Source organism: Oncorhynchus gorbuscha, linkage group LG17, assembly GCF_021184085.1.
Source record: "Oncorhynchus gorbuscha isolate QuinsamMale2020 ecotype Even-year linkage group LG17, OgorEven_v1.0, whole genome shotgun sequence".
Taxonomy (NCBI): domain Eukaryota; kingdom Metazoa; phylum Chordata; class Actinopteri; order Salmoniformes; family Salmonidae; genus Oncorhynchus; species Oncorhynchus gorbuscha.
Window position 1 is genome coordinate 41773443 of NC_060189.1, and position 72089 is coordinate 41845531.

At 43.3% G+C, this 72089-nt stretch overlaps 1 protein-coding gene across 1 annotated transcript; it reads left to right on the forward strand.

The window, feature by feature from the left end:
• The first annotated feature begins 26868 nt into the window (after positions 1 to 26868).
• LOC124001759 (thioredoxin-related transmembrane protein 1-like) lies at positions 26869 to 41516 on the forward strand. Its single transcript, XM_046308795.1, has 8 exons — positions 26869 to 27105; positions 29594 to 29709; positions 30181 to 30226; positions 30674 to 30802; positions 32667 to 32712; positions 37405 to 37506; positions 37812 to 37878; positions 38193 to 41516. The coding sequence occupies exons 1-8, from the start codon at positions 26903 to 26905 to the stop codon at positions 38411 to 38413; spliced, it is 930 nt and encodes a 309-aa protein (XP_046164751.1). The 5' UTR covers positions 26869 to 26902; the 3' UTR covers positions 38414 to 41516.
• The last annotated feature ends 30573 nt before the right edge of the window (positions 41517 to 72089 follow it).

A 72089-nucleotide genomic window follows, 5' to 3' on the forward strand; every position in this document is an offset into this window, starting at 1 on the left:
CTATGATGGTCTGCTTGAAACATGTAGGTATTACAGACTCGGTCAGGGAGAGGTTAAACATGTCAGTGAAGACACTTGCTAGTTCGTCGGTGCATGCCTTGAGTACAGGTCCTGGTAATCCGTCTGCCCCAGTGGCATTGTGAATGTTGACCTGTTTAAAGGTCTTGCTCACATTGGCTACCGAGAGCGTTATCACACATTCATTCAGACCAGCTGGTGCTCTCGTGCATGCTTCAGTGTTGCTTGCCTCGAAGCGAGCATAAAAGGCATTTAGCATGTCTGGTAGGCTCACGTCACTGGGCAACTAGCGTCTGAGTTTCCCTTTGTAGTCTGTAATAGTTTTCAAGCCCTGCCACATCTGACGTGCGTCAGAGCTGGTGTAGTAGGATTCAATCTTAATCCTGTATTGATGCTTTGCTTGTTTGATGGGTCGTCCAAGGGGATAGCGGAATTTCTTATTCGCATCTGGATTAGTGTCCCTCTCCTTGAAAGCGACAACTTTAGCCTTTAGCTCGTGTGTGTGTGTGTGTGTGTGTGTGTTGATGGTTTGCTTTCAGAGAGACAAATAATCATGTTTTTTTTCATAATGCTATATCTGCCTCACTCTCAGAGAAATAAGTAGTGCTGCTCAGAGAAATAAGTAGTGCTGCTCAGAGAAATAAGTAGTGCTGCTCAGAGAAATAAGTAGTGCTGCTTAGAGAAATAAGTAGTGATGCTCAGAGAAATAAGTAGTGCTGCTCAAAGAAATAAGTAGTGTTGCTAGGTTTTACACAGTCAAATGTAACAAATAACTACTTTTTTTACAAAGAAGAAAATGGGTGAAAATTCGATACAGTAATATCAGCTCTGTATGTAAAAGATTTACATTTGCCATTTTCGTCATTTAGCAGATGCTATTATCCAGAGCGACTTACAGTGCATTTTATCTTAAGATAGCTACGTGAGACAATCACATATTAGGGTCAAATATACAGGACACAACAATTCCATTCCAGCTAAACAATGGCTATAGTGCCTTAGCTTTTATTACTTATTTATATAATAAAAAAGATTCCGAATACAAGGAAATGAAACATTTACTAAAACGAGTTAGTACCAGAATAACATAGAACAACACTGCACATGACCAAGGGCGCTCCGTTCTTAAAGGGGGCATCAGTAATTAACAGAACATGACATTCCTTCTCTTACACAACCAAATGTATTTTTACCACACCACAATCAACACATTTATCAGAAATGGTAGTTATTTGAACTGGAACAGTCTTAGTTTAATTGTATTTTTTTTTCTAAGTCCAGTCTGTCTGGTCTATGGTGCCTTCGTTCTGGGTAGCGCCTCGGATTGTCTGGAGGCTCCTGAACATCCTCAGTGTGTGATCGCTCCATTATAGCTTATAGCTTTATAGCTTCTTTCAGCCTGGGGTCTCTTTACTGCCCCTCCGTCCTCTACAGTTCCCTGTGTGTCACTCTCAGGAGCACTCTGTGCCCGTTCACTCTTGATTGTTGTGCTGTTTTCCGTGGAATGTATTTGGTTAATGTGACGCCACCACATTATGTCTGGGCTCACTTGAACCTAGTAAGTTCTGGGTCCCGTTTGTGTGTGTACGGGTCCCTCTTGTACATTTCCCTCCTCTTCTGTAGTCTTGCACCATAACTTCCTGTCCGGTTTGAGCCACCATAGAGCATCTTGGCTTATTTGTTCATCACTTCATTAAGCCTGTTTGGCTTCATGATGTTCAGCTGTGTGCTGAGAGGCCTCCCGAACATCAGTGCGGCTGGGCTTTCATTTGTAGTGGCATGTGGGGTGTTTCGGTAGGAGACCAGCAACTTGACCAGTTTTGTTTGCAAAACTGCTTTTAGGGTTTGCACAAAGCGTTCTGCCAGCCCATTGGTGGCAGGTTGGTATGGAGCCCATTGGTGGCAGGTTGGTATGGAGCTGAGGTTGAGTGTTTGATTCCGTTTACTGACATAACTCGTCACTTACAACATCTTGCGCGTTGTTGCTTACCAGCTGCAGCGGCAATCCGAAGCGTGCAAAAGTCATTCTGAGACACTCTATCATCTGAGCTGAGGTGGAGGAGTCAGTGCAAAACACCTCTGGCCATTTGGAATGGACATCAACTAGAACCAGCAACTTGTGCTTTTCAAAGGGACCAGCGTAGTCCACATGAATTCTTTGCCATGGCTCTGTGGGCCATTCACATGGGTGGACTGGGACAGGAGCAGGCATGTGAAGGGTTTCCAGACATCCGCTACAGTTCTTCACCATGTTTTCTGTCTGTTGATCCAGACCCGGCCACCAGAAGTGTCTCCTTGCGAGCAGCTTCATTTTGACAATTCCACCATGACCTTCATGTAGTTGCTACAAAACCTGATGTTGACATTCCTGGCGTATCATGACTCTCATTCCCAACATCAAACATCCTTGGTACGTTGTAATTTTGTTTCTCCGCTGGAAATACGGAGTCAGCTCCTTTCTGCCTGTAGCTGGCCATCCTGACATGGTGTAGGTGTATACTTTGGAAAGGTCACATCTTTCCTTGTGTCCCGCTTGATAACTGTGCGTGTGACAGGTAGCGCCTCGAGCTGAGAGGTAAGGAAAATGTCCACCGCATCCACACTCCTTTGTCTTTCTTCATCTGCATTTGTGTGGCGGGATTGTCATGTTTTGTCTTAGATTGTCTTGTCATTTTGCTTTTCCCTCTGTTCATTTTCCCCCTGCTGGTCTTTTTAGGTTCGTTCCCCTTTTTCTCTCTCCCTTCCTCTCTCTCTTCTCTCTATCGTTCCGTTCCTGCTCCCAGCTGTTCCTATTCCCCTAATCAATCATTTAGTCTTCCCACACCTGTTCCTTATCTTTTCCCCTGATTAGAGTCCCTATTTCTTCCCTTGTTTTCCGTTCCTGTCCTGTCGGATCCTTGTCTATTGTTCACCGTGCTGTGTCTGTGTATCGCCCTGTCGTGTCGTGTTTCCCTCAGATGCTGCGTGGAGAGCAGGTGTCTGAGTCTGCTAGGTTCAAGTGCCTTCCCGAGGCAACCTGCAGTTCTTGATTGAGTCTCCAGTCTGTTCTCGTCATTACGAGTGGAATTATGTCTTATGTTTGTAGAATTACTTTACTGGATTAAAGACTCTGTTTTCGCCAAGTCGCTTTTGGGTCCTCATTCACCTGCATGACAGGGATGACGGCTTAAACTCAATGTCATACATATGACTGGCAAGGACAAGGTTTATCGCTGTGACCTGGCCGGTGTCATTGCCGGAGTGTCTTTCTTAGGACTGAAAATGGAAAGCAAAGGCTCCGTAACCAGTGTGAAACGCTTGCCATATAGGTATGCGTGGAATGTCTCGACGCCTCACACTAGTGCCAGTGCTTCTTTGTTGATTTCGTGAGTAGTTCATCCCTGCATCATTCAAGGTTCGTGACGCAAATGCAACTGGCGTCTCTGACCCATCTTTCAGTGTGTGTGAAAGGACGGCCCCTAAGCCACAAGGGGACGCCTCACTGGCCGTTCGGGGTCGTAATACATTAGGACCTGTTCAGATGTGATGAGCCGTTTTGCCTCCAGAAACGCATTTTCACACTGTTCTGTCCACTGCCATGTCCAATTCCTTTCCAGGAGCTGATTGAGAGGCTGGAGTACTGCTGAAAAGTTTGGGAGGAATCTTCTGTAGTCATTGATGTTATTTTTCGGTTGTGGTACCTGTACCACTGCATTGATTTTGTCCTGTGTTTTGTGCAATCCATTGAGGTCGATTTCATGTCCACAGAAGACATTCTTGTCTTTGAAGAACTCACACTTCTGTAAGTTTGCCTGTGGTCCATAGTCTTTCAGTCTTCTCAGGACCTCTTCCAGGTTAGCCAGATGCTCTTTGTCTGTGCGTCCTGTTATGATCATGTCATCCAGGATACGCTGGGTTCCTGGAATTCCTTGCAAAATCTGGTCAATAATTCGTTGCCAAATGGCTGGGGCCAATGCAATGCCACAAACCAGGCGGTTATACCTGTATAAATCTTTGTGTGTGTTTATGATAGGTGAGAATTGTCTGTTAATTGAATGATTAGAATATTCCGCCCTGAAACATATAATTGTATGGAATTGATTAGAATGAATGAAATCATAATCAATAAATGTGTAGTCAGAATTGGGGTAAAACAATATGTCTTTATGGTATTTTAAACATAGACTGTCTGAGCTTGGTGCCGACCTGACTAGAGATTTGGGAGAGAACGGCGAGTACGTCTCAAGGACAAGGTCACTATCTCTGTCGGCTGGGAAGTGAGACAGACAGTGTGTGCGTAGCAGGACATGTGTGTGCGTATGTTTGTGTGTACGTGTGTGCGTATGTTTGTGTGTATGTGTGTGCGTATGTTTGTGTGTATGTGTGGGCGTGAGAAGTCAGTATAAAATGAATTGATTTGTATTCTTGACTTCAGAACGTTCCCGTGAATAAACATTTAACTGTGGTAGACTGGGCCTCTGTCTGTTTTCATTCGACCAGGATCTTACAAATTCTGGTTTGCAGACTGAGAGTGATATAATTAAATTGGGTGATGTACCTGGAGAACATAATTCTCCTATCAGTTTATTGTCAGGTACTGTTTGGAGCTCTCTTCAACCGGTAGCTGCATGCAAGCCTGTTTCAGGTCAATTTTACTGAAGTGTTTCCCACCAGCTGGTGCAGCAAAGATGTCATCCAGTCGTGGCAGGAGGCATTGGTCCACATGCAACATTGAATTCACAGTTACCTTGAAGATCCAACACATTCTAACAGACCCATATTTCTTTACAATAGGAACTATGGGTGTGGCCCATTCACTTCTGTCCACTTCCGTCAGGATCCCTGTATCCTGTAAGCGATCCATTTCCGCTTCCACCTTTGGTCTCAGGGAGTATGGAACAGATCTGGCTTTGCAGAATTTTTGGGTTGCGTCATCTCTCAGTACAAGTTTGGCTGTGAAGCATTCTACTGTTCCCATCTGATCACTGAAAACTGTGTTGTATTCATCTGAATCACTGCCGCTGTTCTCTGCTAGTGCATTCACAGACCCTATTGGGACTGAATTTAGCTCTGCATGCTCTTTGAATGTGCCCCTTTCTATTGCATTTGTGACAAATTTAGTCTTTGAAACAGCAGGCCTCTGCTCTGTGACCATATCTGTCACGCCGGTTGTATTTTTCGGCCACACGGGGGCGCTGTCGGCTTCGTGAAAACATGTGCAGGGAAGTTTGTGATAGGTCAGTATTTATTTTACTATGCAACTCAATTGGTCGCGATTTCCATAGCTACAGGAATTTCAACAGCCTTTGCAAAAGTGAGATCTGATTCTCTGAGCAAAACATTTTTGAATGTGTTCATGTTTCAGGTCACAAACAAATCTATCCCTTTTTATTTATTTTATTTTACTAGGCAAGTCAGTTATGAACAAATTCTTATTTTCAATGACGGCCTAGGAACAGTGGGTTAACTGCCTTGTTCAGGGGCAGAACGAAATAGTTTTTTACCTTGTCTCCTTTCGGTTACTAGTCCAACGCTCTAACCTCTAGGCTTTCTGCCGCCCCCTTAATGTGTCATTTAGGATCTCCAAACTGGCAATGCTCAAGACAGTTTCATCAACTCTGCTACATATGTACTAACACCCTCCCCTCATTCTGATCTCTCTTGTGGAAACGAAACATTCCGCGGCGAGGAGTGGTTTAGGTTGATAGGTGATTTTGCAATATCACATTCTCTGTGAATGTTTTATTGAGGGGCTTCAGAGTCAGTCAGATCTCTTAGCAAACTGTGCGTTTTTGGGCCAATTAAATGCAACAGCGCGGGTAATCTCTTGTTATCAGCAATGCCGTTTGCAATGAAGTGCTGATCCAGACGTTCAATGTAAGTTGCCCAGTTTTCTTGCGTGTCATCAAACACGTCGATTTTCCCGATGCTAGCCATTCTCTTTACCTCCACGGGTCTTTGATCTGCCGCCTCGTTCTCCTCAGCTCTCCCCTCGTCGCCACTGCTTGCTAGCTGTTGTGCTACAGGGTCAAAATATTCCTCTCTTCCTACGGGCTCCATCTGCATTCGTGATGCATACTGCAGGTAATCATCCTCGTCGCCATTGTAGTGTTTTAGCTTATTACTTAAAAATATAATAATAAAGACAGCGAATACAAGGAAGTGAAACTGGAGCTTCACATTTACTAAAACGAGTTAGTACCATAAAAACATGGAACAACACTGTGCATGACCAAGGGTGTTCCATTCTTAAAGTAATTAACAGAACATCGCATTTCGCAAAAACATTTACATCTCAAAACTGTGAATACACATACATGAAGGTACACATAAGCAAACATTTCTGATGAAAAAACACTGATATAAAAAATGTTGGTGGATATGGCATTTTAGAAATAAACTCTTCATATATTTTATGAATCTATTACAGACAACTGATGTTTATATCAGAAGTCTAAGACAGTGCTACATAGGTCCCACTTTCTTGTACCCACAAATCCGATACCCAGGACTTCACATTTTTGTTCCAGCCCAACACTAACAGACCTGATTCAACTACTTAAGTGTTTCATAAGTTTATCATCAGGTGTGTTAGGGCAGGGCACAGAGATGAAGAGTGATATTCAGAGCTGGCAAAGACATTATGGTCAATATCTATTGATATGGTTCTGAACAGTGGCAGTTCTAGCTTGTATGGCCCCCCTTTCAGCGCCCCTCCCCAACAAAACAAAAAAGCACTATTCTGCACTAACCGTAATTTTTATTCAGACATTCGGAACAACAAAAATAATCCTAACATTTAAAACTATATGAATCTATATACAAAAATAAGACTATATCAAAAAGTAATAACAAAGACAAATGGAGACAAAGTGTAGTATTTAAATACAAATAAAAAAGAGAATCAAATTATTACACTATTACCCTATTGCTAACAAAAACAAACAAATAAAACTAAATTGCACAAATCCTATATCACACAAATACACAACTATAATAACACACTTGTAAAGAAGAGAACCTGATGATTACACTATTGCACTTCAAACAAGAAACATAAACTAAATTGCACAACTAATTGCATTAATACTGTACAAAGTTAGAGGTGCACTATTTGATAGATTCCCCCACTGTCATGCGGAGCAGAACAGGTGAACCCAGGAGCAGACTCAGTCAAGGAGACTGGGATGAGGTAACCAAGGTATTTATTGAAACACAGGGGGAAGATTGAGTGCAGGCCAGAGGAAGCTCGGGCGGGTTGCTGGAAACCAGGTGTGGAGGCTGAGGCTGGAGCGAGAGGTGTGGGGACAGGGTAAGCATCCAAGGGAACGTAGAATGGGGTATCCAGGACAAGAGTAGCAGGACTGACGAGAAGTCGGACTGGAGACAGGGACCAGAGTTAGAGTGGGCAGAACTGTAGCGGAGAGGAAAACAGGCACAGAACAACAGGAACAAACGGCTAGAAACATGGACTGACTGGGCAGAGATTACGATCTGGCAGTGTGGAAGTGGCAGGATTGAGTATTTGTAGAGGTCTTGATTATGGAACAGGTTGCAGTTGGTGGGGATCTGCTCTGGCTCCAGCACACCTGTCTCCGCCCACACAATCACACACACACACAGAGAGAGGGAGAGGGAGAGAGCACTGGGGGAGTGGCGGCAGGTCAAGGAGACACCGGATGAGCACTAGAGGGCATGGCAGGAGCAGATGTGACACCCGCTCCCCCTACCTCAGGCTTCCAGTGGGGAGACCTGTCAACCTCCCCCGGCCCCCTCCCCATCTCGTACCTCTGAGTTGGAGACCTTCCCAGGTAGTAGTGAGCCTAGCTCACAAACTAAAATCAGGGTGCCCACTCCGACAAGATCAATTGACCCACAGTCCCACACGGTGACATGATATCATTGACGTGACTTGCAAAAGAGCGATAGAAAACCGATCATGTAAATGTCACCATTCTGAATACATTTATTTTTTTCGTTTATGCCATGTCGCCTATGCCTAAATCCGCCATGTCGCCTATGCCTATAAATGGTGGTGACCTTTGAAACTGATTCTGAAAAGGGCATTTTGGGCGAAACTGTCTTCATCTTCTGTCTTTTTGTTCTCACACATGCATATAAAGCCTATGTGCACACACAATCTGGTCAACATATTTCCCAAGACACTGAATTTCACAGTTGAAAAGGAGAATTCAGGTGACTCCCGCAGAAGCATAGACATTAGACAGGAATCCTAATTATATTTGACACCCCAATCAGAGCAGGACCCAGTTAAAAATGGCAGACAAATTTTGATGTGAAGGGGCTCTATGACAACAGCCTATCGAGGATTTTATACAGTGAATTCAGAAAGTATTCAGACACCTATTTTTCCACATTTTGTTACATTACAGCCTTATTCTAAAATGTACTTTAAAACAATTTTCTCAATCTACACACAATACCCCATAATGACAAAGGTTTTTAGAAATGTTATTTATTTATTAAAACATTTAAAACAGAAATACCTTATTTACATAAGTATTCAGACCCTTTGCTATGAGACTCGAAATTGCGTCCTGTTTCCTTTGATCATCCTTGAGATGTTTCTAGAACTTGGAGTCCACCTGTGGTAAATTCAATTGATTGAACATGATTTAGAAAGGCTCACACCTGTCTATAAAAGGTCCCACAGTTGACAGTGCATGTAAAAGCAAAAGTCAAGCCATGAGGTCGAAGGAATTATCAGCAGAGCTAAGAGACAGTATTGTGTCGAGGGAGGCACAGATCTGGGGAAGGGTACCAACAAATGTCTGCAGCATTGAAGGCCCCCAAGAACACAGTGTGCTCCATCATTCTTAAATTGAAGAAGTTTGGAACCACCAAGCCTCTTTCTAGAGCTAACAGTCTGGCCAAACAGCAATCGGGGGAGAAGGGCCTTGGTCAGGGAGGTGACCAAGAACCCGATGGTCACTCTTACAGAGCTCCAGAGTTTCTCTGTGGAGATGGGAGAACCTTCCGGAAGGACAAACATCTCTCAGCGCTTCACCAACCAAGCCTTTAGAGTGGGCAGACGGAAGCCACTCCTCAGCAATAGGCACATGACAGTTTGCCAAAAGGAACCTAAAGACTCTCAGACCGTGAGAAACAAGATTCTCTTGTCTGATGAAACCAGGATTGAACTATTTGGCCTGAATGCCAAGCGTCACTGTGATGTGGTAAGGTAGGACCCAGGTGCAGAGAAGAGACCAGATGAGGAGTCAGTGGTTAAGGTTAAACATAATACTTTACTGCGAAACGGTAGCCGTAGGGTCACAGTATACTTGAAAAAACAGCAAACACTAAGTCTTAAACTCAATCAGGAAACGAACGCACACGGTAAACAATTCAATCTTCTGCAAAGGACCACAGAAAACACACCTATTTTAACAGGGACACAACCATGAAATAATAAGACACACCCGAGTCCAATAAAAGTCTCTAGGGCGAAGTCTCCTAGCCGCCCTCTGGTGCCAGGAACCATGACAGTCACGTCTGGAGGAAACCTAGCACCATCCCTACGGTAAAGCATGCTGCTGGCAGCATCATGCTGTGGGGATTTTTTTCAGCAACAGGGACTGGGAGACTAGTCAGGATCGAGGGAAAGATGAACAGAGAAAAGTACAGAGATCCTTGATGAAAACCTGCTCCAGAGTGCTCAGAACCTCAGAATGGGGTGAAGGTTCACCTTCCAACAGGACAATGACATTAAGCATACAGGCCCAGCCAGAGCCGGGACATGGAAACCAATCTAACATCTCTGGAGAGACCTGCAAATAGTTGTACAGCTACGCTCCCCATCCAACCTAAGCCTGTGAAGATTTGCAGAGAAGAATGGGAGAAACTCCCCAAATACAGGTGTTCCGAGCTTGTAGTGTCATACCCAAGAAACCTCGAGGTTGTAATCGCTGCCAAAGGTGCTTCAACAAAGTACTGAGCAAATAGTCTGTATACTTATTTAAATGTGATATTTCAGTACGTTCTTTGAAATAAATTTGCAAACATTTCAAAAAAACTGTTTTCTTTTGTCATTATTGGGTATTGAGTGTAGATTGATGAGGGGGAAAAACAATTTAATCAATTTAAGAATAAGGCTGTAACTTAACAAAATGTGGAAAAAGTGAAGGGGTCTAAATACTTTTGGAATGCACTGTATGTCCGGAAGTAAGAATCTTCCATATATAATACCCACCACAGACAATATCATATTAATAAAGACGCTCCTTCACATTCACAAAAATATCCCTTTTCTACAATTTGGCAACATTAAATATATTTCCACTTTCTATTATATTTAGCGACATTCAATTCTTTACATTGTATTATTCCTCCTGCAGTCGAGGAGGGAGGTCCACCAGTCTAGGCTACAAAACAATCTCATTTCAACAAGTTTCCCTTCGAACGGAAGATGAAGCTTAAAACCTGAAAACTATAGGAGGTTCATGTTTTTATTTAAAAGGGTTTATTAATATGCCTCTCTCTTCTCCTGAGGCTCGTTATAACGGTAGAGCCACACTGTATTTTGTGAGGAGTGGTGAAGTCCCACACCTTCCCTCATTTCTGTTTTGCTTTGTTGAAGAGATAATAAAATGTTGGAATGGTGGGGGGTGGTGGGAGTCAAAGTAACAGATGTTTAAGGTGCAGTCTCTGTTGGCATCGTAATTAAACCATATAAGCTTTATTCCTCTCCTAGAGTCAGCTCTATCCCCAAGGGAACAGCTTCTTGCAAAGGTCCTTTAGGTCAAACTAACTGAAACTCTGCCTAAGAGAAACTACATACGGGACTGCGAAACTGTGAAGCTATAGTAGAGGAGATTCAGCAACTTTTGGAGGACAACTCAATTAAATAAAAGGCTTATTTGTTCAAAGTAGAACCAATGGGTTTCGGCTTTTGGCCTTCAAGAGTTTTTAGAGAAGTAAAACAGAAAGAGGCTTTTATACGTCTGACAATGTGTATGCAAATAAAAACATGACGTGATTGGTTAAATCAGAAAGACCAACCAATAGATTGTGAGCGCATGCTGTGAAGTCATAGCACACTGCATGCATTATAGGCCTATGTGTAGTGTACACAAAATACACATTTTCCTGAGAGCTTATTGTTCCTTATGGAATATTATAAACACATTTCAGTCTTTGAATGTGTAATTATTTGCGAAAAGAGAAACACACAAACTGGGGTCTCCTGTCGGAATGGTATAATGAGTGTTTGTTCTGAGAGGGACCAGAGAGTCTTGCTGTAGGAGAGAGAGCGAAAAAGAGAGAAGCGATGTATGTGTCAGAAGGAAGAAGCACTGGGATCAGAATAATGAAACTCAGCCTGCAGCTATACACACACACGTTCCTCCTCCAATCAACATTCAACAATCCCGACTTTCTCTCATTACAAATCTTTCTGCAGCTGGCTTCAAAAGGCAGTATTCCTCTCTGAGACACTCTGGAGCAGATATATTGATTTCCTTAGCTGTGTGTGTGTGTGTGTGTGTGTGTGTGTGTGTGTGTGTGTGTGTGTGTGTGTGTGTGTGTGTGTGTGTGTGTGTGTGTGTGTGTGTGTGTGTGTGTGTGTGTGTGTGTGTGTGTGTGTGTGTGTGTGTGTGTGTGTGTGACAGAGCCGAGATGTGTGTGTGTGTCGACACACTAGTTGCTGCCTGACTGAATAAAGCTGGCAAGAATTCAATCAAAATGTACACCAATGTGAGACCATGGGTTAAAAGAGAGAATGGGAGGTTGACGCAAATGTGATCAGAACGTTTAGTAATGGGCTGGTTTCTCAGACACAGATTTAAGCTTATTCCTGGATTTAAAAGAACTTTAAATGGAATGGATTCTACATTAAGCAGGCTTTTTTTTGTCCAGTGGAGTTAATTTGGGTCTGGGAAACCTTCCCTATAAGAGATTAAAACTCATTCAAATCAAATATACAGAAGTCTCGTGCCATTAATGGGATAGAAAATATAGACAAGTTTCAGAGAAAACAAACACCTCTCCTCGCCGCTGGGGGCTGGACTAACACACAGGCCTTTGCCACCAGGGTTGTTAGCCGACAGGGCCCTGGAGGGAAATGGCCTTCAGCACCTGCAGGGAGAGGAAAGAAGGAAGAGAATAAGGTCAATGGTCATGTTATGTACAGAGACACGCACAAACTCTCCCCCTCTTTCTAGATTTAAGGGGTATCACTCCAGCTTCTAAGGTACCTGGTACGATGAGCTAATTACAACAAAGTTCCTCTGCAACTACCACAGAGATGCTTTAGGATGTTTCACCACAAGTGAATATGCCCCCAATATGGAGATCTGTTATCTTCTGTTAAACTGAAGTTATGGAGAGGGTGTTCTTTCAGCGTTTACTCCTGAATGTCTTGGGTGAAAATCTACTTGACCAGAAAGCAGATGTGTGTGAGTGTGAGTGTGACAATGATATGAGTGTGTGTCAGTGAATGTGTGTGTAGTCCGGTCCCCAGCCGTAGGCAGGAATTTTCTAAGCTGAGAGGAGGAGAGAAACAGTCCACATTGCAGACATGGCGGCCCAGGATAGGATGACTGAATACAACCACTGAATACAGCCATCTCTCTCTCCATCATCTTTCACAACTTTCTTTTGGTGACACACTCAGAATAAACTTTCATACCCTCCCACTCTCTCTTGGGTGACATGACATGGTCAGAAAGAACGCTTTCACGCTCCCTCTGTCTGTCTCCTCCCCATTCTTATTCTCCCTCCCTTCTCTCCAGCTCCATCGTGGCACATTGTTTATCTTGGCTTCTACTACCCTCTGCTGGCTAATGAGACTCAAATGTAATTGATATGCCGTGTGTGGCTCACCTTCTGGACTCTGTTGCCCACCTATGTGTGGATGTGTTTAACTATTCTTGTCCACAAGAATAGTAAACAAACAAAAATTGACCAACTGGGGACATTTTGTTGGCACCCACAAGGTGAAATGCTATTTCAAAAGGGGTTTAGTGTTAGGAGGTAGGGTTAGGAGCCTGGGTTAGGTTTAGTGTTAGGGTTAAGGTTAGGTTTTGGGGTTAAGGTTAGGATTAAGAATAGGGAAAGAGAACAGGTTAGGGTTAGGGGTTAAGGAAAATCGTATTTTGAATGAGACTTAATTGTGAGTCCCCACAAGGTTAGCTGTACAATATTGTGAATGTGTGTTTGTGTGTGTGTGTGTCTCATGTGCAGTGTGGGGCTGTGTTTCTGGCTGCTGGGTGCATATGTGGCTAAATCTGTCTTGTCTTTTGTGTGTGTGTAAAACTAACCGTGTGTTGGGGGGTTGCAGAGGGAGTGGTGACACTGTGTCGTGCGGCGGCCTGACGTGGGCTAAAGCGCTGAAATGTGGTTCTCCTCATGATGAAGGGACTGGCCTCCCCTAGCGGGATATCAGCAAACCCAGAGAGAGAGAGACAGAAAAAGAACATGAGGCTAATAGCAAGTAGTTGCTTAAGCTATTAGACCTAAAAAAGGAGAAAGCTGTTGTAACCCATTATCCATACACTATTTCTTCCAGTCTCACCTCTTTGCACCAGCTCAGGAAGTCCCTCTGGCCTAAACTCCTCCACTTCCTGTTCACCTCCTGGTTTGGGCATGGTTGCCGTGGCTTTGATCCTTTTAGCAGCATTCAGCAGGGCCTCCTGGGCTTTAAATGGAGTGCTGCTGTAGTCGCTAGCTTCCCCAACGGCCCCTGACCTGCAGGAGCCGTGTTCTCAGAGTCTGCTGTGGGAGCCGACAAATGACTGAAAGTTTCTTCATGTGCAGTCACAAAAAGCATCAAACGCTATGATGAAACTGGCTCTCATGAGGACCGCCACAGGAAAGGAAGACCCAGAGAGACTGCGTGAATCAGACCTTCATGGTCGAATTGCTGCAAAGAAACCACTACTAAAGGACACCAATAATAAGAAGAGACTTGCTTGGGCTAAGAAACACAAGCAATCTGTCCTTTTGGTATGATGAGTCCAAATTTGAGATTTTTGGTTCCAACCACTGTGTCTTTGTGAGACGCAGAATAGGTGAACAGATGATCTCTGCATGTGTGGTTCCCACCATGAAGCATAGAGGAGGAGGTGTGATGATGTGGGGGTGCTTTGCTGATGACACTGTCAGTGATTTATTTAGAATTCAAGGCACACTTAAGCAGCATAGCTACTACAGCATTCTGTAGCAACACGCCATCCCATCTGGTTTGCGCTGAGTGGGACCATAATTTGTTTTTCAACAGGACAATGACCCAACACCCCTCCAGGCTGTGTAAGGGATATTTTACCAAGAAGGAGAGTGATGGAGTGCTGCATCAGATGACCTGACCTCCTCAGTCACCTGATCTCAAGCCAATTTGAGATGGTTGAGGGTGAGTTGGACCGAAAAGTGAAAGAAAAGCAGCCAAGAGCTCAGTATACGTGGGAACTCCTTCAAGACTGTTGGAAAAGCATTCCAGGTGAAGCTGGCTGAGAGAATGTCAAGAGTGTGCAAAGCTGTCAAGGCAAAGAGTGGCTACTTTGAAGAATCTAAAACATAAAATGTATTTTGATTTGTTTTTCACTTTTTTGGTTACTACATTAATTCCATATGTGTTATTTCATAGTTTTGATGTCTTCACTATTATTTTACAATTTAGAAAACCCTGGAATGAGTTGGTGTGTCTTTTGATTGGTATTGTATATATATATTTTAGCTAAACAGGTAGCTCTGCACCATCTGCCCTGTATGACAGGTCGCCACAGCTCACAGTTAACACAACCTTACCACAGTTAACACAACCTTACAACTGACCAGTATTTAGCAGGGAAATGTGTAGGCCTGCCTAATTTACAGATATATTAAGAGATGGATGGAGAGAGAGAGAGAGAGAGAGAGAGAGAGAGAGAGAGAGAGAGAGAGAGAGAGAGAGAGAGAGAGAGAGAGAGAGAGAGAGAGAGAGAGAGAGAGAGAGATATTTATGTTACCTTCTGGAACACTGGGTCATCTTTTTTTCCTAGCCACCAATAAGAGGCTCTAGTAGTCTATGAGAGCAGAGCACATACAGTAATAACTAATACAGCTCCCACTCTCTGGTTCCACACTCCAATTGACTCCCACACTGCACCACTCACTCTCCACTCATCATCCAGGACTCAGGAGCCTGAACATGGCGCTGTTATTCATTTGTTACAGTGATGATACAGCTGCCCCTTGTGTACGATTATGAGATCAGTGTGGCTTGCAAGGCTCGTGGCTGCTTCAGGAAAGATGATCTATATACAGTATTGACAAGATTGGACTGTCTGCTCTAACAATGGGAATACATGTTCGGAAAAGGGGGAAGGCAGGCGAGAGGAGACGGGAACATTCTAGCCAATGAGAGGGCAGATACGCATGTGTGAACAACAGGCACAACTACAATATAAACGCTTTTTCTCAAAGTTGCCAGGATGCCACGTATAACTGCACATTCGCAACTACCTAAATATTACGAAACATCTATTTGACCAAATAAGCCTTACTTAGCAATTTAGCAATTACATTTTATGTTGACCAAATTCGTCACTCTCATTGACCTCCATACAAAAAAATCCCCACTTAGTCTGCTTCTCTGGCATTAGTGGAGCTGTGACCAATTTTGCAATAAAAAACCAAGTGGGAAGGCGGTAATTACCAGTTGTGAAGTAAATACTGAACACGAGTTGGATACATTCACATGCTTTGAACTCGTTGAGAAACGCAGATGGTCAACAAGCTGCGTCCCCCATGAACTAAGTATAGCTACACCTTGTAAACAAATTGTTGTGCTCAAAAACCATATTACAAGATTGCCTTTTATAAAAAATGTTTTGTTGGTCCATTTAACTGCCAAAAATGCTGTTATCAAGGTAATTTCATTTGGAGTTTCCCCCTAGTAATTACCACGTTGAGGGGCATTCAAGTGGATTTTTCCCAGTCATACAGTATGTTGTAAATACAACCTTCCCACTTGGTTATGAAAGCAGCACAAAGGCCCAGGATTCTGGTCTGGAAGTACAGTCAAAAGGGGAAACCCAGACAAATACACATTATTAACATCTGTTCTTTCCATGATATAAAATGACCAGGTGAATCCAGGTGAAACCTATGATCCCTTATTGATGTCACTTGTTAAATCCACTTCAATCAGTGTAGATGAAGGGTAGGAGACAGGTTAAAGAATAATTTTAAAGCCCTGAGACAATTGAGACATGGATTGTGTATGTAGTGCCATTTAGAGGGTGAATGGGCAAGACTAAAGATTTAAGTTCCTTTGAGTGGGGTATGGTAGTAGGTTCCAGGCTCACTGGTTTGAGGGTGTCAACAACTGCAATGCTGCTGGGTTTTCCACACTCAACAGTTTCTTGTGTGTATCAAGAATGGTCCGCCACCCAAAGGACTTCCAGGTAACTTTAAAAAATAAAATAAAACTTTATTTAACTAGGCAAGTCAGTTAAGAACAAATTATTATATACAATGACAGCCAACCGGGGAACAGTGGGTTAAAGAGGGTGGAGCTGAAGCTGCATCACTGTCTCACCCCATGGCCCTGTGGAGAGAAATGTGTGTTTTTTGCCAATTTTAACTGCACACTTGTTTTGTGTACATGGATTTTATGTATGTTTTTCCCCCAACACCACAATCCATCAATTTGTATAGCAGACCCTCATGCCAAAAGGAGTCAAAAGGTTTTTTTGAAATCAACATAGCATGAGAAGACTTTGTCTTTATTTGGGGTTATGTGTTTGTCAGTTATGGTGAATATGTGGTCTGTTGTACGGTAATTTGACATTTACTCAATACATTATTTTCACTGAGGACATGTACGAGTCTGCTGTTAAGGATAATGCAAAGGATTTTTCCATGGTTGCTGTTGTCATATATCCACAGTAGTTATTGGGGTCAAATTTGTCTCCACTATTGTGGATTGGGGTGATCAATCCATGGTTCCAAATATTGGGGAAGATGCCAGAACTAAGGATGAAGTTAAAGAGTTTAAGTATAGTCAATTGGAATTTGTGGTCTGTATATTTTATAATTTAATGTAGGATACCATCAACACCACAGGCCTTTTTGGGTTGGAGGGTTTGTATTTTGTCCTGTAGTTCATTCATAGTAAATGGAAAATCCTGTGGGTCCTGGTAGCCTTTAATAGTTGAGTCTAAGATGTGTATTTGATCATGTATATGTTTTGCTGTTTGGTCTTTGTTATAGGGCCAAAAAGATTGGAGAAGTGGTTTATCCATCTCCGTTTTGGATAGATAACTCTTCGTGTTGTTTGTTTAGTGTTTTCCAAGAAGTGGCTAGAGTCTATGGATTCTTCCATGACATTGAGCTGATTTCTGAAGTGCTGTTCCTTCTTTTTCCATAGTGTATTTCTGTATTGTTTCAGTGATTCACCATAGTGAAGGCGTAGACTCAGGTTCTGGGTCTCTATGTTTTTGGTTGGATAGAATTCTCAATTTCTTAGGTTTTTGCATTCTTCATCAAACCATTTGTCATCGTTGTTAATTTTCTTAGGTTATCTGCTTGAAATGTTTAGATTTGATAGGGAAGCTGAGATGTCAAATATACTGTAGGTTTTCTACTGCCAAGTTTACACCTGTACTATGTGGTAAACCGTGGGGTGTTGGGTTGAGCGTGCAGAGATTAACAGAGACACGGAGGTTTTAGTCCATATAAACACAACTTCACTAGGACATTAAATAAACATAACAAAGAAAATCATGTAAGTTTGACTCGGTCCTTCTTCCTTCGCGGTGTGCCGCAGTGCTCCTTATATTTGGCCTGGTAGAGTCCACGCTGGTTGGCACTATCCCCTAATTACCTCCACTTGGAGCTATCCGTGTCGGGGTGCCCAGCTCATGTACTCCCAGCAGAGGGAGCCAACGTCGCATCACGTACCTCCCCTCTATTACCATCCCCCAGGGTAGACCTGGGATACCACAACTATTACAATGAAACATTTTGTCCAGGAAGTTGTCTAAAAGGGATTCAATTTGTTGTTGCATAATGTTTTTTTTGGTAGGTTTCCACACTACTTTCCTTCCATCTATAGCATTTCTTAATATTATTCAGTTCCTTTGGCTTTGATGTCTCATGATTGAGTATGCTCTGTTCAAGTAGACTAAGATTTTGCTGTGATCTGCTAGGGGTGTCAGTGGGCTGACTGTGATCACTCTGAGATACTCTTGGTTGAGGTCAGTGATAAAGAAGTCTACAGTACTACTTCCAATACATTAGCTATAGGTATACCTACCATAGGAGTCGAAGTGTATCTGTCTTTGTTGCTTATGTTGTCATATTTGTGCCTAGGGGGGCATATGGGGGAGAGAATGCTGTCACCTCCAGGTAAGTGTTTGTCCCCCTGTTTGCTGAGGGTGTCAGCTTATTGTCCAGTTCTGGCATTTAGGTTGCCACAGACTAGTACATGTCCCTGGGCCTGGAAATGATTGACTTCCCCCTCCAGGATGGAGAAGCTGTTTTCATTTTTTTTAAATGGCAATTCTAGTGTGAGGATATAGGTAGCACACAGGAGGACATTTTTCTCTGTTAACTGCTTTGTTCAGGGGAAGAACGACAGATTTTTACCTTGCCGGCTCAGGGATTCAATCCATCAACCTTTCGGTTACTGGCCCAACGCTCTAACCACTAGGCTACCTGCCGCCCCAACTTGACACAACTGTGGGAAGCATTGGAGTCAACATGGGCCAGGATCCCTGTGGAACGCTTTCGACACCTTGTAGAGTCCACGCCCCAACTGAATAGAAGGATGGTGTTCCTAATGCTTTGTACACTCAGTGGATGGTAATGAGAGGGAAGTCCAGTGGTGAGAAGTTGGAAACGATGGAGCAAGATGAGACTTGGCTGACATTCTGCTCACTTTCTCATCGATGAAACACCTGTTTGTTTGCTCTGCCCGCTGTGCTTCGTTTGCTCACATTGGAAACAACAGTGATGACAAATCTTGGGTTGGTTACCAATATCTTTGCTGGGAGAACACTTTCCACTGCACCTACAGACCCACTTTGGTATTGTCTGACCTAGAAAAACAATTCCCATAGACGGCCCCATAGAGAAGTCAAATTTGAAAATTCCTAATAATACACTTTAGTCATCCTCTATGTGCACAAAACATCCAGTGAACTATCAAAATGATTGTTGCAGCTGAAATTATTATCCTTTTATATTCATCCACTGTCTGTCATGCTTCTGAATGACATTGTCGCTGCTTGGGCAGGGCTCAAATGCACAATGATTACAGGCGTAGTCCTCCGAGTAAAACTGGATCAAGAAAGATGGCTGCAAGCACGAAACGGCGTATGCGAATGTGAGTAGATTAAGTTTTTTTATTTTTATGCTCGGCCATCTTGGAAGCTGTCTCTAGGGCTTTTGTAGCTCAATGGCTGTGACATAGGAGTTCTCTCTCCCACACACATATTTGCACACTCTCTCTTACTTTATAGGCAACAGTGCATAGACAATACATTTACATTTACATTTACATTTAAGTCATTTAGCAGACGCTCTTATCCAGAGCGACTTACAAATTGGTGCATTCACCTTATGACATCCAGTGGAACAACCACTTTACAATAGAGCATCTAAATATTTTAAGGGGGGAGGGGGTGAGAAGGATTACTTTATCCTATCCTAGGTATTCCTTAAAGAGGTGGGGTTTCAGGTGTCTCCGGAAGGTGGTGATTGACTCCGCTGTCCTGGCGTCGTGAGGGAGTTTGTTCCACCATTGGGGAGCCAGAGCAGCGAACAGTTTTGACTGAGCTGAGCGGGAACTGTACTTCCTCAGTGGTAGGGAGGCGAGCAGGCCAGAGGTGGATGAACGCAGTGCCCTTATTTGGGTGTAGGGCCTGATCAGAGCCTGGAGGTACTGAGGTGCCGTTCCCCTCACAGCTCCGTAGGCAAGCACCATGGTCTTGTAGCGGATGCGAGCTTCAACTGGAAGCCAGTGGAGAGAGCGGAGGAGCGGGGTGACGTGAGAGAACTTGGGAAGGTTGAACACTAGACGGGCTGCGGCGTTCTGGATGAGTTGTAGGGGTTTAATGGCACAGGCAGGGAGCCCAGCCAACAGCGAGTTGCAGTAATCCAGACGGGAGATGACAAGTGCCTGGATTAGGACCTGCGCCGCTTCCTGTGTGAGGCAGGGTCGTACTCTGCGGATGTTGTAGAGCATGAACCTACAGGAACGGGCCACCGCCTTGATGTTAGTTGAGAACGACAGTTTGTTGTCCAGGATCACGCCAAGGTTCTTAGCGCTCTGGGAGGAGGACACAATGGAGTTGTCAACCGTGATGGCGAGATCATGGAACGGGCAGTCCTTCCCCGGGAGGAAGAGCAGCTCCGTCTTGCCGAAGTTCAGCTTGAGGTGGTGATCCGTCATCCACACTGATATGTCTGCCAGACATGCAGAGATGCGATTCGCCACCTGGTCATCAGAAGGGGGAAAGGAGAAGATTAATTGTGTGTCGTCTGCATAGCAATGATAGGAGAGACCATGTGAGGTTATGACAGAGCCAAGTGACTTGGTGTATAGCGAGAATAGGAGAGGGCCTAGAACAGAGCCCTGGGGGACACCAGTGGTGAGAGCGCGTGGTGAGGAGACAGATTCTCGCCACGCCACCTGGTAGGAGCGACCTGTCAGGTAGGACGCAATCCAAGCGTGGGCCGCGCCGGAGATGCCCAACTCGGAGAGGGTGGAGAGGAGGATCTGATGGTTCACAGTATCGAAGGCAGCCGATAGGTCTAGAAGGATAAGAGCAGAGGAGAGAGAGTTAGCTTTAGCGGTGCGGAGCGCCTCCGTGATACAGAGAAGAGCAGTCTCAGTTGAATGACTAGTCTTGAAACCTGACTGATTTGGATCAAGAAGGTCATTCTGAGAGAGATAGCGGGAGAGCTGACCAAGGACGGCACGTTCAAGAGTTTTGGAGAGAAAAGAAAGAAGGGATACTGGTCTGTAGTTGTTGACATCGGAGGGATCCAATACAACCAGTAGATAGATAGTGATAGCGCTGACTTATCCATATATTCCTATAGAAAACTCCTGATGGCACCAATGGTGCTAAGGATCATGATGAAAGTGGCTGAAACTAGCAAAGGATCATAGTCGATGTAGTTGTTTTCATCCTGCCTGAGACGGAACCTAAACCTGCTGCGCCCGTGTTCCATCGTGCGCTATCTTGCATAAATGTATTTTGTCCCCCTACACCAAACCCGATCACGACATGCAGGTTAAAATATCAAAACAAACTCTGAACCAATTACATTCATTTGGGGACAAATTTTAAAAAGCATTAAACATGTATGGCAATTTAGCTAGTTAGCTGGCACTTGTTAGCTAATTTGTCCTGGGATATAAACATTGGGTTGTTATTTTACCTGAACTGCACAAGGTCCTCTACTCCGACAATTAATCCACACATAAAACGGTCCACCGAATCATTTCTAGTCATCTCTCCTCCTTCCAGGCTTTTTCATCTTTGAACTTATATGGTGATCGCATCTAAACTTTCATAGTTTTACCACAACAACTGGCAAAACAGTTCGTCTTTCAATCACCCACATGAGTATAAGCAATGAGGAGATGGCACGTCGGTTCCTGCTTCTATAAACCAATGAGGAGATGGGAGAGGCAGGACTTGCCTCAAGATCTGCGTCAGAAATAGAAAGGAGTTCTATTTTAGCCCTTGGTGTCGCAGACGCTCGTTGGCGCGCGCGAGCAGTGTGGGTGCAATAATTGAATAACATTGATTTCTAAATTTATTTTGCAACACACACGCGACGTGTCCGGTCTGGACAGCATGTGAGAGTCAACCTGGTTTTTAATGCCTATGGACCTGATGCTAGCCTACTGTTACTCCTTTGCAGCAGAAGGTTGATTTGAAAGCTCAGCATTACCATTGGAACACAAAACAGACAGCAAATATTATCTACGATAATCAGAATTGCAACTAATTAACCAAAAAAACAAATAAGATCAGACTCTTTTGAGTGATGATTAGTACAGTTAAATACAGAACATGCCGGCATGGTGACTCTCTTTGTAAAAGCGAACTCAAATTGTCACAAAGTTAAGTGTACGAGTAGGCTATGTAGTCTAGATATCATATGACCATGATCCTTCCACCTGAAAATAAAAGTTAATGGGCTACCATCAAGACAACTGATCACAATTCAGTTTACCACATGATGAAAACATATATCAATTATATATAAATTCTACAATTATTTTCTCTCGATTCTGTATTTTTATATGATTGTAGACTATCTTTATCATTTACGCAATCATTTTGTCATCATAAAAAATGACCTCAGACATACAATGTAATTTGGAATTCAAAAAGTATTCAATTATAATTGCATACTAAATGGATATTTCAAACATAGTATTAGAGCAATCCTCTGTTCTCAGCTCTGTCATTCTCTGTTAGCCCCTTAGAAACCGGTCAGCCCCTCAATCTCGATTTTACAGAATCATTCACTCAGCTCTGTCATCAGATTCTGGATAGCACAACACACCCACTTTGCTGCACGTGCAAAGATCGTGCATGAGGGTGCGAGCCTCCTCGTAGTGCTGGCTCGTGATTGGTCTTTGTCAGCACGTGATCCTGTGTGATGAAAAGTGTAGTAGTAAGAATGGATCACTATTTAAAGAAATATCTTGATTTTTATCGAAAGTTTTCAATAATTCACACTGGTGAACGAATATGATCATAATAAATCAAATCAAAATCAAATCAATTTATATAGCCCTTCTTACATCAGCTGATATATCAAAGTGCTGTACAGAAACCATGCCTAAAACCCCAAACAGCAAGCAATACAGGTGTAGAAGCACGGTGGCTAGGGAAAACTCCCTAGAAAGGCCAAAACCTAGGAAGAAACCTAGAGAGGAAGCAGGCTATGAGGGGTGGCCAGTCCTCTTCTGGCTGTGCCCGTTGGAGATCATAACAGAACACATTTACATTACATTTAAGTCATTTAGCAGACGCTCTTATCCAGAGCGACTTACAACACGGCCAAGATGTTCAAATGATCAAATAAACACATTATAGAGCCCAAAAAGGGCCGTCCAATTATAATTTTGGGGGCCGTTCTAGGCTTTCCTGATACCTGCTTACAAACTAAAATTAATGCAGGAAGCACCAGTGACTAGGTCAATTTAAAAAGTGGTCAGATGAAGCAGATGCTAAGCTACAGGAATGTTTTGCTAGCACCGGCTGGAATATGATCTGGGATTCTTCCGATGGCATTAAGGAGTTCATCACTTCAGTCACTGGCTTCATCAATAAGTGCATCGATGACGTCGTCCCCACAGTGACTGTACGTACTGTATATACCCAACCAGAAGCCACGGATTACAGGCAACATTTGCACTGAGCTAAAGGGTAGAGCTGCCGGTTTCAAGGAGTGGGACTCTAACCCGGAAGCTTACAAGAAATCCCGCTATGCCCTACGACAAACCATAAAACAGGCAAAGCATCAATACAGGACTAAGATCAAATCGTACTACACCGGCTCCGACACTTGTTGGATGTGGCAGGGCTGGCAAACTATTACAGACTACAAAGGAAAGCACAACCGAGAGCTGCCCAATGACACGAGCCTACCAAACTAGCTAAATAACTTCTATGCTCGCTTCAAGGCAAGTAACACTGAAACATGCATTCCGGACGACTGTGTGATCATGCTCTCCGGAGCAGATGTGAGTAAGACCTTTAAACAAGTCAACACTCACAAGGTCGCAGGGCCAGACGGATTACATTTTACATTTACATTTAAGTCATTTAGCAGACGCTCTTATCCAGAGCGACTTACAAATTACCAGGACATGTACTCCAAGCATGTGCTGACCAACTGGCAAGTGTCTTTACTGACATTTTCAACCTCTCCCTGTCTGAGTCTGTAATACCAACATGTTTCAAGCAGACCACCATAGTCCCTGTGCCAAAGAACACTAAGGTAACCTGCCTAAGTGACTACCGACCCGTAGCACTCACGTCTGTAGCCATGAAGTACTTTGATCATGGCTCACATCAACACCATTATCCCAGAAACCCTAGACTCACTCCAATTCACATACCGCCCCAACAGATCCACAGATGATGCAATCTCTATTGCACTCCACACTGCCCTTTCACACCTGGACAAAAGGAACACCTATGTGAGAATGCTATTCATTGACTACAGCTCAGCGTTCAACGCCATAGTACCCTCAAAGCTAATCACTAAGCTAAGGACCCTGGGACTAAACACCTCCCTCTGCAACTGGATCCTGGACTTCCTGACGGGCCAGGCCCCAGGTATTAAGGGTAGGTAACAACACATTTGCCAAGCTGATCCTCACCACGGGGGCCCCTCAGGGGTGCGTGCTCAGTTCCCTCCTGTACTCCCTGTTCACACATGACTGCACGGTCAGGCACGACTCTAACACCACCATTAAGTTTGCCGATGACACAACAGTGGTAGGCCTGATCACCAAAATTATTAGACAGTCTATAAGGAGGAGGTCAAGGACCTGACGGTGTGGTGCCAGGACAACAACCTCTCCCTCAACGTGATCAAGACAAAGGAGAGGATTGTGGACTACAGGAAAAGGAGGAACGAGCACGCCCCCATTTTCATTGGCAGGGCTGTATTGGAGCAGGTTGAGAGCTTCAAGTTCCTTGGTTTCCACATCACCAACAAACTAACATGGTCCAAGCACACCAAGACAGTCGTGAAGAGGGCACAACAAAATCTATTCCCCTCAGGAGACTGAAAAGATATAGCATGGGTCCTCAGATCCCCAAAAGGTTCTACAGCTGCACCATCGAGAGCGATCTGATGGGTTGCAGGTTGCATCACTGCCTGGTATGGCACTACAGAGTGTAGTGCGTACGGCCCAGTACATCGCTGGGGCGAAGCTTCCTGCCATCCAGGACCTCTATACCAGACGGTGTCAGAGGAAGGCCCGAAGAATTGTAACACTTCAGCCACCCTAGTCATAGACTATTCTCTCTGCTACGGCACAGCAAGTGGTACCGGAGCACAAAGTCTAGGTCCAAGAGGCTTCTAACAGCTTCTACCCCCAAGCCATAAGATTCCTGAACATCTAATAAAATGGCTTCCCAGACTATTTGCATTGTCCCCCCTTTTATGCTGCTACTACTCTTTGTTATTATCTATGAATAGTCACTTTAATAACTCTACCTACATGTACATATTACCTCAATTACCTTGACTAACCAGTGTCCCCGCACATTGACTCTGTACCGGTACCCCCTGTATATAGCCTCACTATTGTTATTTTACTGCTGCTCTTTAATCATTTGTTACTTGTATTTCATATTTTTGGGGGTATTTTTCTTAAAAGTGCAAAGGGCTTGTAAGTAAGCATTTTAAGGTCCACACCTGTTGTATTCGGCGCATGTGACAAATACATTTTGAATTGAATTGACCAGGGCTTTTGGCACAGCTAGGTTGCTACGCAGAAGCTGGCCAGCAGAGCTTGTGATTTCACGCTCAAAGTGCAACCTGCTAGTGGTATAGATAAAGCATGGACGGATGATTTTACGACGTTGAGGTCTTGAAGGCAACACGTTATTTGCTTGCCGCGTGACCAAAAGTGTCAGCGGACTATGCAACAAACTGAAATATTTAGCATTGGAAAACAATTCTTAAACTACGAAATAAAAAACCACCAATCATTAATTTTAATGTGACATTAAAGAGCTGTCAATGTGAACTGTATAGGGTTGTAGTTAAAGTGATAGTGTAGAAATGAATGGCATCAATATATTAGATAAGAAATGTTATAACAATTTAGTCTGAGAAATTATTAACACGACGTTTACCCTTGCTGCAATTTTCCAATGCACATCTTCATTTGATGTGAAATGGCAGCGAGCGTGGACTAATCCACATAAATATTTGATAACTGATAAAGATACGTCTCTTACAAGATCCTTCACAGATGTTATCTTTGTAATTGTCTTATTTCTAAATATGTATTCATGTAGAAAGGGAATGTAGCTTTTGTGAGTTGGAAAACGAGACAAAAGAGCATTTATTTTTTGATTGTTTGCATAGTGAAATATTTTGGACAGATATTAACATATATATTAATGATAAGACGAGTAAACCTATAAGCATTACCAAATGTAATATTATTTTTTATTGTACATACACGCACAGTGACTGCCAATATATTGTACATTTTTACATTTTATTGGGAAAAATGTTCATGGGTAAGTTCATGGGTAATTTAAAATATATATATTTATCTAATTGATTTACAATATTATATAACATCCCTAACATATATAAATATCAAATTATCAAAGATGTGCCTACAGTATTTGTCAAAATGTGACTTGTCCATAGCTTAATATATGTGGATTTTTTGTCTCTTGTTTTATTGTAGAATGTTTTTATGTTGGCTTTTTGTTGTTGTTATGTGTGACATATTTAAGCAATAAGGTCTGAGGGGTTGTGTTATATGGCCAATATACCATGGCTATGGCTATTATAAACTGGTTGTCAATGTAATTAGAGCAGTAAAAATAAATGTTTTGTCATACCCGTGGTATACGATCTGCTATACCACGGCTGTCAGCCAATCAGCATTCAGGGCTCGAACCACCCGGTTTCTAAATTGGTTTGTACAATATTCGTGTAATGCAAAAAAATAAAAAGTAGAGGGTTGCCACTAATTACCACAGCCACAAAATAAAAATATCGTGAACAATAAAATAAAAAAAATGTTTAGCGTTAGACATAATGTTAGCAGTATGGTTAAGGTTAGTATCAAATCTGATTTTAAGAAGATAAATTGTATAAATAGGCTGGGTTTAGCCATAATTATGACTTTGTGACTGTGGTAACTAGCAACGACCGACGAAGAGTTGACCTAAACATGGCGCCCTTGCTGGATTATAAAATCGGCGATGCTATGTTGTCTTCTTTACCTTTGCGATCAAAATCGATTCTCCTAACATGTTCACTAATTTTGGTTATTTACTTGACGTCGCAGCCAGCTTTGGCCAAACCGAGTAGCCTCAAAGAGATCACTGACGGAAACTGGGAAGACATCTTGGCAGGGGAATGGATGATTGAATTGTAAGTACAGCTAGCAAGCATGCTAAGCTAACTGCTTAGCTAGTCATATAGCTACGTTGTTCGGCAATAGTCCCGTTTTTTGTAGTCTTGAATCGGCACGTGTTGATTTTCAGACCACACCTAATCACCTAGTTCTGATCTTGATAAACTAGCGTAGCCTTGGCTTAAGATAGCTACATTGTTGCATAGGCTTGCAGCTAGGAATCTAAATGAAATGCTTTCAAGTAACACGATAATCAGGTCCAATGAGGTGGAAAGCTCGCGTTCGGCTGCTGGATACTGAGTATTGTTGTTCGGCGTCTACATAGAATTAGCAGTTTCCACTAGGATTTCTTTAAGCAGAGGTGGCAAACTTAGTGGGGGTGGGGGGCACCATACAAAAAAATGTAGACACCCTCTTGGCCACTGAGACAATTGCTGTTTTCAAGCTAATTTCCTGTGATTTTGTCATGGGGCAGAGAGAGATGTGCAGTTTTAAAGCCATTTTCTTGCATTTCTACACATTTTGCTATGGCTTATGCTGTGTTATGCTATCTGAGTGACTCAAACATTATAACAAAATCTATGGGGACCAATGCCATTACATTTTTGGAATTTCCAACCGAGATTGCAGCACGGTCTGCATTTTTCATTGAGACCACACATACTATTCACACTTGATTTTTACACTCCCAAATATGAGATGAGATGTATACTACTTTAACTTGAAGCAGCAAATTCTGAGAGGAAATCTGAGATTGCTACATCATTTTTTTAAACTTAAGTTAATGGTAGCTATATAGCCATTGACTCTTGAAGAACATAACTTTAGTTCAATTGGCTAATGCCATTAAAATCTAAAATATACATGCTTGTTTTACTTAATTGTTTGTAAACAATACAATTGTAAACCAACACTGTATAGCTTGCTTTTAGCTGTTCTGTTTACTGAAAAAGGTGACTGTTGTTATTTGAAATGCAGAGGTTACAGTTCAAATGTATAGCTCCTTCTCCGTAGGATTTTTCAGCTGTTAGTTTCTCCCACGGTTGGCTGCATGTGATCTACAAATCTGACACTGTATTTTAAAGTTTAGAAACATCAATAATAATCATCGCTAGCAAAACACTATTTTTTTTAACACACTATCGTTCAAAAGTTTGGCGTCACTTAGAAATGTCCTTGTTTTTGAAAGAAAATCACTTTTATCCATTTAAAATAACATCAAATTGATCAGAAGTACAATGTAGACATTGTTCATCTTGTAAATGACTACTGTAGCTGGAAATGTCTGATTTTGAATGAAATATCTACATGGGTATACAGATGCCCATTATCAAAAACCATCACTTCTGTGTTCCAATGGCACGTTGTGTTAGCTAATCCAAGTTTATAATTTTAAAAGGCTAATTGATCATTAGAAAACCCTTTTGCAATTATGTTAGCATAGCTGAAAACTGCTGTGCAGATTTAAAGAAGCAATAAAACTGGCCTTCTTTAGACTAGTTGAGTATCTGGAGCATCAGCATTTGTGAGTTTGATTACTGTCTCAAAATGGCCAGAAACTCGTCAGTCTATTCTTGTTCTGAGAAATAAAGGCTATTCCTTGCGAGAAATTGCCAAGAAACTGAAGATCTCGTACGACGCTGTGTACTCCCTTCACAGAACAGCGCAAACTGTCTCTACCCAGAAAAGAAAGTGGGAGGCCCCGGTGCACATGAACAATGTCTACACTGTTTCTGATCAATTTGATGTTATTTTAATGTACAAAAAGTGCTTTTCCTTCAAAAACAAGGGCATTTCTAAGTGAACCCACTACCGTTCAAAGGTTTATGCTTTCATATCAGCCCAAAATAATCTTTCAAATTAAAAAAGATATCCTTACTGTAGCAGTTTTGCACAGATCCATGTGCTATGTGTGCCTCCAGTTGATGGACTTCACTTCGTCACCAGTTACTTACATTTACATTTAAGTCATTTAGCAGACGCTCTTGACTTACACACAGGTGTTTGGTGCCCGCTAATTAGCACAGGTGGCCGCCTCTGTTTTTCGTAAACAAGCACTGTAACATGGAGATGTGTCCATGAGGGAACCCTATAAAGGTGTGTATGAAGTAATTCTTTCTCGCTAATATGAAAGATTAGTTTCGTATGTTTCCAAAACCGAACCGCAAGCGATGCATTTTAACGTTCATTACGAGCGTTGGGGCTCTTAACAAAACTCCCCAGCCAGAAGATACTATCCTCCATGGGAGCTAAAGATGGTTAGCTTCAATGAATGGGGTAGGTTGTGTTGACCTAGCTAAAGTATGCTTCAGTGTCCATATGAAGAACTCTGATTTTAAAATCTTTTTACAATCATAGATATGGCTAATGTTGATCATGCATAACATGTTGACAACTGCTACCATTGAATCTTGGGTAGTTGTGTCAGCTTATTTTGTTTGAAAACGGTCTAGTTAATGTTATTGTCATGCCAATGTTTGGCCTCAATTCACTCTTCCCCGGCAGCTTTGCCCCCTGGTGTCCGGCGTGCCAGCAGCTCCAGCCCATGTGGAATGAGTTTGCCGACTGGGGGGAGGACATGGGTGTCAACATAGCGAAAGTGGATGTTACTGAACAGCCTGGTATGTATACTCTCCTTCCCTGGCTGACTGCCTGCCCGACCGTCTGCTTGTCAATTACTTCCCTTTTCAGGTTTCACAGAGCTCCGTGATTAAGTTTCCCCTAGGTACAGATCTGCGATCAGCTCTCCACCCCCCAATCCTAACCTTAACTATTAGTAGGGAAAATGCTAAACTGACCCAAGATCACGGTCTATGGTTAACTGCACCCTACTCCATTCACAGATAAATTAGGCGGGGAGGGGTCAGAGAGCTTTGTATTAAGGCCCTGGCTGTTTCCCACAACACCCACTATGTTTTGTAGTGTAGACAATGCATGTCATTCTATCTAGCTATAGTCCATTATTACCAGGTTTTTGTATACCTGTAATATTAGTCAAGAACAAGATGTTGGTGTCATTCAGAGAAAGTCATATTATATATTAAGTCCTATTCACTAACATTCTGCTCTCCTTCCCCCACCCCGCACCTTAGGTTTGAGTGGACGATTCATTATCACTTCACTTCCGACCATCTACCAGTAAGTTTTCTCTCCGTTTCGTGAAGTTGCTGTATGTCTCATATCCTGTTCTTCTCACAGATGCATGCCAACTAACCACTATGTAGACAGCCCTCACCAGTAAATGTGGTCATTTCAGTTTATAACCCTCACTGGAATGTGAGAGGCTGTTAGATGTCTTCCCAGACAAAGTCTGAAGCTAAAATGTTAGTGTTTCTTTCTCATGTCTCTTTTTTTTTTGCCACTGCTGTGATCCTATGCCCAGTTTAGACACTAGCTTCCTATGTTGCTATAAAAAAGTAAATGATTTTCAATGGTAGAACTGTAAATATATAACCATGTAGTTTATTTGCCTATTGCACCACTAAGCTATATCTGTCCTTATTGTGGTTAATGCCACTATTGGCTTGTTAACCTGTTTTCAATTGTATGCTACATTTCTATGATAACTGTGTGTGTGTGAATCAGCTGTAAGGATGGTGTGTTCAGGAGGTACCAGGGGGCTCGCACCAAAGATGACTTCCTAAGCTTTGTTGATGAGAAGAAGTGGCAGGGCATTGAACCGGTTTCCTCCTGGTTTGGACCATCTTCCTTCATGTGAGTGGATGGTTTGATCGTCAGTCTCTTCTCCATACTGGGTCGTTCTGTGTGAAACTTAAACAAAATCCTTTTTGGATCTTTCTGAAATGTAATGAAAAGGTCAACTCGAGATGGGGATGGGCATGAGTAATTGAGAACTCGAGTACTCAAACTGACGTCAACTCAATCTTTAACCAGAGATTAAAAAATAAAAAATGAATAATAATAATAATCTAATGCTGTGTAACTATTTGGTTGAAAGTTTGTCTTGGAGACCAAGTTAATTTGCTTTGACTCTAGTGTTCCAATTGTACATATGCATTTGAGGGACCAAAAAGTATATAAGCCAACCATCAGAGTTATGTTTCCTAAATTCCCTTTCCCTCCGTGTCTCACACCTTCCCTCTACTTCTGCGCCTACAGAGGTAAAAGCCTAGTTATAAAAACGGATCTAACTGACGAGATACACAAGCTACATTCCTTGCCAAATGATAGTTTTATCACAAATTCAAAATGGACTGGTTGGCTGAAGTCGTGATTTGTGTTCCAACAATGAGCTGCAGTTTTGGAATAATTGCGTCATTTTCTGCTTAGGCTATTTTCCGGTTGTCACTATTTACCACAGCCACAAAGTAAAAATTGGCTCTATCGTGTAAAATCATGTTTGGTCTTAATATAAGGTTAGTCATAAGGCTAACGGTGTGGTTAGGTTTTAAAATCAGATTTTAAGAAGCAACATTTTAGAAACAGGCAGGGATTAAGACTTTGTGGCTGTGATAACTAACTTTAGTGGCGACCCTACCTTGTGAACTGCTTGTTGCCTTTAGAATTGGTTTTAAACGACTTTATCAAAGGAGTGCCTTTTGGTTTGACAGCCTGTGCAGTTCGGCGCGAGATGACCGTTAGACCCGATGACGTGTTTCTGAGCATCCGTCGCCATGACATCGCCTACAAGTGTGATTGGGGATTTCTATTGGAGAAGCAGTTTCTGCCTATCTTAGTGTACCTTTTATTTTTATTATTTTTTTCCCCATCTTGTGCTCTTGGCGGTAGTGCAATTGATTCCTACTAGGTGTGAAGGGCTTTGGAAAAGTGTTCCCCTTTGAACCATTTTAATTTTTCCGCCTCCACAGCGGACCGGACCACGAGAGCTGTGGCTAAATCAAGTGCACTGACAAAGAATACAGCAAAGGGCTGCTGTTTTTATTACGTTAATGGTGCATAGGCTTACAATTTTTTTCTAAGCCATGTTTAAAATGTAAAATAACAAATAAAAAAATTATTGCTTTTTGACTGCGAATGTGATCTTGACTCAGAGGATGGTGACTGCTTTTAGAGGAAGGATGTTTCATACGTATTTATAGTTTTGGTCTAAAAGGTTTGTTGAGATATTTAAGGCTATAACATGAGTGACCTGTACCCAGTATGTGATATAGGGGTAGATGACTCTACATGGAAATGTATGGTAGCTATCTCATGAAGACAGCATCTTATTTTTACACATTCTTAACCACAATTGTTATTTTCGTCAGTGACACACACTACACTTCAGAACCACAGGAAATATCAAATACTACACTCCAACCTCTCCTGGTAGTTACTTGCCACTTAGTTTTAGGTTTAGACATGCAACCAACAGACCCAAATGGCACCCTACTCCCTATATAGTTCACTACATTTGACCATAGCCCTGGTCAAAAGTAGAGCACTAGATAGGAAATGGGGTGCCATTTGGGATCAAACCATGCTTATTTCTCCCTCTGTCAGCCACTGACACTTTAACCTGGTTAAAGTTTTGTTTTTAGCTGTTTTATTTTAGCTGTTGATTATTAGATTCTCATTAAAATCTAAAAGGTATTTTATTCCTTTTCTTCCTCTGCAGGATGAACACAATGTCAGCTCTCTTCAAGTTGTCAATGTTCATTAGGGTGAGTCCTGCTGTTGCCTTCTCCCTGCGTGCTGTTAGAACCCATTTGTACAACACTTTGGAACAAGGCCTTTAGGGTTCTGGTCCGAAAATATTCATAACACTTGACTTGTTCCACATTTTGATGTGTTACAGCCCGAATTCAAAATGTAATTCTCACCAATCTACACCTACTGCCCCATAATGACAAAGTGAAAACATGTATTTAGAAATGTTAACAAATGTAAATGAGATATTTCTAGATTTCATTTTCAATACATGTTAGAATAACCTTTGGCAGTGATTACAGCTCTGAATGTTTCTAGTTAAATCTCTTAAGAGCTTTGCACGCCTGGATTGTACAATATTTGTCAATTTGGTTGTTGATCATTGCTAGACAACAATTTTCATGTCGTGCCATAGATTTTCAAGCAGATTTAATTCAGAACTGTAACTCGGCCACTTAAGAACATTCTCAGTGATATTGGTAAGCAACTTTAGTGTAGATTTGGCCTTGTGTTTTAGGTTATTGTCCTGTTGAAAGGTGAGTTCATCACCCAGTGTCTGGTGGAAAACAGACGGAACCAGGCTATCCTCTTGGATTTTGCCTGTACCTAGAGCCATTCTGTTTTTTTTTTTTTATCCTGTAAAAACTCTCCAGTCCTTATCATTACAAGCATACTCATAACATGATGCAGCCAACACTATGCTTAAATATGGCGAGTTGTACTCCATAATATGTTGTATTAGATTTGCCCCAAACATAACACTTAGTATTCATGACCAATTCAACTGTTTTTAAAGTCACCACATTGGCCCCATTGTGAAATCCCTGAGCGGTTTCCTTCATCTCTGGCAACTGAGTTAAGGACGCCTGTATCTTTGTAGTGACTGGGTGTATTCATACTCATTTACATTTACATTTACATTACATTACATTTAAGTCATTTAGCAGACGCTCTTATCCAGAGCGACTTACAAATTGGTGCATTCACCTTATGACATCCAGTGGGACAGTCACTTAACAATAGTGCATCTAAAACTTAGGGGGGGGTGGGGTGAGAGGGATTACTTAACCTATCCTAGGTATTCCTTAAAGAGGTGGGGTTTCAGGTGTCTCCGGAAGGTGGTGATTGACTCCGCTGTCCTGGCGTCGTGAGGGAGTTTGTTCCACCATTGGGGGGGCCAGGGCAGCGAACAGTTTTGACTGGGCTGAGCGGGAGCTGTACTTCCTCAGTGGTAGGGAGGCGAGCAGGCCAGAGGTGGATGAACGCAGTGCCCTTGTTTGGGTGTAGGGCCTGATCAGAGCCTGGAGGTACTGAGGTGCCGTTCCCCTCACAGCTCCGTAGGCAAGCACCATGGTCTTGTAGCGGATGCGAGCTTCAACTGGAAGCCAGTGGAGAGAACGGAGGAGCGGGGTGACGTGAGAGAACTTGGGAAGGTTGAACACCAGACGGGCTGCGGCGTTCTGGATGAGTTGAAGGGGTTTAATGGCACAGGCAGGGAGCCCAGCCAACAGCGAGTTGCAGTAATCCAGACGGGAGATGACAAGTGCCTGGATTAGGACCTGCGCCGCTTCCTGTGTGAGGCAGGGTCGTACTCTGCGGATGTTGTAGAGCATGAACCTACAGGAACGGGCCACCGCCTTGATGTTAGTTGAGAACGACAGGGTGTTGTCCAGGATCACGCCAAGGTTCTTGGCGCTCTGGGAGGAGGACACAATGGAGTTGTCGACCGTGATGGCGAGATCATGGAACGGGCAGTCCTTCCCCGGGAGGAAGAGCAGCTCCGTCTTGCCGAGGTTCAGCTTGAGGTGGTGATCCGTCATCCACACTGATATGTCTGCCAGACATGCAGAGATGCGATTCGCCACCTGGTCATCAGAAGGGGGAAAGGAGAAGATTAATTGTGTGTCGTCTGCATAGCAATGATAAGAGAGACCATGTGAGGTTATGACAGAGCCAAGTGACTTGGTGTATAGCGAGAATAGGAGAGGGCCAAGAACAGAGCCCTGGGGGACACCAGTGGTGAGAGCGCGTGGTGAGGAGACAGATTCTCGCCACGCCACCTGGTAGGAGCGACCTGTCAGGTAGGACGCAATCCAAGCGTGGGCCGCGCCGGAGATGCCCAACTCGGAGAGGGTGGAGAGGAGGATCTGATGGTTCACAGTATCGAAGGCAGCCGATAGATCTAGAAGGATGAGAGCAGAGGAGAGAGAGTTAGCTTTAGCAGTGCGGAGCGCCTCCGTGATACAGAGGAGAGCAGTCTCAGTTGAATGACTAGTCTTGAAACCTGACTGATTTGGATCAAGAAGGTCATTCAGAGAGAGAGATAGCGGGAGAGCTGGCCAAGGACGGCACGTTCAAGAGTTTTGGAGAGAAAAGAAAGAAGGGATACTGGTCTGTAATTGTTGACATCGGAGGGATCGAGTGTAGGTTTTTTCAGAAGGGGTGCAACTCTCGCTCTCTTGAAGACGGAAGGGACGTAGCCAACGGTCAGGGATGAGTTGATGAGCGAGGTGAGGTAAGGGAGAAGGTCTCCGGAAATGGTCTGGAGAAGAGAGGAGGGGATAGGGTCAAGCGGGCAGGTTGTTGGGCGGCCGGCCGTCACAAGACGCGAGATTTCATCTGGAGAGAGAGGGGAGAAAGAGGTCACAGAGCACAGGGTAGGGCAGTGTGAGCAGAACCAGCGGTGTCGTTTGACTTAGCAAACGAGGATCGGATGTCGTCGACCTTCTTTTCAAAATGGTTGACGAAGTCATCTGCAGAGAGGGAGGAGGGGGGAGGGGGCGGAGGATTCAGGAGGGAGGAGAAGGTGGCAAAGAGCTTCCTAGGGTTAGAGGCAGATGCTTGGAATTTAGCGTGGTAGAAAGTGGCTTTAGCAGCAGAGACAGAGGAGGAAAATGTAGAGAGGAGGGAGTGAAAGGATGCCAGGTCCGCAGGGAGGCGAGTTTTCCTCCATTTCCGCTCGGCTGCCCGGAGCCCTGTTCTGTGAGCTCGCAATGAGTCATCGAGCCACGGAGCGGGAGGGGAGGACCGAGCCGGCCTGGAGGATAGGGGACATAGAGAGTCAAGGGATGCAGAGAGGGAGGAGAGGAGGGTTGAGGAGGCAGAATCAGGAGATAGGTGGGAGAAGGTTTGAGCGGAGGGAAGAGATGATAGGATGGAAGAGGAGAGAGTAGCGGGGGAGAGAGAGCGAAGGTTGGGACGGCGCGATACCATCCGAGTAGGGGCAGTGTGGGAGGTGTTGGATGAGAGCGAGAGGGAAAAGGATACAAGGCAGTGGTCGGAGACTTGGAGGGGAGTTGCAGTGAGGTTAGTGGAAGAACAGCATCTAGTAAAGATGAGGTCGAGCGTATTGCCTGCCTTGTGAGTAGGGGGAAGGTGAGAGGGTGAGGTCAAAAGAGGAGAGGAGTGGAAAGAAGGAGGCAGAGAGGAAAGAGTCAAAGGTAGACGTGGGGAGGTTAAAGTCGCCCAGAACTGTGAGAGGTGAGCCGTCCTCAGGAAAGGAGCTTATCAAGGCATCAAGCTCATTGATGAACTCTCCGAGGGAACCTGGAGGGCGATAAATGATAAGGATGTTAAGCTTGAAAGGGCTAGTAACTGTGACAGCATGGAATTCAAAGGAGGCGATAGACAGATGGGTAAGGGGAGAAAGAGAGAATGACCACTTGGGAGAGATGAGGATCCCGGTGCCACCACCCCGCTGACCAGACGCTCTCGGGGTGTGCGAGAACACGTGGGCGGACGAAGAGAGAGCAGTAGGAGTAGCAGTGTTGTCTGTGGTGATCCATGTTTCCGTCAGTGCCAAGAAGTCGAGGGACTGGAGGGAGGCATAGGCTGAGATGAACTCTGCCTTGTTGACCGCAGATTGGCAGTTCCAGAGGCTACCGGAGACCTGGAACTCCATCCAAAGTGTAATTAAAAACTTCACCATGCTCAAGGAAATATTCAGTGTCTGCTATAATTTATTTTTACCATTCTACCAATAGGTGCCCTTTGCGTGGCATTGCAAAACCTCCCTGGTCTTTGTGGTTGAATCTGTGTTTGAAATTCACTGAGGGACCTTACATATAATATATTTTGTGTGGGATACAAACACTAATGCACACAGTGACTCCATGCAACTTATGTGACTTGTTAAGCACCTTTTTTACTCCTGAACCTATTTAGGATTGTCATAACAAAGGGGTTGAATACTTATTGACTAAGGACATTTCAGCTTTTAATTTCTATTTCATTTATACATATTTCTAAAAACATAATTCCACTTTGACATTATTGGGTGTTGTGAATTTAATCCATTTGAATTGAGTTTGACACTTGAGCTATAGGCTGTACTTGTTCTCCCGGCTTATCTAAAATGCAGTATTTTGAATTTCCACAACCTGCGGGTTCTCTCTCCATCACCCTCATGTATAGTAGACTCTAGAAAAATTCACTTTGACATTTTGGGGTATTGAGTAGGACAGTGACTAAAAATCTAAATTGAATCCATTTGACATATTGGCTATAACAACTAAATGTGGAAAAAGTTGAGGGGTGTGAATACTTCCTGAAGGCACCCGTATAGGGAATAGCTGCCATTTGGGACAAATTTTCAAATGATTTGTGAACAATTTTAGGAGAATGTTATTCTTAAACATGGTCAGGGTGGTTTGACTTGGAATTGACTTTAACTTACCTTTTTATTGCTGTTGTCCTTTCCCCTCCAGCGTTGCCATAACTACCTGACAGAGCAGTTGGGTATTCCAGTGTGGGGCTCGTACATCATCTTTGGACTGGCCACACTCTTCTCTGGCCTAGCCCTGGGACTGGTACGTTGAAGTCATGCCCCTTGATATGTGATCCCTATGTATTCTGTCTTTGTTTGATGGATTTTACTTGCACTTTGATTTGAATGTACTTATAATGTAAGGTGTCCTGAAAGGCATCTGACAAAGTATTATTTAGTAGTATGTGCATACCCTCCATAGTGGGCCACCTATACAAAATGTGAGCAATGTTGGAAAAATGTATGACTTTGGATGTTATTGGAGGCAAGAGATCAATATCTTACAGTAACATCAAGTCTGCTCTCCTCGATAACCTCACCAGCCTCCCTTGTGCCTTCTCTTCCCAGATACTGGTGTTCATAGCTGACTTTGTCTTCCCATCACGACGATTTAACTCTCCAAACTACTACCAGAGTGAGTATGAGATGACAGCGAGTTCATGCAAATGCAACTTTGCGAAGTATGTAGCACTGTTTATGTGCCGACATTAAGCAAGAACTCTTAGAGAAGTTAGAGGAAGAATACATGTAATCATTTATCATAAACATTTCTTACGAGAACAGACATTTTGTCTTTTTTTGTATTCTTCATAAGTTGTGACCCAGCTTCATAATCATGCGTGCATACATGTTTTAATTTAGGAGCAATGGCATGGAGTATGTAATGTAACATATTTGTTATTGTCATGTTCTGTTATTCACATTGCTTTTGTCACTTTCCTGTTCCAGAGAAACAGACGATGGAACAAGCCAGGCTTATTCAGCAGCTGGAGGAAGAGCAGGAGGCCGATGGAGAGGAGGATGATGAGGAGGACGATGAAGATGGAGAACAAGAGGAGGTCTGGAGGAGAGTGTCTCCAGTGGGCCGTCCCGAGGCCAGAGGGCCGGGTTACCCAGAGGAGGTCTTGCGAAAGAGGGTGGTTGGCAACCGTGAGGAGGAGGACTCCTAGAGGGCTGGAGGGGAACTGCAGATGCCACCTAACGCCCGTGGGAGACGCGGCGGGGCTGGGGAAGCAGCCCGGTTCGGTGCCGCGCTCATATTTATAAAGCGCCTCAGAATAGGAGTATTGATCTAGGATCATTTTTGCCTTCTAGATCATAATAAATAAGATTACATGAGCAGGGGTAACTGATCCTAGATCACCACTCTTACTCTTTCATGCTTTATGAATATTAGACCTGGCAGCAGTAGAGTTTACAGCAGACCGCTTACAGAGAGCCCTAGCGACGCCCTGGCGACGTCGTACTTCCTGTATTCTCCCTCTGCTTCACCGGGAGTGCTCTGCTTTCACCACCAGCACTCCTGAACTGGAGGTGCTACTGTACACTCCCAAGACTAGGGTTGTGTTCATTATCTATCCTTTGAAGAGAACAGACTGGAACAGGCAGGGTTTATCCAAATTTTGTCCAATCTAAAATGCTAATTTTCCATTGCGTGCCCTAATGAACCAATTAAATTGGGTGTGGTTTAGGTATGGAGTGCAGTAGAAATGGCACATTTTTTGCCACTTTTATGCTATGCATTTCTTTAGTGTTTATTGAATCTCTTTGTGCGTTAATCCATGTTTTAACAAATTATATACCGCTTGTGTTTTGTGCATTTCATTGTATGATATATTCCATATAATCTAATATGTACTTGTGTTTTTTATCCTTTTCACTGTTTTTGTATCTCAGAAATCCCATTTATTTTCATCCAAGTCTTCCTTGACAGAACGTGCATCCACCCACCGTGCTACTCCATAATGGTTTAGAATGGTACTTCTGCACAATATTTAACATCTGGAACCTCTTTTCCACCTTCATAATGTGTGCAGTTGGCAAGCTTTTATACAGGAACTTGTGATCAAATCTCTTCGGGGCAGGGACTCTCCGTTCCCATTTGGACTTTAATCAGCAATGGCACAAAGATGTTGACTTGAGTTACGATGCTCTGCTCTGGCTCTACAAGACTGGATGGTTTAATCTCTTGTTGCCTGCCTGGTTTTTATTAAGTTTCACACCAATGTATGAAGGCTTGTGGTGCTAAACCTCCCTGGTGAATGTTGTTCAGTATGGATTATTAAAGAGCAACTGAACATAATAAGGAATTTATCCTTTTTAAAAAACGGCTGGTGTTGCATCGGTGTGAGTCAAACTTTTTATTCTAGTGTCAAAATTGACTATGAAGTGGAAATGGGATCATTTCGCTCCTGAAGTCAGTCTCGTCCATAACAGGTTTATGAGATGATTTGGAAAAAATGGTGTGTCATGGAATGAAGGGTTTATTTATTTTTATCCTGCCCCCAAGTAATCATCAATTTGGAGCACAATGCCATGGTCAATTTGGTTTGACATTCAATATCTTTATGGGGCTAGTTAGAATTACTCAAGGTACATGGGACAATATTTTTAAATATCAATACTGCCAGATTTCAATTACTTAATGTACATTTTTGAAATTGTAGAAATTAATATATATATATAGAAATCATTTGAGGCAACTAAAAGGTGTGCAATATTAAAATGATGTACCATTTTTCATCCAGGTTTAGCCAGTCATTGTAATTAAGAATTTGTTCTTAACTGACTTGTCTAGTTAAATAAAAGGGTACATTTTAAAACAACTGAAAACAAAAATAGCACCAACAATAGGATATACAAAGTCAAACCAATTTTGAGCCAGCTGAAGCTCGCTAGCTAGTTTGCTTGCTAATCTAGGCTACTTCCAGATACAAGTTCTGGTTTGATGGTTTCAAGTGATCTAGAAGGTTGAGTGTACTGTGTACTGTTTTGTCGGAGTGAAAGTACAAACACTTCCCTCATTCGAACACACACAAGAGACACCCACATCAAAACATGCCTCCATAACCCAGATGTTGTTCTCAGTTGCATTTACTGAATGATGAGAATTGAAACGGAGGCTAAATAAGGAAGTTCAGCTCCACTTTAATACTGAGTTCATAACCAACTAGAAAAGTGGTAATTAGCAGTTGGGAAGTCGCAAATACCAGTTGGATGCGTTCAAGTGTTTTGAACTTGTTGAGAAACGCTGATTGGCTAATAGCCAACACGCGGTGTCAACCATAAACAAAAAGTACAGCTGTCATGCTTGTGAACAAGTTGTAATGTTCAAAAAACAGATTTATTTACATAAATAATTTGTTGCGTTTAAGTGCTGAAATTGTATGTTATCGAGGTCATATTCTTAGTAGGTGACGTCAGAGGTCAGCATGTGGGAGAAGTCGGAGCTCAGGGATGATAGACAAGTTTCCCACTAGTAATTAGCAGTTGGAGAGGTGTTCAAGCGGATTTCTCCTAACAGGGCCATACTGGGGCGCGTTCACAACACCACCAAAAGATATTGTGCTGTAAAATGTAAATAACCTTGTTTTGTCAATCTCCACTGTAAAGCTAATATCCACCCCTTTGTAAAGCTGTCAGTGGACTGTATTTTGGATTTGTAGCTTATGTTGTGTTCACCTGTGTGTGATGTTCTTCCATATTAATCAGAACCGTTTATGATTATTGATTGGTAATGGGCTGTCATGTCAGTCAGCCGTCAGACTGGTAATGGGCTGTCATGTCAGTCAGCCGTCAGACACAATGCATGCCCGTCGTTACAGCTACAATTATTAAGGGAGTTCTTTAATAGCCTGGTCCCAGATCTGTTTGTGCTGCCTTGCCAACTCCTATGGTCACTCTGGCTCTTCTATTTTTGGACAAACTATGGGTGTTTCTCAATACTACTGCGCTCCTCACTCCCATGCTCCGAGTGCAGTCTTTGAGGGCATTCTCTTGAGTGTGACATTTATTAGGACGAGAGTGTGGAAACGCATACATTTTACATTTTGAGAAGCGCTGCACACTCCCGTGCTACTGCATTACCTTTTGACCGTTTACAGTAAATTGTGTCATCAACATGTCGGCTGCTCATCTACAGTATGCTGGACTTTCCTGGATCACAACTACCCTTGATAACATGTAATATGTCAAAACATTTGTAGATCTGAACATCAGATTTAGTTTAATATTGCATTATTGTCAGTAAAGCAATTGAGACTTTTTCATCTGTTTTGTGTTTTGTATTATTTAGCTACATAGACATTTGGAAGTAAAGACCAACAAAATCCAACTTATCACATGGCATGTGCATGGGCTCCATGAGGAGGAGAGAAGAGAAGAAAAAAAAGCATATGGTTCTCAAACACTAAGATTGTCAGAAGTGTTATAGCAAAAGTTACATTTTATTTAAAGAGCTGATTTGGAGAGGCCGATGCTGCCGCCCACTGTCGTAACAGCAGCGGTGTAGTGCAGGTATAGGGTGCCCCCTGGCCGAAAAGACGGAACGAGACAGCATTGCACATGGTGATCCTAGCCACCTTGCGTCTACATCTGCATTGCTGGCTGTTTGGCGCTTTAGGCTGTGTTTCTGTATAGCACTTTGTGACATCGGCGGATGTGAAAAAGGGCTTTATAAATACATTCGATTGAATCATTTGTGCCAGGTGTGATATCCCTCCTAAACAGCTCGGGCTAACGGTCCTATCGACCCAGTAAGGCCAGCAGGCTAGTCTCTTTTTATTGGTATGTAACTGTTATGAATGTTGTATTGTCAATTTGTTTTCTACTGTATTTAAACGCCATTTTAAACGTGTACATGATACTGCAACAAAATGTCCCCATGGGGACAAAGTCAGTAAGTAAGATATGTAGTCATCCTGATGAATAAGAATACAGAATTGTCCCTTATATCTCAGCACATGGACCAAGAAGGCCGTTTTCTAATGTTGAATTGTACCTTACATGGATTTCATTGTATATTCATCCCACCAAGGGCAAAATTTGGTGTTTTTAGATTGCTATAATAGATTATTTTAGCAGGTGACCTAAATTATACACTGATCAAAAATATAAATGCAACAATTCAAAGATTTTAGAGAGTTACAGTTCATTAAGGAAGTGAGCCAATTGAAATAAATAAATTAGGCCCTAATCTATGGGTTTTCAAATGACTGGGAATACAGATCCAATTCGGATCTGTTGATCACAGATACACCATCAAAGTATGTGAACACCTGCTCATTGAACATCTCATTCCAAAATCATGGGCATTAATATGGAATTGGTCCCCCCTTTGCTGCGATAACAGTCTCCACTCTTCTGGGAATGCTTTCCGCTAGATGTTGGGACATTGCTGAGGGGACTTGCATACATTCAGCCACAAGAGCATTGGTGAGGTCGGGCACTGATGTTGGGTGATTACGCCTAGCTCGCAGTCGGTGTTCCAATTCATCCCAAAGGTGTTCGACGGGGTTGAGGTCAGGGCTCTGTGAAGGCCTGTCAAGTTCTTCCACACTGATCTTGATAAATCATTTCTGTTTGTACCTCACTTTGTGCACGGGGGCATTGTCATGCTGAAACAGGAAAAGGCCTTCCCCAAACTGTTGCCACAAAGTTGGAAGCACAGAATCGTCTCTAGAATGTCATTGTATGCTCTAGCGTTGAGATTTCCCTTCACTGGAACTAGGGGGCCTTGCCCGAACCATGAAAACTGCACCAGACCATTAGTACTCCTCCACCAAACTCTACAGTTGGCGCTATGCGTTCGGATAGGTGTTCGCCTGGCATCCGCCAAACCCAGATTTGTCCGACGGACTGCCAGATGCTGAAGCATGATTCATCTATCCAGAGAACCCTTTTCCACTGCTCCTCATGGCGGTGAGCTTTACACCATTCAGGCTGTTGCTTGGCATTGCGCATGGTGATTTAAGGCTTGTGTGCTGCTGCTCGGCCATGGAAACTGATTTCATGAAGCTCCAGAGGAACAGTTCTTGTGCTAAAGTTGCTTCCAGAGACTGTTTGGAACTCGGTGGTGAGTATTACAACCGAGGACATACGTTTTTTTACGCGCTTCAGCACTCAGCGGTCCCGTTCTGTGAGCTTGTGTGGCCTAACACTTCACGCTGAGCCGTTGTTGCTCCTAGACGTTTCCAATTCACAATCACAGCACTTACAGTTGACCGGAGCAGCTTTAGCAGGGCAGAAATGTGATGAACTGACTTGTTGGAAAGGTGGCATCCTATGACAGTGCCATGTTGAAAGTCACTAAGCTCTTCAGTAACTTAATACTATGGAGATTGCATGGCTGTGTGCTCAAGTTTATACACCTGTCAGCAACGGGTGTGGCTGAAATTGCAGAATCCACTCATTTGAAGGGGTATCCACATAGTTTTGTATATATAGTGTATAACAAATATACCAAAAAACTATTGAGGGCAAATAAATCAGATTTTACCATTCAGACACTAGCTAAGCGACATGGCCAGGAATCAGATTTGTATCTGACTTCAAACCAACTATGAAGCTGCCTTGAAATGTGGCTTGAAATATCTGATTCCATGTGCTTTTTTACTGTTTTCTATAAATAAAGAATCAACTAATGTTTGAATCCAACTTTTCTTGTCACTCCAGTACCTTGACGGAAATCTACATTTATTAGCTGACTCACAATCGGTAAAATACTGTGAAGTTTTACAATGATGTCTAGAAGTTTCATTTTTAGCATTTACTCTCGTTTTCAGCCCAAGCTTTTAGTACATACATTTTTTTTGACAGGATTTGAGCTTGTAAAACCAATATTGTCCAGTGGGTGGCAGTCTTTCACTTATTTTCAAATGTGCTATCATGGGAGCAATTTTATTTTTCTCTCTCCTCCATCTTCTCTCGCCTCCTTTGGAAAAAGGTCAAAGGTAATCGAGGAGAGGCAGCGAGGAGAGTGAACCTGGACGAAAATGCGCTTGTATGCAATGAGAAGCTCCTTCTCTACTTACTCATCATCAGGCAAGTTACTGTATCCAGAAATAAATGTGAAAAGTGATAAAAAATAAAAATTAAGTTTGTTTCGCAAGATGTTTTATATACTGAACTTAGATATAAATGCAACATGCAACAATTTCAAAGATTTTACTGAGTTGCAGTTCATATATGGAAATCAGTCAATTGAAATAAATCATTAGGCCCTAACCTATGGATTTCACATGACTGGGCAGTGGTGCAGCCATGGGTGGGCCTCCCTCAAAACTTGAGACACCTGTGGTGTTGTGTTGTGTGACAAAACTGCACATTTGAAAGTGGCCTTTTATTGTCCCCAACACAAGGTGCACCTGTGTAATGATCATGCTGTTTAATCAGCTTCTTGATATGCCACGCCTGTCAGGTGGATGGATTATTTTGGCAAAGGAGAAATGCTCACAAACAGGGATATACACAAATTTGTGCACAACATTTGAGAGAAATCAGCTTTTTGTACAGATGGAAAATGTCGGTTCATGAAACTTGGGACCAACACTTTACATGTTGAAGTTATTTTTGTTTAGTGTAGATAAAATGATAAGTAGCGTATCAATTTTAAATATGTGCATGCTTTTTTCCTCCTACAATACAACAGCTGGGGGTGGCATATATCAAATCCCTTCCACGGTAGGATACACTTGTGCTTCGTTGCCAAAAGGAGGCTATTGAGGAGGGGTGGACCTTCTATTTGCCTACTAATGCATTGACACACTCCTCGTCCACTCTACCACTTATCGATTTCCCGGTCATGGAGTAGAGAGGAAGGAGGATGGACTTTTGCACGAATGAGAAAAAGACAATGACTGGGGAGTATGCTCTGCTCTGGAGGATTCCTGGTATGCGCTCTGGATGATTCCATCGTGATACATGCGCTGTATCACACGCACCGTATATATATATTGTATACACAAGTGTCTCTGTCCTTCCCGCTTATTGGCTGTAAAGAGAGTGAGTGTGTTTAGTGCTGTCATGTCACAGTAGATGTGTAGTGCTGAGTTGCAGTGTGGTGTTGGGTCACTCCTTAATCACACAGCACTACACTCACTCTCCATATTAATCACACAGCAGGCAGAAGAAGGGCACACACACACACACACACACACACACACACACACACACACACACACACACACACACACACACACACACACACACACACACACACACACACACACACACACACACACACACACACACACACACACACACACACACACACACACACACACACACACACACACACACACACACACATAAACATCTATCTTTGCATCTCTCTATGGTTCAGTTAACCAGTGAGAGAGGCAGGATCATATAGCTTCAAGTCAAATTTTATTGGTCACATATTTAGCAGAAGTGATTGCGGGTGTAGTGAAATGCTTATCATATGGTTGTTTTTCAGCTGGATGTTTGTGGTTTGAGGCAGCAAACCCCTTCTGGTCTCTGGACCAGGGGCTTCAAGTCAAACAGGCAGGCCTCAACACAAAAATACCCCTCTTTCCCACTAATTACTGAAAGGTACAATAAGCCAATATCAAATTATTTCTGGGTAACAGTTAAGTACCTTTCTGTGATTGTTTTCAATTAAAATGGTCAAAAAAGAAACTAAAATAGTTTCTTGGCAAGAGCAATTTCTCAAGCATTAATTTTGCTAGGACTGTCTGGGAGTGGTCTGAGTTGGGAGGAGGAAAACTGAAAACTAGCTGTTATTGGCAGAGAGGTTCTGGAACTCTCTTTCTTATTTGTCTGTCTATTTACCAAAACACCATCCCATCAAAACAGGCTGAAATGTCAAGCAGTCTTTTCAAACAGTTCTTATACTTAAAGCACATTATTGCAATTTGCACAATTTCACAGTATTCCAACCTCATAGTGTGGAAATACATATAAATACAGGGAAATCTCATTTTGACTGCACTGGGGCTTTAAATAGATGTGTGCTGTGCTGTATGGATGTAAAGCAATTCAAATGAACTCCCAGAGTTATCCCATGCTTGTTGGGTAGTACAGAATCAGATTCACAGGAAAAAACACAGTTGCTGAAATAAACAATGAAATGGTTTATTAAGTTCATGTGTTGAATTCTGAAACGCAGCCAGAAAGGAACGTATCCCAGTGTGGGAAAAGCTGTTTTCTTTAGTGGTCTATTGCACCCAGCACCACTGAGGTGGAAACCGTGACTCAGGTTAGGGTTAGGGCACTCCGCTCCCTCCCTACCCATGCAGGGTGGTTTTAGGGAGGTCCTCCTCCACACCCCAGGATAGGGACGCGCAGTTAATCTAGGAACAAGATGGGCCAGTCCCAATTTGCTACCTACCCCTTCCCCTTGGCTCTAAACCTCATCCAGCAACACAATCATTGTGTACTGTAAAAACACTGTGCTTTTAGGGGGGTTCCATAGAGGGAGCAGGAAAGCCATACACAGAGCCCCAGGCTTCATGTGGTACAGGCCATAGGAGCTATGGTTCCCCATTACAGCTCGCCTCCCCTTTTCCTGCTACACTTACTTTGTTGTTAAAGAACTGGATGACATCAGTATATAGGGTGTATTTTCTGCTTATTACATCTGCCTGTGTGTGTGTGCGCCGGTGCACGCCACGGGCAACAAGGCATCACTTGTTCTTGGAGTCTGGACTGGTGTTTCCCTTCAGTGTCTGTTTTTCGGCTCATGCCTCTAGTATAAAATGCCTCAAAACCCATGACTGTTACTGAGTGTGTGTTTGCCATATGTTGAGAAAGGGGCTCTGCTAACAGGTCTTCTCTCTACCGTTGTGCGCAGTAAAAATCCAGAGAATTTTTAGGGAGAAAACCACCCATGTGTCTGTCTCTCTGTGTGTTCACACTGGACAACAATAGCAGCACGGGCTGCCGTAAGAATAAGCACTGCACTGCTTCCAAAATGCCACTCTTTATTCCGCCACTGTGGGCAGTTTACCCTGCACTCTCAGCACGATCAAATATAAATATCACTGTCATGTCTCCCTCTGAAAAGCCTCCCGGTGAAGCAATAAAAACAATCAAGCATCCCAGAAAAGTGCTAAAAATAGCCCACATTAACCTATGTAGCCCAAGAAATAAGGTTCATGAAATCGATAACTTGCTAGTAACAGATAGCCAGTATATGAATGTTGGTTGCTGGATCGATCGTTGCTGGATCGAAACCCTGAGCTGACAAGGTAAAAATCTGTCGTTCTGCCCGCTGAGCAAGGCAGTTAAACTGCTGTTCCCCCGGCGCCGTGGATGTCGATCAAGGCATCCCTCCGCACCTCTCTGATTCAGAGGGGTTAAGTGTGGAAGACACATTTCTGTTGAATGCATTCAACTGTACAATGTATCTCACCCAAAGCCTATTATTGTGGGAAGTTGCTATAGACCGCCAAGTGCTAACAGTCAGTATCTGGATAATATGTGTGAAACGCTTGATAATGTATGTGATACAACAGAGAGGTATATTTTCTGTGTGACCAAAACAATTGATTGGCTTTCATCAAGCTGTCACACTCAAGAAAAAGCTTCAAACTGCAACTAGTGCCTGCAACCTGGTGGAAGTTATCAGTCAACCTACCAGGGTACATACAAAATCACTCACATGTATGGATCACATTTTTACTAATGCTGCAGAAATGTTGCTCTAAAGCAGTATCCACATCCATTGGATGTAGTGATCATAAGATACATGTACACAGTAGCCATATGTAACTGACAGTTAGACTTACAGGTTATGTCGTTGTCTTTTGTTTGAATTGTTTACGTGTCCGCTGTGCGGGGGAAATGATAAGCCAAGCGGAAATACGTAGCTAATAATGTTGTAACGGGGATCCTTATTGTAGCGACACACTTTTGGAGGGAAGGCAATCCCGCGCTGTGTTAGCTAAGTTTTCATGTCATCGGGTGTAGTTCGTAAAGGTTGAAGCGTGTATGTTAGGATGAAGTGTGAATTCATGCCAGGAATAATAATTGTGAAGTTTGATTTCCTCCCTTCTGTAATAAGCAGCCAATGAGGTATTTTTCCTTTATTCATGTGTTTAATCTGATACTGTTATAACGCTGGTTAAACTGTTATGTATGTAAGCACTTCAGAGTTATACCAAGCTATTAAGTCACTCGTAAGATAAGGTTGTAAGAGTGTGCTTAACTGTATTTTTCATTTACTTTATAGTTCTCACTGAAGGTGATAATTCTCACTAAAACTACAGAATAAAGCCGCCAGTTAAAATCCAGGAACGGTTGTGCTCGTGGTTACTGAAGGGAGCTTCACCATATCTAAGAAAACCAACGTTTCAAAAGCCTGGCCAAATATAGTGTACCTGAGGTCATACTAGAGGTTTTGTAGTGATCCCTATGTTGAAGATGTAAAGAATATTTGCTGGTCTGTGGTGTGTAACGAGGAGCAACCAGACGCTGCACTTGAATCATTCATGCAATTGCTTATTTTAATGACTAATAAGCATGAGCCCTTGAATAGAATTACTAAAAACGGTTAAATCCCCATGGATGGATGAGTAATTGAAAAATGGTATGGTTGAGAGTGACAAGGGCAAAAGGAATGACAAATACAGTATGTCTGGCTGCACAGCTGATTGGCAAATGTACTGTAAATTGAGAAATCATGTGGCTAAACTTAACAAAAAGAAGAAGAAATTGTACTATGAAACAAAGATAAAGGATGATATTACACTTTGGTGCACCTTACATTAAATTTAGGGCAAAAGGTGAACTCAGCTCCTTCATTGAATCAGATGGCTCATTCATCAAAACCCAGTAATTGGCAAGATTAGCAAACATAGGCATGACATTTTGGCGTATGTGCAAAGTTTCAAACTGATGATCCATTGAATTTCTGTTAAATATTTTGGATCAAGACTGCCCAAATGTGCCTAACTTTTCATGTTCAAAACTGCACTCTCCTCAAACAATAGCATGGTATTCTTTCATTGTAATGGTTACTGTAGATTGGACAGTGCAGTTAGATTAACAAGAATTTAAGCTTTCTGCCAATATCAGATATTTCAATGTCTTGGGAAATGTTCATGTTACTTACAACCTCATGCTAATCGCATTAGCCTACGTTAGCTCAACCGTCCCGCAGGGGACCCACCAATCTTGAAGAAGTTTTAACACTGGGACCACCCAGGGGGTGTCCCCAGTCCTCTGCTGTACTCGCTGTTCACACACGACTGTGTGACTTTGCACGACACCAGCTCCATCATCCAGTTTGCTGATGACAACTTGGTTGTAGGCCTGATAACCAACAATCACGAGTCAGCCTGTAGGTAGGAGGTAAGTGAACTGGCATTGCGGTGCCATGACAACAACCTCTACCCTCAACCACAGCAAAACAAAGGAGTTGATTGTTGACTTCAGGAAGCAGAGGAGGGAACATGCCCCGGTCCACATCAATGGGACCATAGTAGAGAGCATCACAAGTTTTAAGTTCCTCTGCGTCCACATCACCGAGGACTTGTCATGGACAAATACCACCACCACTCTTGTCAAGAGGGCGCAACAGAGTCTCTATAATGGTGACAAAAGCTGCACAAAAAGGGCCTATAATAAAGCTGTCCCATCAGCAGAGTTCCAACAGCAGTCCCAACACCTTACCCCTGCTACACCTGGCTATCAGCGGAGCCTTGTCCGGCAGCAAAACAGTTCATTCAGCCTCATTTACTGCCTTTAAAAAAACATAGCTGATATGGCTGACTTGCTTAAACAAATGTGGTTTCTACTGACAATTGAGATGTACAAACTATGGCATAAGGGGACGATAAGAGGATAAGAGGCCATCCGTAATTTTGATTAAGACATTAATGAGCAAGCTAGGACGGACGTAGTCAATTGAACTATTTGTTCAGCACTTTTGAAATGTACAGCAACATAATTCAGATCATGGGCTGCACTTACAGTGTTCTCCCTGTACACCAAGTCAGAACCGTAGGATATATAAAGGGGGCATATAAGCAGACAATGAAAGTTCTTACAATATTCTATGATTACATTTCTCAAAAACACGTTATAGGCTACATGTGCACCACTAAGTCAGAACAGTAGGTGAAATGAAGAGGTCAAAATAGACCAAATTACTAGGGTGAAGCACATGGGCGACTAACAGCTTACTACACAATACACTTAGTATTACTCTCTTAGCTACAGTATACATATCTCCCTGGCATATCCATCATTTATGCAGCAGCATACAATACATTTTTGTTTGTGCTGTGCTCACTTGAACAGGAAGGTGGTGTGGCGGTCCTTGTGAGCAAATTTGTCATCGAACTTCGTCATCAAAGTCTGGCTTTTCAAGACAACTTGGAACAACAACAAAAATGTTTGAATCATGATGATGTCAGTGATCTTCAAGGTCGTAGCTCTAGAAAGAGGCCGTGTTCCGAATGTACAATTCAGAGCTTGTTTTTCATGAATTCCCAGTTGTCTTGAACTCACTAAAGTCAGATTTTGCATTTCCAAGTCAAGTTGTTTTGAGCGCGGCACAAATCATGCTTCATGGACAGCATGGCCAATGTTGAATGTTTATCATTTTAACCTAGGAAAATCTTAGACTTGGGACCACACAGCCACTCCACTGAATAGCAGGCTAATGATTGCTTTGCAATGCTTGCAGTTAGCCACTGATTCCTTCCAAACCACTCATTGTTGAATTTGCGATTTACATCTTGTTGTGTAATGTTTATGTCCAATGGTTGATGAGCACCGATACGTTTTATCTATAATTTCTCATCATTATTTCTCTTCAAATGACAAGGATTAAAAAGTATTTGCCAGTAGATTGTCGACTTGATCCATTCAAAGCTACTGTAGATATAATGTGATTTGACGTCATCTTATCTGTGGCCAATGACCTTGTGCCTTCTTGGATGGGCAATTCTAACATAACTCTATGGCAGCACCCAAGGGTCTTGAATTTTCTAACTCGACCCTTAGACTTGGCTGTGAAGTAGTGTCCCCATGAGTGACAGAACACAATGCTCCATATTTTCTGCTGGCCCACCACCACAGAAAGCACTGAGCTAGGCTGAAACGCCTGCATTTTGGAGCTGCCTTACTCCTGGAAACAAAAAAGAGACCATGTTTGTATGCAGCTTTATTAACTCAATTATATATACATTTTTACATTGTTGGCAAACTGTGACACGTATTAATGCCAAAATAACATGCAAAACAGGAACCCCCCAAAAAAAAGATTTGCAGTGCTTGTAGTTAACCACTGATTCCTTCCAAACCGCTCATTATTTTTAATTGTTTTTTCTTGGTAACCTCATGATTCAAGATGGTTAGTTACTTGGTTGACTAGACAGTTCACTGGTGGAATCTGACACTCAAAAGTAGTGTACTATAAAGGGAATAGGATGACATTTTGGGAAGAGACAGGGTAATTGCAGCCATTTCATCTCTTCTGAAGCAGAAAACATTCCCCTCACCCTTTATTTATAAAATCTACCCCCCCACTTTTTATTTAAAAAGGTGAAATGGCTATGAAGACAAAGCTATTGAAGCTGTAGCTCTATATTTCAAGCATGCTCTAGAGCTCTACCCCCTTGGTAGCCTTGATCAATCCTTACCTGAAGAGTTTGAAACGTTTTCTGTGTGCTTCACTGTGAATACAAGCTTACAATGCCTTCAAAAAGTATTCACACCCCTTTACTTTTTCCACATTTCTTTGTGTTACAAAGTGGGATTAAAATTTGTTTGTTTTTTCCACGATCTACACAAAATACTCTAATGTCAAAGTGGAAGAAAATTCTAACATTAGTAAATAAATTATGAAAAAAATCACATCTTGATTAGATAAGTATTCAACCCCCTGAGTCTATACATGTTCGAATCCCCTTGGCAGCGATTATAGCTGTGAGTCTTTCTGCCTATGTCTCTAAGAGCTCTGCACAGATGGATTGCAAAGTATTTGCACATTTATCTATTTAAAATCCTTCAAGCGCTGTCAACTTGGTTGTTGATCATTGCTAGAAAGCCATTTTCAAGTCTTGCCATAGATTTTCAAGCCGATTTAAGTGAGGAACACTCAGGAACATTCATTGTCGTCTTGGTAAGCAACTCCAGTGTATATTTGGCCTGTATTGTCCTGCTGAAAGGTGAATTTGTCTCCTATTGTCTGTTGGAAAGCAGACTGAACTAGGTTTTCCTCTAGGATTTCCTCTAGTATTCTGCCTGTGCTTAGCTTTATTCCATTTCTTCTGATCATAAACTCCCTAGTCCTTGTCGAAGACAAGCATACCCATAACATGATGAGGCCACCACCATGCTTTAAAATATGAAGAGTGGTACTCAGTGATGTGTTGTGTTGGATTTGCCCCAAACATAACACTTTATATTCAGGACATTATGTCAAATTAATTGCCAAGTCTTTCGTAATTGGTTTGAGATTATTAAATATAAAAGCACTAAATCTCTCCCTAAAAGCTTCACTTATTAAAAAGGTTTACTTGAACCCTAAATGATTCTCAAGTAGATTATTAAGAAAAGCTCATCCATTGTTTAAAAATGGCCTTTTTGCCTTTGCGCAGATTGCCATGTCTCATTTTCAAAGTATCTCTCTTTTTCAAACAAACATTGCAGAGCTGTCTACAATTTCCATTTCATCCCCCTGAAAAGATAGAACAAATATTATGGCTGAACTCAAATGTGCTGTTTGATAAAATACATGTATCTATGGGAAAGATGTTTGAAAAGGGTGTTTTGTTCTTAAATGTTACTGGAAACTGGAATGGTAGAGTTGTGTCTTTCATGGAGTTATCATAATTGTACAGGAAGGTCTGCTGAATTCAAGAATACAACCAACTGATTACAACATTACCCCCAAAATGGAGGAGGCAGGTGGCATTGGGAGGAGGTAGGGAACTGGTCTGTCTGCCCAATATAAAGGATCAAAATTGTCGGAGGAATAAAAATAGCATAAATAGGAAAGTATACCAGTTTCATTTGAGGACCAGGATGCTGACAACTGTGCCACACAGATTGCAAAATAGTTGTGAAGAGATTTTTGATGTACCGATTCCATGGTACAGGGTGTGACTTGATATATAAAATGATGCAAGATTCAAGACTTCGTGCTTTTCAGCTAAAATTATTATATAGATTTCTTGCCACCAACAAAATGTTGAATATTTGGGGCATAAAATCATCGAAGCTCTGCAGATGTGGTTGTGATGATACAGAATCAATAGACCATTTATTTTGGTATTGGCCTCAGGTAGCCTGTTTCTGGTCTCAGGTTCAGCAATGGCTGAAAATGCATAACATTGATCTAAAATTGACCCTAGAAAAAGTACTGTTGTGAGATCTGGAGAGACCTTGTTAATTAATTACGAATATATTAATACTCTTAGTAAAAGTATTTATCTTTAACTCGCAGTCTGTGGATTCTATTCGATTAGATAGATTGAAATTGTATGTTAAACATCACAGCATAGTTGAAAGATATACAGTTGAAGTTGGACGTTTACATACACCTTAGCCAAATACATTTAAACTCAGTTTTTCACAATTCCTGACATTTAATCCTAGTAATAATTCCCTGTCTTAGTTCAGTTAGGATCACCACTTTATTTTAAGAATGTGAAATGTCAGAATAATAGTAGAGAGAATGGTTTATTTCAGCTTTCATTTCTTTCATCACTTTTCCAGTGGGTCAGAAGTTTACATACACTCAATTAGTACTTGGTAGCATTGCCTTTAAATTGTTTAACTTGGGTCAAATGTTTCGGGTAGCCTTCCACAAGCTTTCCACAATAAGTTGGATTAATTTTTGCCCATTCCTCCTGACAGAGCTGGTGTAACTAAGTCAGGTTTGTCGGCCTCCTTGCTCGCACACGCTTTTTCAGTTCTGCCCACAAATTTTCTATAGGATTGAGGTCAGGGCCTTGTGATGGCTACTCAAATACCTTGACTTTGTTGTCCTTAAGCCATTTTGCCACAACTTTGGAAGTATGCTTGGGGTCATTGTCCATTTGGAAGACCCATTTGCGACCAAGCTTTAACTTCCTAACTGATGTCTTGAGATGTTGCTTCAATATAGCCACATCATTTTCTTTCCTGATGAAGCTATCTATTTTGTGAAGTGCACCCGTCCCTCCTGCAGCAAAGCACCCCCACAACATGATGCTGCTTCACAGTTGGGATGGTGTTCTTCGGCTTGCAAGCCTCCCCTTTTTCCTACAAACATAAAGATGGTCATTATGGCCAAACAGTTCTATTTTTGTTTCATCAGACCAGAGGACATTTCTCCAAAAAGTACCATCTTTGTCCCCATGTGCAGTTGCAAACCGTAGTCTGTCTTTTTTATGGACGTTTTGGAGCAGTGGCTTGCTGAGCGGCCTTTCAGGTTATGTCGATATAGGACTCGTTTTACTGTGGATATAGATACTTTTGTACCTGTTTCCTCCAGCATCTTCACAAGGTCCTTTGCTGTTGTTCTGGAATTGATTTGCTCTTTTCGCACCAAAGTACATTCGTTTCTAGGAGACAGAACGCGTCTCCTTCCTAAGCCATATGACGGCTGCATTGTCCCATGGTGTTTATACTTGCGTACTATTGCTTGTACAGATGAATGTGGTACCTTCAGGCATTTGGAAATTGCTCCCAAGGATGAAAAAGACTTGTGGAGGTCTACAATATCTTTTCTGAGGTCTTGGCTGATTTCTTGTGATTTTCCCATGATATCAAGGAAAGAGGCACTGAGTTTGAAGGTAGGCCTTGAAATACATCCACAGGTACACCTCCAATTGACTCAAATGATGTCAATTAGCCTATCAGAAGCTTCCAAAGCCATGACATAATTTTCTGGGATTTTCAAATCTCTTAAAGGCACAGTCAACTTAGTGTATGTAAACTTCTGACCCACTGGAATTGTGATACAGTGAATGGTAAAATTACTTGTGTCATGCACAAAGTAGATGTCCTAACCAACTTGCTAATTCTATAGTTTGTTAACAAGAAATTTGTGGAGTGGTTGAAAAACAAGTTTTAATGACTCCAACCAAAGTGTATGTAATCTTCTGATTTCAACTGTATGTTGCGTAGAAATCCGAAGATGGTGGCCAGCAGAGATAGGTGGGATGAGCTAAGGGAAGCTGAGTGTAACGTCTGCTTCCAACTCACACCCTCAAACACGTAGATCCCCTGAACGCAGCTCACTTTCCAGCCAACTTTCCAGCTCACACTCTCAAACAGATCCTGTAACGTTTGTCGTCTTCCTCTGATGAGGAGTAAGAGAGGTCGGACCAATTTGCCGCGTGGTAAGTGTCCATTTTAACAAGACAAACTGAACACAAAAAAAAAAAAAAAAATAACAAAGTGAAACAAACAAAACGGTCCCGTGTGGTAACAAACACTAACACGGAAAATAATCACCCACAACTCAAAAGTGAAACCAGGCTATCTAAATATGGTTCTCAATTAGGGACAACGATCAACAGCTGCCTCTGATTGAGAACCATACCAGGCCAAACACAGAAATCCCAAAACATAGGAAAAGGAACATAGACAACCCACCCAACTCACGCCCTGACCACACTAAAACAAAGACATAATAAAAGAACTAAGGTCAGAACGTGACAGATCCCCTGAACACAGCTCACTCTCCAGATCCCAATCACCTGAATTCTAATCACCTGTTCACACACCTGTATGTCATTATCACACACTATTTAGTTCAGTTCTTTGCTCCCATCACTGTGAGGTATTGTTTGTTTTGTGACACACATCTATCAGAGCATTGATTTTCCCGTGATTTACTGCTCCCGTGTGTGATAGTGAGGCAGGCAAAAACTAACAATGTCTTTTGCCTATTCCCTGTCTGTACTTTAGCCTGATCTCCCGGACTATGTTACTAGCCTTTCTACCTGCCTGTACTGTTGCCCTTTTGGAGCCCCTGTGTATGACCTTCTGCCTGCCCCTGGACCCAGCTACCTGCCTCCTCCTGTGTTTTTTTTTCCAAAAACACCTGTGCCCTGCACTTGAAACCAACATTCTTTCTCCCCTCATGTTCATTACAGAATACCTCACCAAAACAACGACTGCCCTGACCTTAGAGGTCCTTATTATTCTCTATGTTTGGTTAGGTCAGGGTGTGACTCGGGTGGGAATGTCTATGTTTTCTCTTTCTTTGTTTTTGGCCGAGTGTGGTTCCCAATCAGAGGCAGCTGTCTATTGTTGTCTCTGATTGGGGATTACAACGACAGATGGATTCAGTGGAGCTGCAGCTACGTCTGGCCCGACAGGATGAACGAATCGATGAACTCTGTGACCTCTTTCGCCAGTCCATTCCTGCTTCACCCATATCAGGTGCCACAGCCTCCTCTCGTTCATCTCCCCCATATCCATGACTAATAAATACGACGGCTCCCCAGGGAAATGTCAAGGATTTCTCATGCAAGGTAACCTGTACATAGACCATCATACCGCTGACTTCACCTCTGACAAAGACAGGGTGGACTTTGTCATTTCCCTACTCACAGGCAAAGCATTAGATTGGGTCACAGCCCTGTGGGCTGCTCAAAGTTCTGATCTGTCCTCTGAATCACGTTTCCACGCTCTCTTCAAAGAGGTGATCAACCATTAAGTTTCAGGTGGTCACACCGGGGGACCTGTTAAGTGAGCTGCGACAGGACCATCTCTCCACCACTGAGTATGCCCTTGAGTTTACGTATCATGGCTGCCGGCAGTGGATGGAGTAAACCAGCTCTCCTTACAGTCTACCGGATGGGACTTAATCGGGAGTTACAGACCGAACTGGCCTGCAGAGGAGATTTAACGGACCTAAACCAATACATCCGGATGTCCATATCCAATGGCAAGCTACTGGTGGACCTATACAGTCGCCCGTGGCCTGCGAGTCTTCCACACCATTCTCTCGTCCAAAATGGTCCAATAGCCCCGATCCCATGCAACTCGGCCACGCCCCTCTCATGCCTGTCGGAGGTTACGTGAAAACCTGTGCCTCTATTGTGGAGAGAGTGACTACCTACGCTGTCCGATTTGCCCCACACGAATGGGTGAACACAACCCCTCCACTTCCGCCCGGGTCAGCACCTCTGTGTTTTTGAACATTACCTAAAGGCAGTTTGGGATCCCGGCTCTTCTTTCTGCTAATAGGGTCACTCAGTTTGTGGAGGGACTAGTGGACTCAGGGGCTGCAGGGAATTTAATTGATGAACAATTGGCACAACAGTTTAGGGTCAAGTTAATCCCAGTTAATCCTCCCTTTAGGATTAATGCGCTGGACAGACAACCTCTCGGAACTGGTCTTGTGACTCGCATGACTGAAAGTGGTGCTGTCTTCACCTGAAGAACCCCTCATCCTTGATCACCCTGGCTAAGCCTTCACAACCTGCCATCTCCTGGTGGCAAGGGAACTGCTGTCATGCACTCACGCCTGTTTTAAGAACTGCTTCAGTCTACCCTGTCGAGCCACTTCTATAGAAGGACCGGAGTCTGCCATTCCAGTCCACATCCCACCTGTATATGCCAAGTTCCTGGGTGTCTTCAGCAAGAAAAAGGCGTCCATTCTGCCCCCTCATCGCCCGGAGGACTGCGTGATCGACCTCCTTCCTGGGGCATCATCCCCTAAGGGTCGGATCTACCCCTTATCCATCCCAGATAATGAGGCTATGGACACCTATATAGAAGAGGCTCTCGACATGGGATTCATCCGTACACGTCTCCGGCTGCATTTTTTTGTAAAACAAAAAGGATGGTAGTCTCTGTCCCTGCCTAGATTTCCGACCTCTCAATGACCTTTACCATCAAGAATCGCTTCCCTCTCCTCTGATTCTGGCCGCACTAGAACAAGTTGGACAGGCTACCATCTACTCCAACCTGGACCTACGTAGTGCTACATCCTGGTCCGTATCCGAAGTGGGGATGAGTGGAAGACGCCGTTCATCACCGCTAGGGGTTACTACGAATACCTGGTTATGCTCTATGGTCTCACCAATGCTCACGCAGTCTTCCAGTCCTTAAGTTTTCCAGGACATGATCAACCAGTTCCTCATCGTGTACATCGACGATATCTTGATTTACTCTCACTCCCTTGCAGAACACGTACGCATGTGCAACAGGTCCTCCAACGGCTACAGGACCATCTTTATGTCAAGGCTGAGAAGATCACTTTTAACATTACTACGGTAACTTCCTAGGGTTCGTGCTGACACCAGGAGGGGTCAACATGGACGAAGGCAATGTCACGTCTGTGCTTAACTGGCCCAAACCTACCACCGTAAAGGAACTACAATGTTTCCTAGAATTCTCCAACTACTAACGTCGGTTCATCCGAAACTGCAGCAGCACAACCGCTCCTCTCTCAGCTCTCACCGGTCAAAAAACCCTGTATGAGTCGACTCATACAGTGGGAAATCCAATCAGCTGTCCAAGAGGCCCTACGCCCAGACCCAGCACCTCCTGACAACCCTGCAGGCAAGACCTACGTTCCTGGATCCGTCAGAACCCAACTAATGCAGTGATGCCATACCTCGCTGAGTTCTGGCCATCACCTGGACCACGGAGCTACTGACACGCAAGTTCTGGTGGTCATCCCTAAAAGCCGACGTCCGAGATTACGTTCTTTCCTGTCCCGTCTGTGCTTGAGCAAAGAGCCCTCGTCAACTACCTACAGGTAAGCTCAAGCCTTCACCTACACCACACTGTCCCACATCGCCATGGATTTCCTCAATGATCTGCTGTACTCTTCGGGCTTCACAACTATTTTAGTTGTAGTCTGTATTTATGCCTCCGTCTCTCAATCATCATTATTCACAATTAATTGATGATTATCCGTAATCATGATAGCGGCCAAATAAATGTTGTGTTCAGAAACATATTTTTTTCTTATCCACAACAAAGTGACTCCAAAATGACACAATACATTATTTACCATTCATTTCAATTTGCGCTACATAATAGAAAACACAACCAAAACAAACTGCAAATGCAAGCGTGATGTAGTCATTGAGCGCTAGGCATATGGGAGCTAGTAATAAACTTTTGACAAAATGTACACGCAAATTTGTCCAAATACTTATGACAACATCAAATGGGGGGACTAGATACATAAAGTGCTTTCATTTCTGCTCTCAAATCCAAAATGCTGGAGTATAGAGCCAAATTTCAAGTTTTAGCTTCACTGTCCAAATAAATACATAGGGGACTGTAATCTCTAAAAAAATATATTAAACCTATAACGACCATCCATGTGCATATCACCCCAATCTTGGACCCTTGAATAAATTGTGACGAGCACAATGTAAAAATGAATCTCTAAATGGTATACTATATTCATGTCATGTGCATCTTTCAGCGACAGTAAGGTGTGTTTCCAGTTGATGCTGTGTGGTTATGTTATGTAACCAGATAACAGTGGTGACACGATAGATGCCTCGCAGCACTCTGTTGTTATTTCTATTGCTGTTATTATGGTTAGCCTAGTGCTCTATTTGCGTCCCAGGTGACACCCTATTCCAATTATAGTGCACGACAATTGACTTGGGCCCATAGGGCGAGCCATAGGGCTCTTTTCAAAAGTAGTGCACTATATAGGGAATATACTGTATTAGGGTGCCAATAATGGGACACACCCTCAGTGAGATGTGGCATCAAAGTGCTCCCTATAACCTGTAGTGACAGGTTGTTATGCCTTTTGGCCTGTCCTGTGCAGTCACAATTGCACCTCCCAAATGACACCCTATTCCCTTGTTAAATGTAATGCACCATGTAAGGAATAGGGTTCCATTTGGGACGTATTCACATTGACTTCACCTCAGTCGGCAGAGAGGGAAATGCATGTGAGAGCAACGAGAGCATAGATCATGTAAGGTGACTGGCAGGCAGCACAAACTTGATACATCAAATCAGTGTGTACAGAATAGATAGATAGTCAGGGAAGGGAAGTAGAGGGAAATTAATGTATGAACCTAATTTAATCATGGAATTGTTATACTACTAAAATTGCATTGCTTTGGTGAAATCTGTACTCCCATTCATGCCATCATAGCTCATTTGAATTGAATTTGTGATTTAATTGAGACTTGTCACATAGGCACTTTCACACTGATGTCACGTATCTCAGACATGCTGTCACCTAATGGTTCAATATCACATCTCCACTATTAATAAAGTATTATAATAATAATATATAATATGAAAGTTGTATTGGATACAAGCCAAACCCCACACACATTGTAGAATCCCAACGCTATACTTCCCTGCTATTTGAAACCGATGTCCTGTCACAATCTTAAAATGTCCTGCCACAGTCCTCACTTCCAGTTGTCTCTCTCTCTCTCTCTCTCTCTCTCTCTCTCTCTCTCTCTCTCTCTCTCTCTCTCTCTCTCTCTCTCTCTCTCTCTCTCTCTCTCTCTCTCTCTCCCTCTCTCTCTCAGGGCATAATCTCTGTGGCCTTGTCAGGGAGAGGGGAAGGAGGGAGAGAGTTTGGCCTATTTCAGTACTAACCTGACATCTGAGAGGGAAGAAGATGCCATGATTACTATAGCAAGGGTTAATTACAAGGTTTAGATAACTAAGGGACACTTACTGCCTCTGTGTCACCAGCATCGATCTGTGTTCCTCTGTGTCCCAGGCAGTGCCTGTCCTTTTAATTGCAGGTCTGTGGCGTTAATCAACATGTATTTTGGGGGTACGGCTTTAGAATAATATGGGAGTACGGATAGACTCATGGGGACATTCTTTTTCTGTATCCTCTTTTGTCTCTACATCCTTGTCAGTTGCATCCGGTCGGGAATGTGTCTCCCAGGCCGTCAGTGGAACAAAACAAACACATTTGAGAAAATAATTTAATGAACAATGTGAAGATATGCAGTGTGCAAATGTACTGAGGAAAAGGTGGCGCCGGGGAGGGGAGCTTTTACGCCTCTGCTGATTAAACTGCAGAAGAGGACACGTCGGCTAATTCACTGCAGTAATGGACTCATCAGATAGACTGTGCTCATGTATCATGCTCGCTTCATCCCATTACTTCTATTAACACTGCCTCCCACCCTCCTGCTGCTGCCTCCAGCGTCTTTACATCTCAAATGGCATGCTATTCCCTATATAGTGCACTGATATGACCAGGGCCCATTTTAACCAGGACCATAGGGAATAGGATGCTATTTGGAACACAGCATCTGACACCATTCAGACCGATATGGAAATGATCAGATGCTGCATACATTGTACTACTTTTAACCCGCTCATTATTTCTCTCCATACAAGAATGAATTGTGTGATACCGGTAGTGACAGGTTGTTATGCGTTTTGGCCTGTCCTGTACAGTCACAATTGCACCTCCCAAAATGGCACCCTATTCCCTTGTTAAATGTAATGCACCATGTAAGGAATAGGGTTCCATTTGGGACGTATTCACATTGACTTCACCTCAGTCTGCAGAGAGGGAAATGCATGTGAGAGCAACGAGAGCATAGATCATGTAAGGTGACTGGCAGGCAGCACAAACTTGATACATCAAATCAGTGTGTACAGAATAGATAGATAGTCAGAGGTAGAGGGAAATGAATGTATGAATAAACCTAATTTAATCATTGAATTGAATGTATGAACCTAATTTAATCATTGAATTGAATGTATGAACCCAATTTAATCATTGAATTGAATGTATGAACCTAATTTAATCATTGAATTGTTATACTGCTATAATTGCATTGCTTTGGCAAAATCTGTACTCCCAGTCATGCCATCAAAGCTAATTTGAATTGAATTTGTAATTTAATTGAGACTTATTCTGTTTATGTCACATAGGCACATTCACACAGATGTCACTTATCTCAGACATGCTGTCACATATCACATCTCCACTATTAATAAGGTGTGAACCAGAAAATCTGACATATTTAGATTCATGCATGATATTCTTGTGAAGGGCAAAAACATGCATGCTTCAGCCCTTGACTTTTTAATGTCGTCATTCAGTGTGAAGAAAGGGTAGTCATGATGCAGTCATGCTGTAGAACTGACTCACCAGACTGAGTGTCATAGTGACTTCTGGTCTCCATCCCCGACAGAACCTCAACCCTTTCTTCCCTGTTGACATTCGTAAACCACATTCCCGCTCATTCAAAGGTTCAACCTACAGAGAGAACATACAATTACATGTGAACCTGATGCTGCAGAGTCTGGGCTGCAGGCTCTGACTGTTGACATTGGCGTGTCTGTGTGCGCTATATCAAAAGCAGGAGTCCTCTCTGTCTCCGTAGTCCTAAGACTCTCCAAGGTTTACCAGCCTCTGGTTTCAGTTAAAGCCTGGGATGCGTTCCAAATGGCACCCTATTCACAATATATTGTGTACTACTTTTGACTAGAGCCCAAATGGGCCCTGGTCAAAAGTAGTGCATTATAAAGGGAATAGGGTGCCATTTTGGACGCAGGCCTGGTGTTCAGGGGGCAGAACAGCGGTGTTATCCCTCCCTGGTGAGGGTTATGTCTGGGAAGATCCATTGTGTGCTTTACAATTCAGGACCAGCTTTATGGGATCCGCTCCTTTCATCTTCTCTCATATGGAACACATGCAATTCTCTTCATCTACATGCATGAAACTCTTTTCAGTGTTTCAGAGGTGCATACCACTGAATTCCAACTCCAATCTAAAGCTTTCTGTGTGCTAACATGACTTATTTGTGGTGGCAACACGGCTCACCAAGCAGACACTCAAGGCTGCAGTCCATTTAGACAGATCTTATTCACATAACTCCTACAATCCCAAATGAGATTCATCCTGCTTTCGAGCAGGCAGAGCATGGAGGACAAACCAATGTGGCTATAAACGCAAAGCCAACAAACATCAAGCTTTGCTCTCAACAGCAGTTAGTCAGGCAGTGTGGAATGAGGATTGTGTTTAGGAATACATGACTGTAACCCTGTAACCCAAGTGCTGTTAACATACAATATTTTCACCCATTTCCTTCTTCTTTCGACGCACCTCAGTCTCAGTGCTGTTCAAGGATTACAGCTCCCACTAAAAAAGAAGAGGAAAATCAGAGGGGATTCTGGCATTCCAGAACTCCCAGAATGGAACTGCGGAGTGTCTGCTGCAGGGAATCTAAGATTCCTCCTCGGCCGCATATGGAAGATTCATGTCCCAGGACTAAAGGGGCTCACCCCTCAACTTTCACCCCACTGATCACCCCTCTGATCTTGCAATGAATTCCACACCAACCCCGGTCATGTCTATAGGCAGAAGGACACCCCTGCTACTGAACTGATCTTCTGGCAACTACAGCACATTATTACCTGCAGTAGAGGCAAGCCGGAGATCACGTGTATGGACCAACTCAGGAGCGACACTGGCGGTAGAGGAGGAGGAGGACATTACGTCTGAAATGGAGAACAGGCAGCTCTGAAAAACCTACTTTTGCTCCCGTGGACCGCAGACGACCAGATGATTTAGTATACGAGCAGCCCAGGACCCGACCAGTTCCGGGACCAGAGAACTGAGCAGTAAAAGGCAACAGGGTAGAGAGAGGTCAGAGGTTATGTACCACAGCCACTCAGGGACACCCTGGGTCAGTCCAAAGGCTTAAGGAATACCACCGTTTTTCTCTCCTTACCCTTGCACTTCTCTGTAGACTGAGCTAGGCTTGTGCACTGTACAGCCAGTCATTGACTACTGCCGATTGCAACTTGGACACAGGATAATTTATTAATAAAATCAATAGTTTTTTCCTTTTAAGACGAATGTTATGTTAAGGTAAATTACATTGAAAATGAAAAAAACATTTGAATATGTTTCAGTACAATACATGCACTCTGCTATGAATATTGACCATGCTTTTTGAGTGCACAGTGTTTCTGATGAGGTAGATGAGGCAGAGATTTCATGTACTATATATGGCCACATTCCTACCCATCAGATTACAACAGGAGAGGACAGGTCTTAGCCTGCTCTCCCACTTTTTCCCTCCCTCCCTCCCTCCCTTGTAATCCAACCAGGCAGCGATGATTTTTTCTTTTTTTCTTTGACACACTTTAACGTTGCTTTGTTCCACAAAAAGCCACAGCCGGGCATGTACAGTATACAAGAAGTCCTTTATTTTGACACCCTGGCACCATTTCCCTTTTTTCTCCCTGTTTTCACTTTTAAGAATGTACTTGAAAGTGGCTAAACTAACTGTCTGTGGAGGGAGCTAGAGGAGGTGTCGCTTGCATCCCAAATGGCACCCTATTTCCTATTTAGTGTGCTACCTATGGGATCTGGTCAAAAGTAGTGCATTATATAGGGAATAGAGTACCATTTGGGATGGGACCATAGTGTTTATGTCTTTGGGAAGCGTCCAGGGCAGGTATAGACATGCAGAGCCAGCACACATAGAAGGGAGAGGGGTGGAGAGAGATGAACTCAGCAGCACTGCATTGTCATGGTCTTGTCAATCCCTGTACCTTAATCCTGAATAAATTAATAATACATGGTATTATAAAGCACTTTTCAAGGACCCAAAAGCGCTTTATCATTGTATAAAACAAAAACAATAACAATACCAGACTAACCAGAACAAAAATGAACAAATAAAAGGGTTTAGGGCTCAAGGAAAGGGAATAGTGTGTGTGTGTGTGTGTGTGTGTGTGTGTGTGTGTGTGTGTGTGTGTGTGTGTGTGTGTGTGTGTGTGTGTGTGTGTGTGTGTGTGTGTGTGTGTGTGTGTGTGTGTGTGTGTGTGTGTGTGTGTGTGTGTGTGTGTGTGTGTGTGTGTGTGTGTGTGTCAAATCTAATCAAATCAAATTTGTATTTGTCACATAGACATGGTTAGCAGATGTTAATTAGAGTGTAGCGAAATGCTTGTGCTTCGAGTTCCGACAATGCAGTAATAAACAACAAGTAACTAACAATTCCAAAACTACTACCTTATACACACAAGTGTAAGGGGATAAAGAATATGTACATAAAGATATATGAATGAGTGATGGTACAGAGCGGCATAGGCAAGATACAGTAGATGGTATCGAGTACAGTATATACATATGAGATGAGTATGTGAACAAAGTGGCATAGTTAAAGTGGCTAGAGATACATGTATTACATAAAGATGCAGTAGATGATATAGAGTACAGTATATACGTATACATATGAGATGAATAATGTAGGGTATGTAAACATATTAGGTAGCATTGTTTAAATGGCTAGTGATATATTTTACATCATTTCCCATCAATTACCATTATTAAAGTGGCTGGAGTTGAGTCAGTGTGTTGGCAGCAGCCACTCAATGTTAGTGGTGGCTGTTTAACAGTCTGATGGCCTTGAGATAGAAGCTGTTTTTCAGTCTCTCGGTCCCAGCTTTGATGCACCTGTACTGACCTCGCCTTCTGGATGATAGCGGGGTGAACAGGCAGTGGCTCGGGTGGTTGTTGTCCTTGATGATCTTTGTGGCCTTCCTGTGACATCGGGTGGTGTAGGTGTCCTGGAGGGCAGGTAGTTTGCCCCCGGTGATGCGTTGTGCAGACCTCACTACCCTCTGGAGAGCCTTACGGTTGTGGGTGGAGCAGTTGCCGTACCAGGCGGTGATACAGCCCGCCAGGATGCTCTCGATTGTGCATCTGTAGAAGTTTGTGAGTGCTTTTGGTGACAAGCCGAATTTCTTCAGCCTCCTGAGGTTGAAGAGGCGCTGCTGCGCCTTCTTCACGATGCTGTCTGTGTGGGTGGACCAATTCAGTGTGTCTGTGATGTGTACGCCGAGGAACTTAAAACTTACTACCCTCTCCACTACTGTTCCATCGATGTGGATAGGGGGGTGTTCCCTCTGCTGTTTCCTGAAGTCCACAATCATCTCCTTAGTTTTGTTGACGTTGAGTGTGAGGTTATTATCCTGACACCACACTCCGAGGGCCCTCACCTCCTCCCTGTAGGCCGTCTCGTCGTTGTTGGTAATCAAGCCTTTCACTGTTGTGTCGTCCGCAAACTTGATGATTGAGTTGGAGGCGTGCGTGGCCACGCAGTCGTGGGTGAACAGGGAGTACAGGAGAGGGCTCAGAACGCACCCTTGTGGGGCCCCAGTTTTGAGGATCAGCGGGGTGGAGATGTTGTTGCCTACACTCACCACCTGGGGGCGGCCCGTCAGGAAGTCCAGTACCCAGTTGCACAGGGCGGGGTCGAGACCCAGGGTCTCGAGCTTGATGACGAGCTTGGAGGGTACTATGGTGTTAAATGCCGAGCTGTAGTCGATGAACAGCATTCTCACATAGGTATTCCTCTTGTCCAGATGGGTTAGGGCAGTGTGCAGTGTGGTTGAGATTGCATCGTCTGTGGACCTATTTGGGCGGTAAGCAAATTGGAGTGGGTCTAGGGTGTCAGGTAGGGTGGAGGTGATATGGTCCTTGATTAGACTCTCAAAGCACTTCATGATGACGGAAGTGAGTGCTACGGGGCGGTAGTCGTTTAGCTCAGTTACCTTAGCTTTCTTGGGAACAGGAACAATGGTGGCCTTCTTGAAGCATGTGGGAACAGCAGACTGGAATAGGGATTGATTGAATATGTCCGTAAACACACCAGCCAGCTGGTCTGCGCATGCTCTGAGGGCGCGGCTGGGGATGACGTCTGGGCCTGCAGCCTTGCAAGGGTTAACACGTTTAAATGTTTTCCTCACGTAGGCTGCAGTGAAGGAGAGTCTGCATGTTTTGATTGCAGGCCGTGTCAGTGGCACTGTATTGTCCTCAAAGCGGGCAAAAAAGTTATTTAGTCTGCCTGGGAGCAAGACATCCTGGTCCGTGACGGGGCTGGTTTTCTTTTTGTAATCCGTAATTGACTGTAGACCCTGCCACATACCTCTTGTGTCTGAGCCATTGAATTGTGATTCTACTTTGTCTGTTTGATTGCCTTGCGGAGGGAATAGCTACACTGTGTGTGTGTGTGTGTGTGTTGAAACCTTTACTGGGCTGAAGGGGATTTGACTTGCACATCTGAGCTCAGTAATAATAAAACAAGATATAAAACAGACTTAACAATCCATTACAGTACAACATACAGCATGAGAAATACATATATATCTATATACATATATCCTAACTCTACACCGCAGTAAGAAAATAAGTGTTTACTCCATGCTGCTGGGCCTCGATGAGGTCATCTGTTTAGGATTCAATTGCTGATCTATTAACTCCTGAAGAAATGTGGCCTAGTGATCTGATGCGCCCAGAGCATTGGTTGAGCGGTGTTGTGAGGGGTTAATATTCACTATGTGTTCCGTTACATTAGTTTGATTGTTACCGTTTGTTCCAATGTGGCCTCGTTCCACACAGTTGGGGGAAAAAAAGTCCCACTTTTCAATCCACAAAAGAGTTTAAAAACAAAGGCTTTTAAACAGATCATATATTTTTACATCTAGCTATTTAAACAAATGGATTGTGTGTTTTCTCTGTGAGAGGTCCAAATGCTATTAGAGTCACAGCATGCTTGGAACGATGCAGGAGACATCTCAGCCTAATTGTTTTTGTTGTTATTTTTGTTGCGTTGTGGTACATGCCAACACTGTGGAATGATGAACGGTGTATTATTCCAAGGGTACGTCCCAAATAGCACCCTATTCCCTATATAGCTCACTACTGTTGACCATGGCTCATAGGGCTCTGGTCAAAAGTAGTGCTGTGTAGGGAATAGGGTGCCATTTGGGTCACAGACCTAGAGACCAGGGAGTGACTGCCATAGGTTGTCTGTGGCTGTGGAGCAGATCTGTTTTGTTGTATAGCCAACTCCTTGACAGATCTGGGACCAGGTTAAATGTGCTCTGTATGGCAGCAGGAGAAGGCTGCATCACAATAGCCTTGATCTAAAGTGAATTGTTACGTTTCACTTCACAATACCATTTAAATCCAGGCTAGCTAATGCTCTATCTCCAACCCACTGAGTTATGCAACAACTTTGTTGGCCCAGGCCAGACCAGAGTTGTGGTCCAGAGACTCTGGGATGAAATGGATGTGGTTCCTCTGAGGGGAGAGAGGAAGGGTTGAGTCTAAGTCCTCATGATATGAATGTTCTGTTTATTTCCATACACACCACAGGCACGCACACACACACACACACACACACACACACACACACACACACACACACACACACACACACACACACACACACACACACACACACACACACACACACACACACACACACACACACACACACACACACACACACACACACACACACACACACACACACACACACACACACACACACACACAGAGGGACAGGCGCACACAGGCGCAGACACACACTCACACACAGGGAACCATACACACACACGACAGGAACACAACACATTCCACCCAATGAGAGAGAGGGTCATGGCGTCCGTTTCATCATCCAACAATGCAAGTCATTTTAACCATAATGCTCGTCAGATGAATAAGTGCTGCAGCGGAATGTGAGAAATATGTCCAAAATGACTTCACATTCCCTATTTAGTGCACTACTTTGACCAGGGCCCATAGGTCTCTGGTTAAAAGCTGTGCACTATATAGCGAATATGGTGCAATTTGGGAGGGAGACTAAATATGTTGTTTTTCTGTGTAAATACACACGGACCATAGAGATTGCTCCCACAGCACTGCTGCTCCTCCAAACTTAGGGTTCAGTTACAACATAAGTATGTTTCCACAGCCAACCAACCTCTTCTTTTAGTTTCTGGAGAATATGTGTGTGATGTTAGATAAGATCTGATGCTAACAGATTATTTTACTGGTGAAGTGAATATTGTTATCTATACTGAATAAAAATATGAATGCAACATGTAAAGTGTTGGTCCTGTGTTTCATGAGTTGAAATAAAAGATCCAAAACATTTTCCATTATTTCTCTCAAATTTTGTGCACAAATGTGTTTACATCTCTGTTAGTGAGCATTTCTCCTTTGCCAAGATAATCCATCCAATGAAGTACACAGTGAAAGTGCAACTATACAAAACTCTGCACAAGACCAATGCTGCAGACTGAGGAAAATATCATTTATTTCTCTCCATATACCCAAATCAGTCAACATGGAGAATCACAACAAAACATGCCAGTTTTCATGCTACTACAGTAGTGTGCATAACACTGTTAGCTCAGCAAACAGACAAACGTAAAATACTGTATCCAGTACAGGTTACAATCACAGTATATAACAATAAACAAACAAAAAATATCTGAAAAAAACTGACAATATTGTACAGAAAATACTACAGTAAACATACTATACATTATCTCATCGCCTTGCTGGATCTGGCCAGAGAATTTCATCAACATCACAAGCAATATCGTCATTAGCAAGACAACGTGGGAAGAACCGTCTTGAATGACGAATCCATCCTTGCACAGCTGCGGCGTCGACTTGGTCACAGGCCTGAATGAGGGGTACCTGAGCCTGGGGCTGGAGATTGTTAACCTTCCACCGCCATGCAGAGAAAAACTCTTTGATAGGGTTTAGAAACGGAGAGTACGGTGGAAGGTATAGTACTGTCAACTGTGGATGGTGTTGAAACCAGTTCTGGACCAAAGCAGAGCGGTGGAATGACACATTGTCCCAGATGACCGTGTGTTGCATCTGGTGCATTTCATTACCTGCTGTGACGATGTGGTGAAATCGGTCCAAAAATGCGAGAATGTGAGGTGTGTTGTAAGGGCCCATTTTGGCATGACGGAGGACAACCCCATGTTGTGAAATGGCAGAGCAAAGGGTGATGTTACACCCACGTTGCCCTGGGACATTGATTATAGCCCTGTGGCCAATGATATTTCTGCCTCTCCTTCTTGCTTTTGTGAGGTTGAACCCTGCCTCATCAATATATATGAATTCATGCAGGATTTCCTCAGCATCCATCTGCAAAACTCCCTGAAATACAGTGAAAGACAAGATTGTGTAGTTCAGGATAGAACTAGTATACAGTCAATGTAAAAAAGTCATGTGTGCAGTATGCAACATCACAGTGCTAAATTGAACAATACAAACCTCCACATACTCATGCCGCAGCCGTTTGACCCTCTCTGAATTCCACTCAAAAGGCACTTGATAAAGTTGTTTCATTTGAACCTGATGTCTTTTCAGGATGCGTGCCAGTGTTGACTGAGAGACCTGGTGGACATTATTGAAAATGGCATGGTCACCGATAATGTTGGCTTGTAGTTCTCTGAGCCTGATAGCATTATTGGCCAAAACCATGTTTATTATCTCCCTCACTTGTTCTTGCGTGAATATGGGCCCCCTTCCTCCTTGTCGTTCCCGACCCTCAATCCTATGTAGAGAATAACACATGTAACTTACTGTACAATGTCACAGGAAGGGGTATCACAAGTGCTGATATGGTGCAGACATGAATTACTGTAACTGTAGACAGATCTTCTTTTACCTGTTTTCCAGTCGAAAAGTCCTTATGACAGATGCATTACATTTACATTACATTTAAGTCATTTAGCAGACGCTCTTATCCAGAGCGACTTACAAATTGGTGCATTCACCTTATGACATCCAGTGGGACAGTCACTTAACAATAGTGCATCTAAAACTTAAGGGGGGTGAGAGGGATTACTTATCCTATCCTAGGTATTCCTTAAAGAGGTGGGGTTTCAGGTGTCTCCGGAAGGTGGTGATTGACTCCGCTGTCCTGGCGTCGTGAGGGAGTTTGTTCCACCATTGGGGGCCAGGGCAGCGAACAGTTTTGACTGGGCTGAGCGGGAGCTGTACTTCCTCAGTGGTAGGGAGGCGAGCAGGCCAGAGGTGGATGAACGCAGTGCCCTTGTTTGGGTGTAGGGCCTGATCAGAGCCTGGAGGTACTGAGGTGCCGTTCCCCTCACAGCTCCGTAGGCAAGCACCATGGTCTTGTAGCGGATGCGAGCTTCAACTGGAAGCCAGTGGAGAGAACGGAGGAGCGGGGTGACGTGAGAGAACTTGGGAAGGTTGAACATCAGACGGGCTGCGGCGTTCTGGATGAGTTGAAGGGGTTTAATGGCACAGGCAGGGAGCCCAGCCAACAGTGAGTTGCAGTAATCCAGACGGGAGATGACAAGTGCCTGGATTAGGACCTGCGCCGCTTCCTGTGTGAGGCAGGGTCGTACTCTGCGGATGTTGTAGAGCATGAACCTACAGGAACGGGCCACCGCCTTGATGTTGGTTGAGAACGACAGGGTGTTGTCCAGGATCACGCCAAGGTTCTTGGCGCTCTGGGAGGAGGACACAATGGAGTTGTCAACCGTGATGGCGAGATCATGGAACGGGCAGTCCTTCCCGGGAGGAAGAGCAGCTCCGTCTTGCCGAGGTTCAGCTTGAGGTGGTGATCCGTCATCCACACTGATATGTCTGCCAGACATGCAGAGATGCGATTCGCCACCTGGTCATCAGAAGGGGGAAAGGAGAAGATTAATTGTGTGTCGTCTGCATAGCAATGATAAGAGAGACCATGTGAGGTTATGACAGAGCCAAGTGACTTGGCGTATAGCGAGAATAGGAGAGGGCCAAGAACAGAGCCCTGGGGGACACCAGTGGTGAGAGCGCGTGGTGAGGAGACAGATTCTCGCCACGCCACCTGGTAGGAGCGACCTGTCAGGTAGGACGCAATCCAAGCGTGGGCCGCGCCGGAGATGCCCAACTCGGAGAGGGTGGAGAGGAGGATCTGATGGTTCACAGTATCGAAGGCAGCCGATAGATCTAGAAGGATGAGAGCAGAGGAGAGAGAGTTAGCTTTAGCAGTGCGGAGCGCCTCCGTGATACAGAGGAGAGCAGTCTCAGTTGAATGACTAGTCTTGAAACCTGACTGATTTGGATCAAGAAGGTCATTCAGAGAGAGATAGCGGGAG

Excerpts from the sequence above, each read along its gene's own strand:
- LOC124001759 (XM_046308795.1), top strand. The coding sequence starts at position 26,903 with ATGGCGCCCTTGCTGGATTATAAAATCGGCGATGCTATGTTGTCTTCT. Across the intron at positions 37,507-37,811 it reads CTGGCCTAGCCCTGGGACTG|ATACTGGTGTTCATAGCTGA; the intron begins GTACGTTGAAGT and ends TTCTCTTCCCAG. Across the intron at positions 37,879-38,192 it reads CTCTCCAAACTACTACCAGA|AGAAACAGACGATGGAACAA; the intron begins GTGAGTATGAGA and ends TTCCTGTTCCAG.